Here is a 72,089-nt window from a genome sequence, read left to right on the forward strand (position 1 = left end):
ACTCATCAAACAGACATTTATGGCACATTGCGATAACCAATATGGCTGTTAAAAAGAGATATGGGCTGGAATTTTATCACCCTGTCTGCCACAGGAATCGGAGTGGGCGAGGGACGGAACATGGAAAGGTCCATTGACCTCAGTTTTGAAACGAGTGAGGTTGTTAATTCCCGCCCATGCTGCTGAAGCTTTTCGCCTAACACCCATCAGGACAGATTCACCAGAATACAATTTTAAAGGGAAGAACAATTTATATAGCATGAGTAGGGTGTGCTGATTGGGTAGCAACTGGACTCTGATTGGCAGAGGCACTGCCATGGAGAATGCATAAGCAAACAGTTAACTGCCAAGCTTCTGTTTAAATTCAAACCAGGCAGGTCGACTGATTGGTCAATGTCTGGGGAATGCTCCTTCTAAACCACACTGCAAGCCTGGCTGATGATCTAAAATTGGTTATCAATCTAATTTTTAACACAATTAGGGCTGTTTAACAAGAGCAGTTCAATTCTGGAATTACATTTAATGGTGAACACCATGGGGGCAATCTTACTAGCGTGTCACATATTTAATGTGGAGGTGAAGAAAATAATGGCAGGCTTAGATTCCCCTCCATTCGTTCTCAATTTTTCAGCAATCATAATTGTTAATATTTTAAAATTTGGCCAAAATTATCATTACAGTTGCATTTGTCAGCCTGTTATAAGGTCCTCCTTTGATTTTCTCAAGGGGGTTTCCATCCTTAGAATTTTATGTGATCCAACTCAAATGTCAGCCGCAACCAATAACAATGAAAAAAAAATTGGCAGAGTGTTAAAATGAAATTATCAAGAACTAGAAAATCAACTGATACAAAGTGCAATTTTGCATAAGGTAAAGTGCAATTTATTTTACCCAAAACAGAACTTCCCTTTAATGGGTCTAATAAAAAACCCCAGCGACTGGGGATTATCATGCCTACATTTTGTAAGTAAAGTTTGCACCACAAACCTCATTATTTGCTCCAAAACCACCAGGCAGATTACCAACTACCCTGAAAATTAGTCAAGTGAGAGGGTAAGTTCCTGTTTTTTGACTTGAGGCCATTTGTTAGTAGGGTATTGAAGCTAGAATGTTTCCAGTTCTCACATCTACTCAATGAAAGTTTCATATTGACATAATTAGGGGAAAATGAGTTCAGGCAGCTTTGGAATGTTTTGCCACCAAATAAGCAGTTATGAGATATTTTCTTTTATACTTCATTTTATGAAATGTTCCCCAAGTCAAAGTTCAAAAAACAATTTCTCAATGAAAAAATAATTCATTGTCATCCCTCTCTGGTATTTGTACTGCTTTCTAGGCCATTGCAGGGGGCATGGTAGCAGAGTGGTTAGCACTGCTGCTTCACAACTCCAGAAACCTGGGTTTGATTTCTGGCTTGGGTCACTGTGTGGAGTTTGCACATTCTCCTCATGTCTGCGTGGGTTTTCTCCAGGTGCTCTGATTTCCTCCCACAGTCCAAAGATGTGCAGGATAGGTTGATTAGCCATGCTAAAATTATCCCTTAGCGTCCTGAGATGTTGAGATTAGAGATGTTAGTGGGTAGATATGGGGGTAGGGCCTGGGTGGGATTGTGGTCAGTGCAGACTTGATGGGCCAAATGGCCTCTTTCTGCACTGTATGGTTTCTATGATTTTGATGAGATGAGGTTTCATAAACTTCTAAAGCATTTTCAGGTGATCAGGGATGCCACTGAACTTCACAATGCTGTATTTAGCAATGAAGGCTCCAAACTGCATTCTATTCAGTTGGACTCCTGAATTAAGTTTCCGGTTTTCCATCAAACATGCCTTCCTAGATCCAATCCAAAGTTCAAGAAAATCCAGGTGCGCTGTGTAAACATACAGTGCAAACAGAGGCAGGTCAGTCACAGGTCCAGGAAGCTTCGAAGGCGTGAATACATCAAAAGCAGTAATCCACTTACCTAGCCCTGGGACTAGTAAATATTTGCCATTAGAGTTGGAGCAGGTTTAGTGGAACAAGACAGAATGCAGATTTGTTGAAAACAAAGACGCTGGTGAACCACATTGGCACTATTTGGAAACAACTCTTACCAGTGGCCGTGACCTCTGGTGGCTGCACAGACCTAATCATAGCAATATTTCTGAATTCTCCACCACTTAGCATTTAACCTTTCACCTCAGATGGTCTGTGTCTTTATATACAATAGTGACTTCATGCACAATATGTTAATTGTACACTGAGCTGGCGACATAAAGTTCTGATCAATACTTTTCTGAGCACAGCATGTCTTTGGATTCTTTAGGTGGATCACAGAAATCAATAGCTGGGTCTAGTATTGAACACAATCAGTAAAGGAAGGCGGAGTTTAGCCTAGCTTTATAGTTGTGTCGATGAATTCAGATTTATCGATCAAATATTTAAAGCTGCATAAACATGTATTATGATATTTATGATGACACATTTGATTATTTTGATAGCTGTGTAAAAGATATTTAAGTTAATCACTTTCTCTTTGCAAACTTTTCATTTAGTAATGAGAAAAGTAAGACCTGCCTTTATGGAACACTTTTCATCACCAGCTGGCAGTCTCAAAGCATCTTATCTGCAGTTTAAGTATTTTGGAAGGGCACATAATGTTGTAATGTTGAAAACACAACCACCAATTTGTGCCAACAAGCTCCCACAAATAGGAACACGATAATGAGCAGATAGTCTGTTTCTTGTGATGTCAATTATGGGGTGAATTTTGGCCAGGGGACCAGGGATATCTGCTTTACTCTGTTTAGAATAGTGCCTTGGGTTCTTTTACATCCACCTGAGGGAGCAGATGGGATAGTCCAGCCCCGCTACAATTCCTGTGATGAGTGGGACAGGAAGATTCCAGTTTATAGTGGAATTTTACAGCCTCACTCGACTGGAGACTGGAAAATCCTGCACAAGGTCAACGGACATTTCCAACGTCTGCCCCTCACCTGCTCTGATTCTGTGGCAGGTGGGGTGGTAGAATTCTGGCATATGTCTCAGCTGAAAGACAGCACCTTCGACAGAAATGTCAACTGTGATTGGTGTGCTCCAGTCCTGGAAGAGGACTTGACCCCTGAATCTTATAACACGAAGGGAGGAATACTACCAACTGAGCATTTGCAATGTACGGCATGTTTAGCTGTTGGGCAACAAATTTTCACAACCTGAAAGAGTGGTCAATTAATGGCCACTTAAGGACCTCGTCCTATCCCTGTTTGTATTTTACCTGCAGAGGGAGGAGAACATGCCATGCAGGAAATGCAGAAGCTTTGCTGTGCTGACTGATAACGGGCAAGAGGAAAGATCCATTGTGAGTCCTCTGAGGCCATCAGAGGCACTCTTGTCTCCCCGCTCCCCAATCTCAACCTCCCTTTAACCTATTCCCATGTCCTCTTCAATACATCCCCACTCAAACCTCTCACTAAGATCCCTGATCACAAACTTATCTAGGTTGATCAATATAGTAGTCCTAATGGCACCACTTTTGGTTAGCACTACTGGGACAACAGAGCTACCAGCCATCCAATTCACCAACAGCTCTCAAAGAGACTTTCTCCCAAGGAGTGGAAATCTCGCCTTACGGATCTGGTGGAATTCTTTGAGGAGGTGACAAAAACGGTTGACGATGGGAGAGCCGTTGATGTCATCTATATGGATTTCAGTAAGGCGTTTGACAAAGTCCCTCATGGTAGGCTGGTAGAAAAGGTTAAGGCGCATGGGATACGAGGCCAGGTAGCTAGGTGGATTGAGAACTGGCTGGGTAATAGGAGACAGAGGGTAGTTGTGGAGGGGACCTTGTCGGGCTGGAGGCCAGTGACCAGTGGTGTGCCGCAGGGCTCAGTACTGGGACCTCTCCTCTTTGTAGTATACATAAATGACTTGGAAGAGAGCGTAGGTGGTGTGATCAGCAAGTTTGCTGATGACACCAAGATGGCAGGGTTGGCGGGTACTGAACTGGATTGTCAGGTGATACAACAGGATATAGATAGGTTGGTGCATTGGGCAGATAGGTGGCAGATGGAATTTAATCCTGACAAATGCGAGGTGATGCATTTTGGAAGGAACAATGCAGAGAGGAGCTATGTGATAAAAGGTAGACAGATTAGGAGTATAGACATACAGAGGGACCTGGGAGTGCAGGTTCACAAATCCATGAAGGTTGCGTCACAAGTGGAGAAGGTTGTTAGGAAGGCTTATGGAATGTTAGCCTTTATAGGAAGGGGTATAGAGTATAAAAGCTGCCGTCTAATGCTTCAGTTGTACAGAACGTTGGTTAGACTGCATTTGGAGTACTGCGTCCAGTTCTGGTCACCTTACTACCGGAAGGACGTGGAGTCTCTGGAAAGGGTGCAGAGGAGGTTTACCAGGATGTTGCCTGGCATGGAGGGGCTGGGTTACGAGGAAAGGTTGGAGAAACTGGGACTATTCTCCTTGGAAAGACAGAGATTGAGGGGGGACATGATAGAGGTATATAAGATACTGAAGGGAATAGATAGAGTTAATAGTGAGAGACTTGCTCCCTAGACTGGGTACAAACACAAGAGGTCATGATTTAAGGGTGAGGGGGGAGAGGTATAATTTGGAAGTGAGAGGAAGGTTCTTTACGCAGAGTTGTGGGGGTATGGAACGCGCTACCAAGTAGGGTGGTGGAGGCAGGAACGTTGGACTCGTTTAAGGTTCAGTTAGATAGACACATGAGTGAAACGAGGATGGAGGGTTATGGTAGGGGCTATTAAATAAGGTTAGAACCTCGGGAGACACCGGAAAAGCAGGCTTGTAAGATTAACGTTTTTGTCTTTTTATTCTGCAGGTGGAGGTCCACCTCGTGTCAAACGAGGGGCATGCACACGGTGGGTCGTGCGTGGGCTGCTCTTGGAAGTTCCGGGAGTGGCCTAGCACTTCGTGTTGGTGTGTGTGCTTGATCCTGGACCGGTAGACGGGCGCCGCAACAGCTCAGTGACTAGCACTGCTAGCTGTGTAGATACATGGATTTGGGCCTGTGTCTGTGGGAGTTTGCGCATTCTCCCTGTGGTTGCGTGGGTTTCCTCCGGGCGCTCCGGTTTCCTCCCACACCCCAAAGATGTGCGCTTAGGCTGATTGGTTTTACCAAATTGACACTATTCTCCCCTGAATCTGGCTAAGTTAGGGGTTCCATTCGTAGACATGCAGGGTAGAATAGGTGTAGGGTGATGCGGCGGCGCGGGCTCGTTGGGCCAAAGGGCCTGTTTCCCGTGCTGGGTTGTTCTTTGTTCTTTGTTCTTTGTTCAAGTAATTAATGCTGTTCCCAGTGATAATTTGCTGCATCATAGTTATAGAATCGTGGGTGGGCTCCACCTGACTCTTTAGCTGGGACGAGATGGATGGGTTGTGAGTGGAAACCATGATGCCACATAAAATCCAGCCCTATGGTTTGAGACATCCTTTATGTGAATGGTGAAAATCATACGAACATTGAACATATGAATTAGGAGCAGGAATGGGCCATTCAACCCCCCAAGGCTACTTTGCCATTTGATAAGATAATGGCTGATCTGATTGTGGACTCAATTCTACTTTCCTCTCTAACCGCTATAACTTTTGACATACATACTAAACTCACACAAATGTCAATATAAACACACATCAAACTTGATCAGCACTTGAAAATCATTATCCTATTCAAAATATCATAAATCTGTTAAAATGAATAAACATCACTTGAAAAGACATTATCCTCTTCAGAAGATCAGGGGACAATTTTCCAGCACCATTCGCCACGGATGCAAAGACTGTAATCATGGGAGGACCATGATGGGATTTGTGATGGGGAGATCTGGGAATGAGATCTTCCCAGTCCCCACCAGTAATGTAATCAGGCCTACCCCCATCAACTTGAATAGATTGAAATATGCTTAAGTGACTTTACCTTTTGGTTTTGCCATATGTAGCTCCCCCATCCCCTCCCCAGTGAGCTGTTTGGTGGTGATTTAACTTGAGGTTCACTCAGGTGGGGGGCAGGGTTGAAAGAGCATTGAGGGATAACCTCAGCCAGTACAGAAATTGAACCTACACTGTTGGTGCCGCCCTGCATCACAAACAGCCAACCAGCCAACTGAGCCAGTTGGCCAGCCAACTAAACTAACCGACCCCCACTTAATATTATTGTGCTAGAACACACTGGTACACCATTTTTTCTCTTGATTGTTCACGTGCCAAGCAGTTCTGGCCGTGTTAGCTATTTTAAATTCACTGCCTCTGTTATTTTAAAAAATAAAAACCTTCTCCAGCCCAACTATTTCCAATACCTATAACGCTAACAATCCTTTCACTTGTGTCGGTGCAGAGATTCCCAGCTGGTTAGGTTTTTTTTTAAATATAGAAACTTCTGAGTAGGGTGAACCCCTTCCAGCTTTGAATCCAACAGAAAATATAATTTGAAATACAATAATTCTTTCCACTGGCTGGTTCACAGGTTCACTATCTGTGATGACATAATTGGCTATTCGGAGTAAGTGCCCACCCCCATCTCCAGGCTGAACCTTTGTGGCACAATGTAAGGAAATAAAGTACAGCTGAAAGAGACAAAAGCCTAATACAGCACCCAATCAGAGCTCTTCCTGTATTTCTTTTGCTAATTGTCAATGTTACACCATGGCAGTAGCTAACAGAGACATAAATGGGCAGACTCCTGGGAAGTCTCCTTTTAATGAGGAAATCACTTCCACATAGTTGTTACTGAACCCGAGTGCAGGAATTATGTGAAATATTTACTGCCTATAAGTCCAAATCACCAACTGCCTTTGTAGAGCTTTATTTGAATACTACAGAATCTAATTAACTTCAATTCTGATAAGATCAAACCCTTGTTACATTTTAAAACATATGCTGCTATTTTCACTCAATGCACTATAATATATCAGAGGCAAGGTTCGGCCTTGGCCCAAAATGGGCATAAAGTCAATAAAGCTGCATATTGCTCACCCAAAGTTAACATTAAAGTCATTCTTTAGATACTGTTGTCAATCTGAAGGCACCCACATTGATTAGTTAGATTGTTTAATGTCTGGTTGAAATTAATTCATTTGAACCCAGAATAATTGCTAATTTCATCACATTGCTGGGAGGATTTTTTTTTCATTCAAGGGTTGTGGATTTCATTGGTTAGACCAACATTCAATGCTCCTCCCTAATTGTCCTTAAAATGGTAGTGGTGAGCTGCCTTCTTGAATCACTGCAGCCCATGCAGTGTAGGTACATCTGCAGTGTTATTATGAAGGCAGTGGCAGTGGCAGTGGCAGTGGCAGTGGCAGTGGCAGTGGCAGTGGCAGTGGCAGTGGCAGTGGCAGTATATATTCCCAAGTCAGGTTGGTGAGTGGCTTGGAGGGGGAACCTCCAAGTTATATCTCATGCCCTTATCCTTTTATATGGTAGTGGTCATGGGTTTGTAAGGTGGGGCCTTAGGTGACTTGGTGAATTCCTTTTAGAGTCAGTGCACATGGGCTGCCATTGTGCCATTGTGCATCAGTGGTGGAGGGAGTGAATGTTTGTAGAAAGGATGCCAAATAAGCAGACTGCTTTGCCCTGGATGGTGTCAAACTTCTTGAATGCTGTTGGCACTGTACCCATCCAGGCAAATGTAGAGTATTCCATCACACTCCTGATTTGTGCTTTGTGGATGGAATTTGGGGGTGGGGGTTTAAAAGGTCAGTTACTCACCACAGCCCTAACTTTCATAGCTACCTTATTCATATGACTAGTCTAGCTGAGTTTCTGGTCAATGGTAACCCCAATGTTTTTGATAGTGGGGGATTCAGTAATACCACTGATTGTCAAAGGGTGATGATTAGATTCACTGTTGTTGGAGATGGTCAATAACTGCCAGTTGTGAAGCACAAATGTAAATTATCAGCCCAAGCCTGTATATTGTTCAGGTCTTGTTGCATTTAGACATGGCCTTAGTATGTCAGGAGTCACAAATGGTGCTGAACATCCCCACCTCTGACCTTATGATGTAAGAAAGATCATCAATGAAACAGATCAGGATGTTTGGGCCTAGGACTCTAATCTGAGGAACACCTGCAGTGATGTCCTGGAGCTGAGATGACTGATCTCCAAAAACAAAACAGTCTTGCTTTGTGCTAGTTATGACTCCAACCAGTGGAGAATGCCCATTTTTGAGTTCTTAGATCTATTTGAGGTTGATCTCATTTGGCAAGGTGATAGTGTCACACAATACGATTAAAGGTATTCTCAATGTAAGGAAGGAACTTTGTCAATACAAAGACTGTGTTCTAGTAGTCGCCTCTACTAATATTGTCACGGACAGATGCATCTGTGGCAGACAAGTTGGTGAGGATGAGGTAAAGCATGCTTTTCCCGCTTGTTGCTTCCCTCACCACTGCTGCAGTCCTAGCTTGTCTGATATGTCCTCTAGAGCTCAACCACCTCAATCTGTGGTGGCTCTACTGAGCCACCCTTGGTGTTGGACATTGAAGTCCTCCAGCCAGAGTACATTTTGCGTCCTTGATCCCCTCAATTGTACTCAACATGGACAAGTACTGATTCATCAGCTGAAGGGATTTGGGGATGTGTGATAGTCACAGGAGGTTTCCTTGCCCATATTTGACCTGATGCAATGAGACTTCATGAGGTCCAGACTAAGGATTCCCAGAATAACTCCCTCTAAATTGTAAACTACTGTACACTGCTGCCCAACTAATAGGTGTGTCCTCCTAGTGGAACAGGACAGGTCATCAAGACTGGGTTTGCTGTGCTGTTTTCAGTGCCTGGTCGATGCCAAGTGATCTATCCAGTTTTATTTGTTTTGAAATATGGGGGCTGCATAGCTTAACAACACCTCCTCCACAGGCTGTGGTATTACGGAATCTCACCAATAGACTCAGCATTGAAATCAACATGATGACATTAAATTGATGTACATACGCATTCACTAAATATGCTAAAAATGTTAGGACCGATGCATTCAGGTGCTTGTGAACTTTTAATGATGTGATAAGTAATAATTACTGCCAAACAACATCTCTGGCATTGCAAATTTGAATGTTCAAATGTGGAGACTGATTTCTTAACAGCAGCGATTTTGTTTGAAATTAAAATTATTATTTTATTTAAAAGCACTTTTATGTGTATTATAATTATTTTTCTTTCCCTCTATTTTGCTTTCTGTACATCATTTAAATCTGACTTACTCCTCCTGGTTTAGGCTCAAATAGGGAAGAAATGTATTGATGTTGTGCTGCTTATAGAAACGTTGAAGAACACCACACAGTCCATAATCTGGAGCCCTGACGACAGGTCATCCAGACTCGAAACGTTGGGTCTATTATCTCTCCTCAGATCCTGTCAGACCTGCTGAGATTTTCAGCTTTTTTTCTTTTGTTGTATAATCCATAATACTGCCAGTCTCCAGGCAATGAGGCAAGTGTGCTGAGTGCCAATGGAATTCTCTTTCTACATGTCTCAGCATGTCTTCAATCTGGTTGAACAGCCACACAGTTGCTTTCCTGTTAGCATATGCTACAGATCCCCTGCAAGGGGAACTGCACTGTATTAGACACTCGATGACAGCAAGTGTCTGCTGAAAAGCCTGCTAAAACCTGTAGGTAGCTGGCGGCATAGTGAATGGTGAGTGCCATTGACGATCTGAATTAAGTAAGATATTACTTTCTTGCAGTAAGGAGTTGGTACCAAGTTTTGATTTCATTTAATTCGTATTTCAACAATGATTTTAGAATAAATCCTGCCCTGAGGACATAAAGATTGTGCAAGTGTAACTTTGTCCTTCTTTCTATGAACTTGCAAACATACATTAGGAATAGGAATTGACAATTTACCTCCACGAGCCTGCGTGGCCATTTTATAGATCATGACTGATCGGACTGTCGCCCCAACTTGACTTTTCTGAGTGCCCCCATATCCTTTGACATCCTTGTCAATCAAGAATCTATCCAACTTAGCCTTAAAAATATTCAATGGCTCTGTCTCCAACTTACTCTGGGAAAGAGGATTCCACAGACCTCTGAATGAGAGATCCATTATTTTGAAACTATCTCCTCTGCTTCTTTCCCATAAGAGAAAACTTCCTCTCATCATCTACCTTGTCTATCCCCCCAGGATCTTACGTGTTTCAATACGATCACCTCTCATTCTACTTAACTCCAATGGATACAGGCCCACCCTTTCCAACAATTCCTCATAAGGTAACCTGTTCATCCCAGGAATTAGTCAGCACAATGGGCGGCATGGTAGCACAGTGGTTAGCACTGCTGCTTCACAGCTTCAGGGACCTGGGTTCGATTCCCAGCTTGGCTCACTGTCTGTGTGTTGCAGTCTCCTTGTGTCTGCGTGGGTTTCCTCTGGGTGCTCTAGTTTCCTCCAAAGATGTGCGGGTTAGGTTGATTTGCCATGCTAAAAATTGTCCTGAGATGCATGGATTAGTGGGTGAATATGGGGGCAGGGTGTGGGTGGGATTGTGGTTAGTGCAGACTCAATGGGCTGAATGGCCTCTTTCTGTACTGTAGGGTTTCTATGAATCTAGTCCCTGAATGGTTTCTAATGTAATTATATTCTTCCTCAAATAAGGAGACTAAAACTGTACACAATACTCTAGATGTGGTCTTAACAACGCTCTATACAATTGCAGTAAAACCTCTAGTTTTTAATGATGAGTGGGTTGAAGAGGACATGGTTGAAGTGGATGTGTTCACTTCAGTGGGCGTCCAGAACCAGGAGCCACAGTCTGAGAATTTGGGATAGACCATTTGGAATGGAGATGAGGAGACAGTTCTTAATGCAAAGAGTGGTGAGCCTGTGGAATTCACTACCACAGGAAGTAGCTGATGTCTAAACATTGAATGTATTCAAGAGGCGGCTGGATATAGGACTTGGGGCAAATGGGATCAAAGGTAATGGGGAGGAAGCAGGATTAAGCTATTGGATTGGACGATCAGCCATGATCGTGATGAATGGTGGAGCAGGCTTGAAGGGCCGAATGGCCTCCTCCTGCTCCTATCATCTACGTTCCTAAATTTCTCAGCAAATTCAGCCCTTCGCGCCTGCTCCGCCATTCAATCAGATCATGACCGATCTCTCCCTGGTCTCAAATCCACTATCAGCAAATTTAGCAACTATACATTCGATTGAATCATCCAAGTCATTTATATCAGTTATAAATAGTTAAGGCCTGAGCATTGATCCCTATGGCACTCCATAGATAAAACTAACCAGAATTTTTCTACCACTTGCATTTGAATCTTAACTTTCACAGTCTTACAAAACAAAGAAATGTCGAGCAGGATGCACTAGGTTTCATAACTGGAGGGAACAATGGTTCATTTTGAACAATATTGTTGTTCACTCCAATTTATGGGTGATCAGTATTTTGAATTCTTCTATCCATCATCAAACTCCAAGCCTATCCAGGATGGGTTTATTCTCAGCAAGCTTGTTAAAGATAATCCCCATCTATTCCTCCATTCTTTCATTCTAATGCTCATTTCCATCAAGGTATTCTGACTTGGGTAACCAAGAGACCCATGAGGTTTATAGTCACTGAACATTGGGATAGGATTTTTTTTTACTGTTGTTGCAAATTCTGGTCTAATCTGCTATCATTCTCATATGTTTGTTCATACTCAGCACTCAGATCACGAGCATTCAGACGCGGCTCAGACCAGCTGGCGGGGGTATTCACAGACATCTTCAGCTTCTCTTCACAACAATCTGAGGTCCCTATCTGCTTCAGGAAGACAACCATCATCCTGATACCTAAGAAAAACCAAGCAGCATGCTTAATAACTATCGGCCAGTGGCTCTGACATCCATCATTATGAAGTTCTTCGAAAGACTAGTCATGGCACAAATCAATTCCAGCCTCCCGGGCTACCTAGGTCCACTACAGTTTGCCTATTGCCGCAACAGGTCTACAGCAGATGCCATCTCCCTGGCCCTGCACTCAACCCTGGAACACCTAGATAACAAGGACACCTATGTTAGACTCCTATTTATTGACTACACATCAGCCTTCAACACTATTATTCCCACAAAGCTCATCTCCAAACTCCATGCCCTAGGCCTTGGAACCTCTCTATGCAGCTAGATCCTGAACTTCCTAACTCACAGATCACAATCAGTAAGGATAGGCAACAGCACTTCCTTCACGATCATCCTCAACACTGGTGGCCCACAAGGCTGAGTTTTCAGCCCCCGACTACACTCCTTAAACACCTGTGACCGTGTGGCCAAATTCTCCTCCAATTCAACTTTAAAGTTTGCTGACGACACCACCCTAGTGGGTCGGATCTCAAACAATGACAAGACAGAGTAAGGAATGAGATAGAGAAACTGGTACAGTAACAATAATCTCTCCCTCAATGTCAAAAAAACAAAGGAGATTGTAATCGACAGGAAGCATGAAGGAGAACATGCTCCTGTCTACATCAACAGGGGTGAAGTAGAAAGGGTCAAGAGCTTCAAGCTTTTAGGCATCTAGACCACCAACAACACGTCCTGATCCCTCCCATGCCGACACTATAGTTAAGAAAGCCCACCAAACACCTTTACTTTCTCAGACGATTAAGGGAATTTGGCATGTCAACTACGACTCCCAACAACTTTTACAGATGTCCCATGGAAGGAATTCTTTCTGGTTGTATCACAGCTTGGTATGGATCCTGCTCTGCCCAAGGCCACAAGAAACTACAAAAGGTCATGAGTGTAGCCCAATCCATTATGCAAGCCAGCCTCCCATCCATTGACACTTCCTGCTGCCTCGGCAAAGCAGCCAGCATAATGAAGGACCCCACACACCCTGGACATTCTCTCTTCCACCTTCTTCCATCAGGAAAAAGAGACAAATTCTGAGGTCACATACTAACTGACTCAAGGACAGCTTCTTCCCTGCTGCCGTTAGACTTTTGAATGAACCTACCTGCATTAAGTTGATCTTTCTCTACACCCTAGCTATGACTGTAACACTACAGTCTGCACTCGCTCATTGCCTTCTCTACAAACATTATGCTTTGCCTATATAGCACACTAGAAACAATACTTTTCACTGTATGTTATTACATGTGACAATATTAAATCAAATCAAATCAAATCTTCCTTTCCTGCCACATTCTGATTGTCATTATGTATTGCTGTCTTGCTTTATTACCTTGGCCTATAACCATCTCTGCTTAAAGGATCTCTACTTGCTCTATTTCTGTTACAGGAAGAAAGGATTAATAAAGGTGGTTCAGGATAGAGGTAGGCCTAAGGTGGCAATGGAGGCATGCTAAAATGCCAGATTCGACATACTGGGACATCGGACCAGCTTTAATTATGAATGCCAAGGCCTCAAACCCTTACCCACTCAGACCCATCACCTACTCCAGACATGCTCATATTTCGCATGTTACCTCCATATCACCCATATCACTTCCATCATATCTAATTTACAGTACAGTATCTAAATGTTAAAACTGAAGATAGGGTTTTTTTTAGATTTTGAAACCTCACAAAAAAATTTCCAAAAGCAGGTGGCTGTTTCTTTTTTATGGATTCCCCACTTTGGACTGGAGTTCCCCTTGGGTCACAACTTCTCTGCATGGCCATGAACTAACAAAACTGCCCCAATTCCATGAATATAGTGGGCATCTAAAATAACCACTCCTGTAATGGAATAGGCAAGGGCAGGATTGCTGAGCACAGGCTTGCTGCCTGCTATCTTTTCCCTGACAGTAAAAGTTCCACTCAACAGGAATAGAGATGGGAATTCCAAAATTAGGTCCTGTCCGCCATTTTTAAATCCTATCCTCTGTTCCGACATGAATGGAGGCAAGGGCCTTATGATTTATGTTTCATCCACAAGTGTAACCTCTAATAACGAAAATAGAATATTCAAGTATACCTTCAATTGCATGTACACCAAAAAGCAAATTTACTCTTGCTCCCAAAATAAAATGTGGATATAGTCAATATCTCTTGTAAAACTTGCATCACACCATTGGCTACAGGAGCAGTATTTTTGAAACAACCCATCTTTAACTAAAAAAAGGCCTATTATCTGGGATAAAAGCCTGCACCCCTGCCTCTTTTGGAGATCTATTATAAATCTGTAATGAGAACAAGATTGACAAAATCAAGTGTAGGCCCCTTAGCGTTAGAAATGGGGGAATTCATAATGGTGAACAAAGAAATGACTGAGGAACTAAATTCATACCTTGCTTCTGTCTTCACAAAGGAAAACTTTAATAATGTACAGCAAGTTTAGAGAAACCCAAGTTTTTGTGAGGAGCTGAAGGAAACCAGGTTTAGTAGAGAAATGGTTTTGGGGAAATTAATGGGACTGAAGATGGGTAAATCCCCAGGGTCTGATAATCCTCATCTCAGAATACTTAAGGAAGTGGCCTTAGTAGATCCATTGGTGGTCATTTTCCAAAATGCTTTGGATTCTGGAATAGTTCATACAGATTGGAGGGTGACTAATGTAAACTCACTTTTCAGAAAGGGAGGTAGAGAGAAAACAGGGAACTATAGACCAGTGAGCTTAACATCGGTATTAAGGAAATTGTTAGATTTCATTATCAAGGATTTCATAGCACGGCACATAGAGAGCATTGGTATAATCAGACTAAGTCAGCACGGATTTATGCTTGACAAATCTACTGGAATTCTTTGAGGATGTAACTAGTAGAGTTGACCAAGGAAAAATGGTGGATGTGGTTTATCCAGACATTCAAAAGGCTTTCAGCGAAGTCTTGCATAGCAGATCATTGTGTAAAGCTAAAACCATGAGATTGTGGATAGTGCCGTGAGATGGATAGAAAGCTGGTTAGCAGATAGGAAGCAAAGCCTTGGAATAAATGGGTCTTTTTCCAATTGGCAGGCAGTAATTAGTGGGTTCTACAGGGATCTATGCTAGGACCCCAACTGTTCACATTATATATTAATGGTTTAGAAGAGGGAACTAAATGTATTATCTCCAGATTTGCAGAGGATACAAAGTTAGATAGAAAGGTGAGTTGTGAGGAAGATTCAGAGGTGCTTCAACGTGATTTGGACAGACTGAGTGGGCGGGCATATGCATGGTAGATGCAATATAATGTGACTAAATATGTGGTTATCCGATTCAGTAGCAAAAATAGGAAGGCAGATTATTATTTGAATGGCATGACCTTGGTGTCCACATGCATCAGTTGCTGAAAGCAAGCGTGCAGGTACAAAAGGCAGTAAAGAAGGAAAATGGTATGTTGGCCTTTACAGCAAGAGGATTTGGAGTATAGAAATAGGGAATTTTTGTTGCAATTGTCTAGGTGTTGGTGAGACCACACCTGGAGCATTGTGTGCAATTTTGTTTGCCTTTTCTGAAGAAGAATGTCCTTGCTATAGAGAGAGTGCAGTGAAGTTTTACCAGGCTGATTCCTGGGATGGCAGGTCTGTCATATGAGGGGAGAATAAATCAGTTGGGATTATATTCATTGAAGTTTAGAAGAGTGAGAAGGGATCTTAGAGAAAGTTATAACATTCTAACAGATTAGACAGGCAGGTTCAGAACTAATGTTCTTGAAGGTGGGGGAGTCCAAAACTAGGGGTCATAATTTGGAGATAAGGGATAAACCTTTTAGGAGTGAGATAAGGAGAAATTTCTTCTCTGAGAGTGATGAATCTGTGCATTTGACTTGACTTGATTTGATTTATTATTGTCATATGTTTTAACATACAGTGAAAAGTATTGTTTCTTGCGTGCTGTACAGATAATACATACCGTTCATAGAGAAGGAAATGAGAGAGTGGAGAATGTAGTGTTACAATCATAGTGAAGGTGTAGAGAAAGGTCAACTTAATGCAAGGTAGGTCCATTCAAAAGTCTGATGGCAGCAGGGAAGAAGCTGTTCTTGAATCGGCTGGTGTATGACCTCAGAGTTTTGTATCTTTTTCCCGATGGAAGAAGGCGGAAGAAAGAATCTCCGAGGTGTGTGGGGCTTAATTATGCTGGCTGCTTTGCCGAGGCAGCAGGAAGAGTAGATAGAGTCAATGAATGGGAAGCTGGTTTGCGTGATGGATTGAGTTACATTCACGACCTTCTGTAGTTCCTTGCAGTCTTGGGCAGAGCAGGAGCCATACCAAGCTGTGATACATTCAGAAAGAATGTTTTCAATGGTGCATCTGTAAAGGTTGGTGGGAGTGTAGCTGACATGCTAAATTTCCTTAGTCTTCTGAGAAAGTAGATGCATTGGTGGACTTTCTTAACTATAGTGTCAGCAAGACCAGGACAGGTTTTGATGAGTTGGCCACCTAAAAATTTGAAGCTTTCAACCATTCCTACTTTATCCCCATTGATGTAGTCAGAGGCATATTCTCCTCTACATTGCCACCTTAGACCTACCTCTATCCTGAAATCGATGACAATCTCTTTCATTTTGTTGACACTGGGGGAAAGATTATTATCGTTGCACCAGTTCACCAGAATTCCCTACCACAGGAAGTGGTGGAGGCCAAAATGTTGGTGATTTCAAGAAGGCATCAGATATAACTATTGGAGCTAAAGGAATCAAGGGATATGGGGGAAGGTGGAATCAGGATAATTGAACTTGATGGTCAACCATGATCATGATGAATGATGAAGCAGGCTCAAAGGACTAAATGGCCTATTCCTACTTTTATTTTCTACATACGTTTCTTCTGTTCACCATCAGGAATCCTGATTTTAAGTCGCTGACACATTTCCCACCATGTGCTCACTGGCAACACAGTCAGTTGCTTTCAGGAAATTGGCCAAATGGAAAACCAGCAGCATTGGCTTGGGACTGCAGCACAATTTGTATTGAGGCAGTGTAGTGCAACAAATTCTTTTACCACCACCTGAAGCAGGTAATCTAAAAGGATGCCCACCAATGACATACAATAGTAATTTAGATAATAAAAAAATTGGCCTTGTCGTACTGCATAACACTGTCACAAGGCCCGAACTTCTATTATCCTTGTTCACAGAAACAGAAGAGCCATTTTGATGTTAGCCAGAATCGATGCTTCTATTGAGAGATTTTTCTTCTTGATGAATATCCGTCTACTTATTTCTATAGGTGGTTGTATAAACAGGTCCAGATTGAGATGATCAAGAGCTCCACCTAATTGTTCCCATCTGCTTTAAAAATGTGAAAGCAAGAATACATAAATAATATATTTGACGTGAAATAGGCAACAATAAAAGAATTGTTGACACTAATTAATAAGTTAAAACAAGGGAAAATATGTATCAGAAAGAAATAAAAATATCCCAATAGTTTCAAAAGCATGTAGCATGAAAAATAAGGAAAGCAAAAACCTGAATTATTTCACAGAAAACCAACTTTGTCCCATTAAGATTCAGTGAAACTTTTTTTTGTTTCTTTGTAGAATATTGTGTTTTATGATCTTGGCTCAAAATGAGCTTAGTCGAGCCAATTCAGCTTTTCAGATCAGCTAAGGCTCAGCTTGACCTTGCATTCTAATTTGTTCATTTCTAATTCATGTTCAACCATAGCCACGTGGTCAGATTTTAGATTTCTTACTGGTTTATTCTTCTCAGGTATGGGATCATTTAGATTATAAAGCTCCGCCCTCATCATAAATCTTTCCTTATACTTCCATGGGTGTCAATCAAGTACTCCCAAATTTATCTTGGTTGCAAAAGCAATTATTTTACCACAACGCTATTTAGATGGTACTTTAAAGCAGAAGCCAGATGATATACAATCATTTTCACTTGATTCAACAGAACCTATTTACATGTAGCTAAGTGATGGCCTAATTAATCTTTCTTCCGTTGTTATGAAATTTATATTTTTGTTAATGTAAAAAACGTCAATGCTGTGAAACAGAATATTTTTGTAATTTGGCTCTAAGGACCAACAGCAAGCACCCCTAAATGAGGTACAGGGTGCAGTTGCCTTTCCTTTGGCCCAAAATCAGAACTACTTCTCACAGCACACATCATTGTAACTTCTCATCTCGTTAACAAATCCCCTTAGATAAGACATAGATTAGGTAGTCATGTCAAGTCAATCTGGTACGCAGCATTCGCCTTCATTTCTTGGAAAATCAAGTTGATTCTTATGCTGTAAGCTGCTCCATATATGTACTTTCACCACACTAGACACGGAAATCTGTCATCACCCTGAAGAAGAAATTCCTGAGCCTTGGCACCAGAACTGTGAAAACATGTTTTTTTATTTGGTTTTGGGCTTTGAATGACATTGGCAAGGTCCCCGTTCATCCCCAACCCTAGTTGCCTCGAGGAGATGGTGATGGGCCTGCTAATTAAGGTAGGAACATTTTAAATCATTGAATCCCTACAGTGCAGAAGGAGGCCACTCGCCCCATCAAGCCTGCACCGACAACAGTCCCACCCAGACTCCATCTCTACAAACCCATGCATTAACCCACAAGTCTCTCTGACACTAAGAGGCAATTTATCATTGCCAATCAACCTAATCCACTCATCTTTGTACTGTGGGAGGAAACTGGAGCACCCGGAGGAAACCCACTCAGACACAGGGAGAAGATGCAAACTCCACACAGTCACCTGAGGCCAGAATTGAACCCGGGTCCTTGGCACTGAAAGGCAGCAGTGCTAACCACTATGCCACCGTGCCACATGCTAATGTGTGCATCCTTTACTAGGCTGCTTCAAAGTGAATTAATAGTCAACCAGAGAGTGTAAGACTAGATATATGTGATGGGTAGGTCAGAGTACTCAGGGCTAGCGGGTTCTTATTCCTCATGAAAGCTAGTGACTGTTGTGTATTTACATCAATCTTTAACTTGCATTGCCATTTTGTTTCTGATGCCAACCTACAAATTGCTACATTTATTGATTAAGTTTCATAATTTTCCATGTGATTGGATTTGAACTTATGACCTCTAGTTTGGTATTACCATAAAGATGGCACACACTCCTTCCTCTATACCTGAAGAGTCAGTATTATGTCATATATTCAGGGATAATTGTATACTAGGATTGAGCTTTATAAAGACAATTGCAGTTTCTAAAGCTCTGCATTATCATTATTTGATAGAATATGGCACAAGTTTGTCTTGTCAGAAAGTTGTAGCAGTGTCCTCACACATTTTATAATGAATTGTACTGATCACGAAAAATTGATGGTATCCATTGTTCGCATGTCTAGCGTACAGCAGTCTGATAATCAACAGAGGAGGAGCTGGGGGGGAGGGGCAGAATTAGGTCACTCGGCCCATCATGTTTGCTCTGCCATTCAATCATGGCTGATATTTTTCTCAACCCCATTTTCCTATCTTTTCCTCATAATCTTTACCTCTTTACCATTCAAAAACCTATCTATTTCTGTTTTAAATACACTCAATGACCTGGTCTCCTGTGGCAATGAATTCCACAAATTCACCACCCCCTGGCTAAAGAAATTCCTCCTCACCTCAGTTCTAAAGGGTCATCCCTTTACTCTGAGGTTGTGCCCTCAGATCCTCGTCTCTCCTACTAATGGAAACATCTTCTCCACATCCACTCTATCCAGGCCTTTCTGTAAGTTTCAATGAGATCCCACCTACCCCCCCCCCCCCCACCAAGCCCACACCCCCTCCACTTCACCCCCAGTCCTTCTAAACTCCATTGAGTGCAGACCCAGAGTCCTCAAACGCTCCTCATGCATCAAACCTTTAATTCCTGGGATCATTCTTGTTACCTCCTCTGGACCCTCTCCATAGCCAGCACATCCTTCCTTAAATACAGGACCCAAAATTGCTCACAAAATTCCAAATATGGTCGAGCCAGACCTTATAAAACCTCAGCAGTACATCCATGCTTTTGTATTCTTGTAGTTCAAGTTGCTCAATTTGAAACAAATAGCATTGACTTCTAAAAAAGCAAGCTATACCTGGCTAATTGAAACATGAGTCAGGGCGGACGACCCTAGAATGAATCTGCAGGCTGCTGAGTGCAGAGGTATGCTGGTGCAAGATCGCCTTCTGTGCTTCAGCACTGTGCTAAATTAAATTAAAATAGGCTGTAACTTCTGAACTCCAGGTTGTGTTTAAGAGGGAATTTCTTTCAAATGTTCTCAGGTAAGGTGAATATGACAATTGCCCAGAAGTGCAAACTTATCCTGGACAACCACGCCACAGTGGTAGCCATCTGCAAATGTGATTTAACTCACAACCTTTGGATGGTCCAAACTAGATTACATAATTACCCATAAAATGTCTTAGGTATTAAAGCAACTTTTAACTTCTGAGCAAGTGTTGTGTAGACCCATGGGACTCCCCCACCCAATTCCCAAGATCAATCAAGGGACTCACTCCCCTACAAACTACTGCCCTTTCACAGTTCTTCCCCTGCCCATGAGGAACAACTGTCAACAGGAACTCCCCAACACACAGAATTCCACCAGTCACACAAGAGAACATAAGAATTAGGACAGTATTCTAGACTCAGAAGAATCCTAGATTCATGACCTTGTATGTGAAGTAATTCCTTCTCATTTTTTTAAATCTGCTATCCTTACCCTAAAGTTATGGCTTCTTATTCTAATTATTCAACAAGGGAAACTGCCTCTACATCTATTCTGTCAAACACACTTAACATCTTTTGCACCTTAATTAGGTTTCCTCTATCTTCTAAACTCCAGCGAATATCGGCCTCATTCTGCTCAATGTCTCTTCATAAAACAAGTCCTTCATCACTGGAATCAATCTAGTGAAGATTTGAATTGCCTCAAATGCACTTACATCCTTCTTCAATTAAGGGGACCAGAACTATGTGCCGTACTCTCGATGTTCTGTATAGTTGCAACGGCACTTCACTAATTTTACATCTTTTCCATTAGCAATGAATGTTAAAATTCTATTTGCCTTCCTTATTACATGCTGCACCTGCACACTAATTTTCTGCAATTCATGCATAAGTACACTCAAATCCCTCTGCAATAAAGTTTCTCTCCATTTAGATAATTTTGCCTTTTTATTCCTCTGACCAAAATGGATAACCTCATTTATCCACATTAAATTCCATTTGCCAAATTTTGGCCCACTGACAACCTATCCACATCAATTTGCAAATGTCCTATTTTCTCATTCCAACTTGCTTTCCCACCTATTTAAATGTCGACTGTAAATTTGGCTACGGTGTATTCTATCCCTACATCCAAGCCATTAACGCAGATTGCAAGTAGTTAAAGCCCGAGGAATTGTTCTTCCTTGTCCACCAGGCCTAACTCTCATCACCCTCTACAGACCTGACCCCTGTCTGCCCAACACCACAACATCCAAAGCCTGACGCAAGCCCCCTTTAACCTTCAGTCCTGTTGACCTCCAACCCCCCACCCGACTCCCACCATCTCTGATCCCCCTCCACCTCCAAACCATTGATCTCTGACCCTCCCTGACCTCTGATTCCCCCCTACCTTTTAACCAATCTCCACCCTGCCTCAGACCTCTAATTCCCCACACCTCAATTCGTGTCAACTTACCTTACACATCTTCTCCCTGGCCAGTCAGGACCTTTAAACTTCTATGGACCTAATGCCATAAAAAAGGAGACATGGACTTCTTCCCTTTGACTCAGCTGCACTTCGATGCTAGATCCCAAGAACTTGCTGCACAGCCTGGATTTCGCCCAACTTGAGATGGGGTGAAATAGGATTGACCAAATTAAAGTAAGACATTGGGAATGGAGTGGCAATTCAATGTTGATGGCCACGCCAAGGGAATTCAGGCCCAGTAATAATAAAACAAAAAACATTCTGCCAATTCTAACAACCCTCCCCAATAACCCACAGTCTCCCTATGCCCAATCAATGCCATCTATGCCAACACATACTCCACCCACATGTCTGGCTCCAACAACTCTATGCCAACTTAGTTATCTTCTACCTACCCTCAATACTAATAAACTAAATAGGCCCCTATACTCCCTATGCTAAGTGCCAATTCATGCCAACCCATTCCCCTCCACCCTTTGCCCTTACCCCCTCTATACACCATACGCCATGTCCTTGGACAGTTCCTTGAAAGCTTTGACACTACCTGGAAATCTTTGACAGCTGGACAGCTCTTTGTTAGTCGGACAGTTCCGGTGAGTTTTTGCATAAAAAGTGCATTATCATGTACGTATGTTTATTGATGTTCCTTTTTACATCCACAGGCGATTCGGTCCGCCTTGTTGGCCAACAAGGGGTATACACGCAGTGGGTCGTGCGAGGGCTGCCCTTGGATGTTGCTTCGAGAGTTGCCTAGTGTTTCACATCCATTAGTTTACGCTTAAAGTGGACGGGCAATACAACAGCTCAGTGACTATCACTGTTTGCTGTGCAGTTACAGGGACCCGGGTCGGATCTCCGGCTTGGGTCAATGTCTGTGGGAGTTTGCACATTGTCCCCGTGCTTGCGTGGGTTTTCTCCGGGTGCTCCGGTTTCCTCCCACACACCAAAAACGTGCTTTTAGGTTGATTGGTGTCAATAAATTATCCCTAAATTGGATCTCCCTTAATCTGGCGCACATATAATTCCCTAACATTGCACCCCCATTATTGTGGAGTCCACTAGATGTAGACAAAAGTCGTAGGTAGAAGAAAGACTTGAATAAGGCACTCACTGAGTGGTAAAGTGGGCGACGTGGGCTTATAGTGCCGAAGGGCCTGCTTCCTGTGCTGAGCTGTTGTTTGTTCTTTGTTCATGTTCACTTTAACAATACAAAAGGGTGCCTAGCCTTTCCTAAAGAAGCACCTTACCTCTCCCAAAGGGATATCTTGGTTATCGATAACAATCCACCAAGTTCAGACATCCTCCTACCTGTTCTAATCTGCATACACTGGATTTCACATTCTCATTGTTCTAATATACCACTGCAGTACAGGCAGCTGGCGATTTAAACAGCCAGCTGCTTTATGATTTACAAATTTGCAGACCCCAACCCAGCTCCAACCTCCCCCATGTGAAGATGGAAAATGACAGGTTCAGGAGCATTTTTTGGCCATTTCCAGGATTTTCACAACAATAGAGAATTGTCTTGATGAAAATCCCAGGCATTTCAGATGGGTCAATGATATAAATTGGGAAAAATAATAATTCTCGCACTTATATCTATTGGCGTTCATGCACAGCCACTACCCTTAATAAACTCCCTTTAAAAGAATAAGACCATAAGACATAGGAGCAGAATTAGGCCATTTGGTCCATCGAGTCTGCTCTGCCATTCAATCATGGCTGATTTTTTTCTCATCCCCATTCTCCTGCTTTTTCCCATAATCCCTGATCCCCTTATTAATCAAGAACCTATCTATCTCTGCCTTAAAGGCATTCAATGACCTGGCCTCCACAGCCATCTGTGGCAATGAGTTCCACAGATTCACCACTCTCTGGCTGAAGAATGTCCCAAATGAATGTATCAATAGCTGTTTGAAAGTCCAATATATATACTGTAGTCTCTCTTGTGGTTTACTCCTGAGTCATTACCAAAGCCTCAATATCATTCATTATTTTAGAGAACTAATCCATAATCATCTGAAAATTCATATGCCTGACATATTCGTCATGGAGTTCGGTTACAAGTGGTGTGCCTCAGGGATCTGTTTTGGGGCCACTGCTGTTTGTAATTTTTATAAATGATCTGGATGAGGGCATAGTTGGGTGGATCAGTAAATTTGCTGATGACACCAAAGTCGGAGGAGTGGTAGATAGTGAAGAGGGGTGTCATAGTTTACAGAGAGACTTGGACAAGTTGCAGAGCTGGGCCGAGAGGTGGCAGATGGAGTTTAATGCGGAAAAGTGTGAGGTAATTCACTTTGGTAGGAATAACAGATGTGTAGAGTATAGGGCTAACGGTAGGACTCTGAATAGTGTTGATGAACTGAGGGATCTAGGTGTATGTGTACATAGATCCCTGAAAGTTGGGAATCAAGTAGATAAGGTAGTTAGGAAGGCATACGGTGTCTTGGCGTTTATTGGTAGGGGGATTGAATTTAGGAGCCGCAACGTCATGTTGCAACTGTACAAAACTCTGGTGCGTCCGCACTTGGAGTATTGTGTGCAGTTCTGGTCCCCACATTATAGGAAGGATGTGGAGGCATTGGAGAGGGTGCAGAGGAGGTTTACCAGGGTGTTGCCTGGTATGGAGGGAAGGTCCTATGAGGAGAGACTGAGGGATTTGGGATTGTTTTCGTTAGAAAGAAGGCAGCTAAGAGGGGACCTTATTGAAACATATAAGATGATTAGAGGTTTAGATAGGGTGGACAGTGATAGCCTTTTTCCTCGGATGGAGAAAGCTAGCACGAGGGGGCATAGCTTTAAATTAAGGGGTGGTAGATATAGGACGGATGTCAGAGGTAGGTTCTTTACCCAGAGGGTGGTGAGGGATTGGAATGCCCTGCCTGCTGCAGTTGTAAATGCGCCTAGTTTGGGGGCGTTTAAGAGATCCGTGGATAGGTTTATGGATGGAAAGGGATTGGTTTAGGTTAGAGGGTCATTGCTTTTTTAATTGGTCGGCGCAACATCGTGGGCCGAAGGGCCTGTTCTGCACTGTAATGTTCTATGTTCTATAGTGTATTCCCACTGAGAACGTAACTGGTGATTTCTCCCCAAAATTTGTCAATACGACTTAATTTTAACAAACGTGTGTTGATTATCCTTAGTTCATCCATTTACTTCCAAATATTCAGGCATTTGCCCACAACTGACATTCATTAGCTACTTCTCATCTCTTCTTGAAGAACTGGCATCTCTTCAATTTAAAGAAAATTGCAAAATTGTAGCCAGTGTCTCTCCAAATTTCCTTTTGGGCTTCATTCAAAAGTCTGTGATGAATGTCAAAGCCTGGTGATTTATCCATTTGGAAATCGGCTGAATTTTTCAGAACTAGTTTCTTATCCACAGTTATCTTTACCACTTTTTCCATAACCTTCTTCAATACACGTACAGCCTTTGATTTGATTTATGATTGCTACATGTGTTGGGATACAGTGAAAAGTATTGTTTCTTGTGTGCTATACAGAAAAAATATACCATTCATAGAATATATAAGGGAGAAGGAAAGGAGAGGGTGCAGAATATAATGTTACAGTCATAGCTAGGGTGTAGAGACAGATCAACTTAATATAAGTTAGGTCCATTCAAAAGTCTGATGGCAGCAGGGAAGAAGACGTTCTTGAGTCGGTTGGTATGTGATCTCCGACTTTTGTATGTTTTTCCTGACAGAAGAAGGTGGGAGAGACAATGTCTGGGGTGCATGAGGTCCTTACTTATCTTGGCTGCTTCGCTGAGGCAGCGGGAAGTGTAGACAGAGTCAAAAGATGGGAGTCTGGTTTGTGTGATGGATTGGGCTAAGTTCACAACTCTTCGTAGTTTCTTGCAGTCTTGGCCAGGGCAGGAGCCATACCAAGCTGTGACATATCCAGAAAGGATGATTTTGATAGTACATCTATAAAAAATTTTGAAACAGAGCCTTTCTAGGGCATGTGTATTATACTTGGAGATAGTGATTTACCAACTGTTGATCCTACAATCAGAGAGGGAGTGATGAGTGAGCAAGACATGTGTGATCTCAAGTCAGATCTCAGAATAAAGGCCACTTTTCTTAATTTCAAAAGTGCTGTTGATTCAGAGTCAGAGATAGCAGACACCCTTCAGCAGGAGCCAGATTCAATAACTTTCTCAGAAACTAGCTCAAGACAAAAACTGCATTTGAATCTGGCTTTTGAATCTTTGTACAAATCTGAAAAGATCTTGTTGTGAATTCCAGCTTTTGATGATGAAAAGTGTACCAGTAAATTCAGATGTACACCAGCAACAGAAAATTAGTTTGCAGTAATGGGAATTTAACCAGCAAAAAGCTCAATTTAAAAAAAAACTTCCTGGCCACTCCTTGAGGTCCCTTTTGTAGCTTGAGTTGTACGGACCAGAAATAGAATCATAGAAACCATAGCAGAAAGCTGCAGCTATAATTCTATGTGCTGAGCTAATGAATGCAACCTGGGCATCATTGAGTGTGTTGCAGTTCAGCATCTCTGGGTTAGGGTGTGGAGTTTGATTCCAGCTCAGTGACTCCTACTGGAATGAAGTTAGGCCATTGTGATGTTTCACAGTTGAATAGATCAACTATTGTTCAGGCTCAGACTTGAAGAATGTTTTTCTGACAGTATGCTGGAAGGCGCCAGTGTCTGGAATTGTGCTCCAACATGGACTGCATCAAAGACAGAAAAAAAATCAATGGCTCAAATTTCCACAAAACAGGAAAGGTTCCGCACATTAGACAAAATAGTGGAGTTCCAAAAGAGCTTTTATGCCAGTGGGATTTCCCAGATTGATTGTCCACTAATAATGGGAATCCCAACTTCAAAAGTCAGGATCCCTATTTGATTCAATTTAAATATCATTATCAGACCATAATGCCTGGTAGTCTCTCCCCTTCCCCATTGGATTGTCTGTTAATCTCAGTGTGAGGACACACCGTTGTGAATCACAACACGTCTCCAGCACGGCGCAGCTGGCGAGCAGAACCAGCCAAAAGCACACAGGTGAGTACAGCCCCGGGATGTAGGGGGGAGAGGGTCACGCCTGGGCTCTCCACTGGCATGTCTCCTGATGCTACCCTGGCACTGTCTGGGCACTGTGCAATGGTACTGCCCCTGGTTCCATGCTGGGGGGAGGTTATTGCATGGATGGGTGTTCCATGGGTGGGGTTTCTGTGTTCATGGAGATTGGTCCATGTTGATGGTGGGGAGGAGTGCTGGTGGCAGTTCAGTAGTGGGGGAGTGGGGATGCCGGAGATTCAGTGGTGAGGGGAATGGGGGCTGGAGGGGGGTTGGCGGGGAGGGGGAGGGTTAGCGGGGAGTTGGGGTGGGGGGGGGGGAAGGAGGGTTGATTTTCATATTTTGAAGAACTAAGTTGCTAGTGCGGCAGATTCAGTCAGAGCCCATCCCGCCAATGTGACATCGTGGTACGCACCCCATAACTTTCTACTGCCCAGGTAGCTAAATATACAGGAGAAGAAGCCAACGTTGGTGTCAGCAGCTTCCCATCCCTGTTTTCCACCTGCTATGCCACTCTGCAGAAAAATGAGAAAATTCCACCTATTGCTCTTTTTCTTAGCTGCATGAAGGTTGCAAAGGTACTAGTCACCTTTTGATATATCACCCAAATTGTAATTACTCAGTCTTTGTTGATTTTCAGCTTGAAGTCAATTGTCACAATTTCACTGCTGCAGTGTTTCAGCTATATTAACTTGCTATAGACAAGAATGACAAGATAGGGGACTGAATTGAAGGAAATTATTATTTGTAATCTACAATTTAACAACAGCCCCAAACAACATGTTTACCTGACAATAATCAGTGAGGTAAGTTGTGCCTCTTTCAAACCAGCTTAGCACAGCTTCCTCCAGCCTCTGGGTATGTAAGTTTTAGACAAAAGAATAACCTTGAACGACATCCAACTGATATGATATCCCAATACTTTCCCAAATGTTTAACCAAGTTTTCCGGGTCTGAAATAAATATGGTCATTGTATATCATCTGCATCCAAGGATGTTTTATAGATTTCAGATCAAACTCTGATTTCGCCAGTTTTTGGGGCAACTTCTAAATCTGATAAATGTTTTAATGAAAATACAAAATGGCACATGTGATAAATATTTCTTTATTAAATTGAGAAACCAAGCTGAGGGCCACTTGTCTGATGCAGAGCTCCACCAACGTTAAAAAGAGTAAATGTGAAGTAAATCAAGAGATGATAAACATTTCACTCCAAGTTTGTGTTTCATAAAATCCTTACGGTGCAGAAGGAGGCCATCTGGCCCATCGAGTCTGCATTGACCACAGTCCCAGCCTGGCCCTCTCCCCACAATTCCACTTATTTACCCTGCTAGTTTCCCCTGGTACTAAGGGGCAATTTAATATGGCCAATCAGCCTAACCCACACATCTTTGGACTGTGAGAGGAAACCAGAGCACCCGGAGGAAATCTATGCAGACATTGGGAAAATGTGTAAACTCCACACAGACAGGCAGCCAAGGCTGGAACTGAACCTGGGTCCTTGGCACTCTGAGGCAGCAGTGCTAACCACTGTGCCATCGTGCCACCTTCAAATGTTTTAAAGCCAAAAGTTCTGAAAGGAAGGAAAGACACAGGAAGGTAAAAAATAGATGATGGTCTAGTGGTATTATTGTGGGACTAAAAATTCAGAATCTCAGCTAGTGTTCTGGGGACCTGGGTTCAAATCCCATCATGGCAGATGGTGGAATTTGTATTCAATTCAAAAAGTCTAGAATTAAGAATCTACTGATGATCATGAAACCATTGCCGATTGCCAGAAAAAAACCCATCTGGTTCACTGATGTTCTTTAGGGAAGAAAATCTGCTATCCTTACCTGGTCTGGCCTACATGTGGCTCCAGAGCCACAGCAATGTGGTTGACTCTCAGACTGCCCTCTAAACAAGGGCAACTAGGGATGGGTAATAAATGCTGGCCAGCCAGCAATGCCCACATCCCATGAATTAATAAAAAAAATTTAAGTTCATAAACAAACAATGAAACTGTGTGACAGATCTTGATTTCAAAGCAGTGAGAAGATAGAGAGAGAGAAATGAACATGGAAGGTGGCATATTTTGGACACAACAGGAAGTAAAAGTTCGGAGGTGCACCAATCAAGAGCGTAAGGGAGTTGCCAAAAAGTCACTCCAGCTATGGTTTCAACATTTCAGTCTTGGACAGACTGGGTTTTAGAGATTTTGAGAACAATCACAAGGAGAAGAAATCATTGAGATGGATGAAAAACAACAACAGTAATTTCTGCAGAAATTCTTCTGATCTCCTTCCGTAATGTTGGCATAAACTTCAGAGAAACGCTGTAAGTAATTCTAATAGGTGATTGGGCAATGCATGTGGAAATCCAAACCCTTAATTTCTTCAGCAGTGTAGTTCAACGAAATGGTTTGGCCAACAATGGTGACAAATAAAGGACAAAGATGGATCAAGGATAAGATGTACTAACTGTTGGTTCAACTTGCCAGAAGCATAAAAATTTGGAAGAATTTATTTGGATGCTTCAGAGCAACAAGAGAAGTGAATTTCCTTCAGTCTTTTCCCAACCATCTCCCACTTTAGCTTCAGTGTAGCTAATTTACACATGTAAACAGAGTTTTCTACTGAAGTTATGGTAACTTATGAGGCAAAATCTCAAGGGAGCTCAGAGCAAAGATTTTTATAACCCAACTGAAGGATGTATGGGAAAGCTGGGTTCTAAGCTTAAGCTCTCCTACTGCAATTTTAAGCAGGTTTGAAAGAAGTTTGTGAAGGTAGATCAGGGAAATAGATATCTTAAAAAAAAGCATTAAAGTGAAATTGTCATGTACCAAAACTTTGCCCTGGGACTCATGTTTGAATCCATCAATCAGGTGATTGCCTTTACTGTGCCAAAACAGCTCTTATCAAAGTAATTGATGATGTCCTATGTAAATGTGACAGAGGTAAACCATCCCCCGTCAACATATCAGCATCTTTTGACATGGTTGATCACAAGATCCTCCTCCAATGCCTCTCCGCTACCATTCATTTGGATGGGACTGCTCTCACCTGGTTCCATTCTTATCTATCTAATCATAGCCAAAGAATCATCCACAATGGCTTTTCTTTCTTGAACTGCAATTACCTCTTGTGTACCCCAAGGATCTATGTTTGGTCCCTCCTAATTCTGAACTACATGCTGCCCTTCAGCAACATCAGTTTCAACAACACTGACAATATCCAAGTCTATCTTACTCCTCCAGCCTCTCCATTATCTCAAAATTGGAAGCATTTATCCTATATCCAGTATTGAATCTACAGAAGTGTCCTTCAATTAAATATTGAGAAGACCAAAGCCATTGTCTCCCCCACCACAAATTGCGTTCCCTAACCACTGAATCCATTACTCTACTTGGCAACTGTCTGAGGCCAAAGCAGATTGTTCTCAACTTTGATAAAATATATAAACCTGAGATGAACTTCAGATCATATACTGTACCAGTTCCACCATTAAAACTGCCTATTTCTACCTCTGTAATATCTCCTACCTCTGCACCTCACTGCATCTACTGCTGAGATCCATATCCATGCCTTTGTTCATTGACACTTGACTACCCCATTGCACTTTTTAACAGCCTCCTGTAAGCTTGATATCATAAAAAAAAATCTGCTGTCTGTGCCCTTACCTGAACCAAGTCCCATTCATTTTTCAATTCTGTGCCCACTAACCTACATAGGCTCCCAGGTAATCAACATACTGATTGTAATATACTCATCCATGTTTATATGTCTTTACTTTCCCATCCCTACCAGCCCCACAACCCTCCAAGATCTCTGTGACCTGTTAACTCTGGCCTTTTGTGCATCCTTGATTTAAATTACTGTACCATTGCTGGTGGCGTCTTTATCTACCTGGTCCTCAGCTCAAGAATTCCCTCTCTATACCTCTCTGCTACTCCACCTCACTTACCTCTTTCAAGCCACTCTTTAAAATCTGCCTCTTTGACCAAGCTTTTAGTCATCCGCTCTGATATCTCCTTATGTGCTCGGTGACATATTTTGCTTTGTAGTGGCCTTGTGATGCATTTTTAGGTGTTTTATTATGTTCATGCGATGTAACTGCATGTTGCTGTTGAAGAAAGAACAGTGTAAAAGGAAGGGTACCTGAAGCATCCATGATTAAGCAAAGGACATCTAACTTTGAATAAGCTTTGGGCCTCGACCTCGTGGTGAGTTATACGAGCACACTAACCATTTTGGACTTGGGCACAGGACAAACCAACTTCATCCCACTTTCACCAATTGGATGCATAGGCACTGAAAGGACCTATACTGGATATACAATATGCATTAAATATTGTTTTATTAGTTTCTAGCTAATAATTGAACTTCAAGAAAGAGTCAATATTTTGTTTGACTTTAATCAGTTGTTTGGAATGCTGAATTTAATACATTCATCTGTGCCATTATTTTTCAGTCTATAGTGGTTGGAGCCAGAATACAGAGGTACATCCTGGAAATTAGTTATCACTATTAGAGTGGGGGAGGCGGGGATGCTATGATAAATACTTTTGTATGCTGTTACCAAAGATACTGACAAAATTGCATAAAGGGACTAGAAAATTATGGTATCTGCCATTAATAATAGTGTAACTCACTTAAGCTATATTTTTTCTGGGACTTAGCAACATTGGAGGTGTGCAAGTCTCTAGGAATTTCTAGGCCATTTTCTGCAACTGTAAGTTATGGTAATTGCTATCTATGCTCCATAGTTTGCCATTCTATGCATTATTTGGATTAATGTTTTTTTTTCTTCAAATATTACACTTCACCAACTTTGAAAAGTTGGCATGTTTAACATTGGGAAAATATTCCTATTATAGTATTGCCAACTTTTTATGTCCTTTAAACTAAATTACTAACATTTCTTAACTTTGTAATAACCTCTGACACCACACTAAAATATTTAAAAATTATACAAAGAAATATTTTTCATTAAATCTTTGATACACCAAGCCTGCGTATTGCTATGGAAATGTTTAGAAACCTGACTCATTTATCTTCAATAAATGTTTTACTCCAAGAACATTTGTTATGTCTGTTTTTCAAAAGATGTGTAATGTGTTCATGTGTGAACATGCTGACATTGACATTGTAGGCAAATTAATGTGTACCAGTAGTTCAATAATTGTACAATTTTTAATAAATGTCACAAGGGTAATTAAATTAAAAACATCATGAGGTATATTAATCAAAGCAGGCGCTGAAATGTTTTACTTCATACAACAAGATCAAAGTGTGCTTCGTTTAATCTGTCCCTACTACCAAAGGAAACACATTAGAGAATGTTGGCCATTCATTGCCACTGCATGTATTTAAAGTTTTAAATCAAGTATCTTTTCCTTCGGCTCCAGTCAAGTCACGTCCAATATGAAGTCATATTTCTTGGTATTAAAACTTTGAACGAAAGGTTAGTCATTTAACTCTTTCCTACGCAGGTGGATCAAAAGTATTTTTTGTATCCCTGCGTTTATATAAAAAAGGCTGATGACAATGTTTTTGATTTTTTTCAGACCGCAAATGAACAAGAATTCATAAAAGTGTGGAAAAACCTCATCTCAATTTGAATTTATCTCTTCACTCTTCTAGGCCTCCTGGCATTATATATTACTGACCAGCTGAGATGATGGAGTACAACCAACTTCTAGAATTCCCTGCTAATACTAATAACAGGTAAGTAACAAATTTATTTTAGTTTCTTTTTATTCCCCCTTCTCCTGAGTCCAAACGTGTCTGTGAAAGGAATCATGATGTTATTTCTGAAGCATTAATATTTCCCACCTAGCATAATGTTCATTGAAAGAAAGAACCATGAACGATGCCTGATCTGTTTGCTGAACAGTTCTGTTGAAACTATGGTGGTGATTTTCCCAGTCCACTGCACTTGCTTTTGTAGCACAGGGAGCCAGGAGACTCAAGTGGAGGCTATTTCGTGGGCTCCCTGCTGGGCGCCACGGCCTCTGCGCATCTCCAGCAGCTGGACTTCTGGCACCGTCAGCTCCACGTCAGAAATCACGTGGAGCTGCATAATTTAAGCAAATATTTATTTGCATACAATTTTAATATTATTAGCGGGCCTCGGACTGAAATCTCCAGGGCCTGCTAGCCTCTTCCCCACCACCAGGAGTGGTTCACTCCAGTGGGGTTTAGTATAGCTCCCCATTTATAGAGAAGTAGTGGCCCGACCCAGCTGGAGTGAAGGAGGGGCAATTGAGGCTCCCCCAGAAGGTTGAGTGTTGGGGATCGCCCCCCTGGGCACTGTCAGCCTGGGCTCCTGACACTGCCCAAGAGGCAAAGTCCCAATGCCTGATCGCATCTTGGCACTACCCATTGAACATTGAGCAGTATCAAGGGGACGGGGCCTCCGGGGGGAGGATCGGTAGGGATTGGGGGGGTCCCACTCCCATTCTGCATTTGGGCTAAGTGACAGGGACTGAGGCCAGTGATTGGGGCTGACCATCAGGGTTGCAGGGGGAAGCTGGCTCAGGTATTTTCAGGACCCCAGCGATTGGGCCTTGTGAGGGAAGTCAGAGGGCCAGCAATTGAAAGACAGGCAGTGCAGAGCCAATATACATGCACCAATCATGGCACTGACAGATCAGTGTATGCACAGTGGCCCTCTCAGCACTATGCTGCTTGTTTCTCCAGCGGGAATAGACCCCACCCCCGATTTTCAGAATGATTCACGTTGAGGTACTCTGCAGTGCTCAGAATGTGGGAGATTCATTTTGAAACTCCTACTGAAAAAACCAGTGGGATTTACTCCGGTTTTATGCAAATTCAACATTTAGAATTTTTTGGGAAGAATCGCCCCCATAAACGTGCATCGATTAAAATTCTACTTAATAAGAAAGGTATCAACAAATATCAGATCTTCTTGATTTAGTGTCTGATTGTAATATTTTTAGCACGAAGTATATGCATGAAACATGGAGTTAACCGTGACTAATCTGTTGAAAACAAGTCGACCTGATCTTATCGCAATTTGAAGCCTCAAAAGACATTTGTTGTTGTTTCCATGAATACCTTTAACATGTAAACAAAAGCAAAAGCATTTTGTTGAGTTCTCCTTTCACTCAATCAGCCACCTAGATTTACTGCTTCATTAACTTAAGCCAACTAAAGATGCCTTACTTTGACTAACGTACTGACTTTGACAACCGTCTGTCAGATAACTCTTCATGCAAAACACTTTTTTTTCAAATTGTGAATATAAAGTAAAACAAAAACACAGTTTGTTGCAAATATTAAATGTTATTTGAGTAGCACCTCTGCTAAACATTAGTACAAGGCAAAGAAAAATATCCAGCATCGAGATTTACAGAAAGCTTTTCTCTAGTTCTCATGCGAGGCACACATACAAATCCATAGATAGATTAGAAACTTTATGCATGAGAAGAAGAGCAAAAGCTTAAGGTCTGCATGGAATAGAATCAGATATATGTCTTCCCTGTTTACAAAAAATATGTAATCATATTTGAGAACAGAAATAAAAAGTATGTTAACGGTGCGCTAATGTGTACGACAAAAATAAGCGTAGCAAGGTGGAAAGAATATCTTGATTAAATCTTCATTTCAGGTCAGGTCTATTAGGTTCACTTGACATTTTCTTCTTAAATTTTTTACTCCATTCTTAAAGTTACAAAGCTAATGTTCAGAATGGACCACCCAAATCCATTCTTTGCTTGCTCCAAAATCCAAATTCAAAACCCAATTAAATCCATTTCAAAGTCCCCACAAGAGAGACAAATAAGATCCAGTTTAAAGTTAAAGTTAATGTATTAGTCACAAGTAAGTCTTACATTAACACTGCAATGAAGCTACTGTGAAATTCCCCAAGTCGCCACAGTTTGATGCCTATTTCAGACTGTGGGAGGAAATTGGAGTACCTGGAGAAAACCCACAAAGGCACAGGGAGAACATGCAAACTCCGCACAGACAGTGACCCAAGCCAGGGATTGAACCGAGGTCTCTGATTCTGTGAGGCAGCAGTGCTAACCACTATGCCACTCATTAGATTTTCTCTTGTTGAAGATGATTATTGCCCGGCCATTATGTGGTGCCAAAAATTACTTATTGCTTATCAACCCAAGGCCAAATGTTGTCCAGGGCTTAGTGCATATTAGCATGGACAGCTTCAGTACCTGAGGAGTCATGAAAGGTACTGAATGTTGGGCAGTCATCAGTGAACATCCCCACTTCTGAATTTACAATAGGAGGAAGACTATTGATGAAGCAGCTGAAGATGGTTGAGTCTAGGACGCTACCCTAAGGAACCTGTGCAACATGCACTAGGATGGAGATGATTTCCTCTAACAACCATAACCATCATCTTTTAGTATGATTCCAACCAGTGGATAGTTTTTCTGACACAAAGAACAAAGAAAAGTACAGCACAGGAACAGACCCTTTGGCCCTCCAAGCCTGTGCCAATGATGATGCCCTAACTAAAGTAAAAAAAAACCTTCTGTCCTTACTTGGTTCATATCCCTCTATTCCCTCCCTATTCATGTACCCATCCAGATGCCTCTTAAATTTTGCTAATGTGCCGGCTTCTATTACTTCTTCTGATAGCATGTCTGTTTGCGTTAAAAACTTACCCCGCATATTTCCCTTAAACCTTCCCCCTCTCACCTTGAACCTGTGCCCTTTGTAATTGATATTTCCACCATTGCTGAGAGGGCCAGTCAGGCATTGGAACACGTGCTAAAGAGTGAGTAGAGTTTGCAGAGCAAGTGGTCTGTGTGTACTCAGGCAGCTGAGCAGGCCATGACCCTCCTGTACTTCAGGGAGTCATAAGAATTGAAAGGTTCTGGCAAATGCAGCTGATTGCAAGCAAAACATTGCTAAAAATGGGATTAAGATACTCAAAAATTGTGGTTGAATAACAATGAGGATCAAGATCCTTCAGGAGCAGAGTAAGAGCTCTGCTAAGGAAGGCAGAAGAGAAGGAGAAGAAGTAATGGAGTGCGCTGCCAACAAGAAACTACCGGATCAATCAGTACCTCCAGAGACTGTACCAATCAATACAGATGTGCAGTGAGATTTGTATACTCATTGTAGAGAGCTTCACATCTTACCGTAGTGATTGTCATATTCTGCTAGTAGCTGTCAAAGCCATAAAAGCCTGGAACATCTTGGCCTCAGCTGCCTTTCAAGGATCAGCAGCAGACATTGATGGCACCTTGAAAATGGCAGCAGATTACCGCATCTCAAAGATCACCAATGCCTTATTTGTGAAAGGGCACAGTGCATTCAATACCAAACAAATGTGGCTTTGTGGGGACAGAGATCACCGTTACTTGATTCTCCCAGGAGCACACCAACCAATGACCAGGTCATGAAATTCATCAAAAGAATGGTTTCCATTCCTACAATGTCCAATAGTCTATAACTGCAAAAAGCGTTTCCTCCAGGTGTGTCGTCACTATCCTGGCAACTGCTCTGACAAATTCATCTTCCAGCAACCCAGGCTGCAGATCTCCCTACCACCACCCAAGTTTTGCAACTGAATTCTAGGGCATAAGGGCTAACAATTGTAGAGATGATTACTTCCCCTTTATGTGACCTTGAGACAGAGCTATAGAGATGCACCAACTGAAGCCATCTGCTAACAAGGGATACCACTGAACAAGTCACCAGACTTCAGAAGATGCAGTTCTAGTGCCTGACTGGTCAGTAGTTTCCTTTCATGCAAGGGTTGCTTTATTGTTGTGGTGAGCTACACAGTGCTAAGTGAAGGAATGGACCTTGAAGAAGGTGAGAAGAGTGAGTTATTGTAGAAGGTGGAGGCAGATGAAGATGCAGAGCGGTGTCTTGACTGTGCAGGGAGGTGGCTAGGGCTGGCTCAGACATCAAACTTTCATCAGATTGGCGTGAATACCAGAGAATGTCTGATCCAGGTACGTTTCAGAGTCTCCAGAGTTTCCATCTCCAGAGTCTGCTGCACCAGCAATATAATGAGCAGCCTCTATCATAGTACCTACTGCATAGAGTTCCCCAGTCAGAGAGATCAAGGAGACTGTTGAGAATGATGATGGCATGTGGTAAGGATGGCACCCTCAACCTCTCTATTGATTGTCTCAGCCCTTTAATGGTGCTCTGGATGGCTGAAGAGGGTGACCAGCTAGATCCTAACTTATATCCACTCCATGCATCTTTGTTCCATTAGCACCGCTGACTCGCCCAAACTTCAGAGTATACATACATTCTGTGCATGCCTGTGTGCTGTCCCTGTATTCGCTCAGTGCTGCCACACGGGGCCCTCATGACTTAGCCACTCCCATGGAGGACCTCATGTATTCAAAGAACTGAGCCATTGTGGTGCACATGAACTGAATAGACTTCTCCATTCTCAGCTCACAACCCCGTACAATAATAGGGAAGGCTGACATGTTAGTGTACATCTCACACTGTTGGCCAAAGTAGAGATGTTTCTGATTTCCAAAGTTCCCCAGCTATGCCCAGCTGAGCATGGCTATGTCTGCCCTCCATCCTCCCAGGGGAACTGTCCACCATTACCTCTACCTTCCTCACCTCCCCCTGCTCATTAGTGACTTGCTCCTCACCAGAGCTACCTTTTTCTAACTGCGCACAAGGACCCACCGATATGAGTGTATCTGGATTGGTAGCTTGTATGATATGAGGGTGATTACTTTGCTGTTTTGGATGCTTGAGAGGCTGTTGGAGATGTAGCAGTAATTGTGTGCTACCTCATCATAACTGACCCTGTGAGGTACATAAGAAGGAATTTATGAAAACTTACTTGTGACAGCAGAAGCTTCTGCAGCCTGGAGGTTTCCCAATGCTGTGGCATGCTGTCAATGGAGAGAATTGCACTTTTCTCTGGAAAGAGAAGACAGAGATCTGACCTGATAGAGGTTTTCAAGATTATGAAATGGTTTGAAAGGGTAAACATATAGAAGGTGTTTCCATTTGCTGGTGAGATAAGAACTAGGGGCCATACATATATGATGGTCACTAATAAATCCAATGGGGACTTCAGGAAAAAAATCATCTACCCAAAAAGTGCCTTGAATATGGAACTAGATCCCATAGGGTGTAGTTGAAGTGAATTTAAGAAAAGTTAGATAAGCACATGAGGGAAAAAAGAATAGAAGAGTTAGATGAAGTAGGGTGAGCAGAAGCTCATATGGAACATAAACACTGGGCCAAATAATCTGCTTCTCCACTGTAAGTTTTATTATACTTTGCAATCATTGCCACCCTTGCTGACAAACAATGGTTCGTTGTCATTGATGGCATTGAATTTTAAATTCTCGTCCTTATTTTCAAATTGCTCCGTGGCTTGTCCCCGATCTCCATTCGTGTAATCTATCCCATGCCCTTCAGTCTTCTGATGGTAGCCTTGTGTGTTAATACCTCTCCTTGTCCTAAACCACTTTGTCCTTATTCTCCTGAACTTCCTCCTTAAATCCTCTGCGTCTCTACTTAAATTTTAAAACCCATCCTTTTGATCAAGACTTTGCCACCTCTTCCAATGTGACAGTTCTTACACTGAATCCATTTTATTTCTCTCCCTCTTCAGTAAAATCTCTTAAATAGTTTCTGTTTCTGAAGGGCTGAATAATTTATAAGTTGCCTATTGGTTTTAAATGTGTGAATGCATCTTGTCACATTACAGACTGAAAACTATTCAATCAGATGAATCTTCACATTTCTGTCCCTCCCATTCTAATGTGACAAAACCCAGAACTTGGAGTTTTTAGTAGATTTGCAATATAATCTAACCTAAAGCCAGAGGACACCTTAGATGTGAGGCATTGGAACAAATATGTCAACTCAAAACTTGAAAGTCTATTATTTGGACTCCCAAACATATAACTGTACCATCAAATAGTTATTCTGGCTGCCAGTTATTATGCCTTATTTATGCACAAAATACTTTTGAGTGATTTTGCTATTGAAAGTGGCTCCTTGCAGGGCTGTACTTACAATTAAATGCATGTCGCTGAACATATAGAAAAATCACACAAATGAACTGAAACTTTTTCCAATGCGCATACAGTTCTCCTCAAAACAAGGACAAAGATTAACTTGAACTCGAGTAAAAAGCTAAACAGTGAACAGTTGCCATTAGCCTTTTTAGAATTTATTTTATCTGAGCAATCCATAACCAAATTATAGGCAAATCTGAACAGAGATCATTTATTTGGAGACCAAGTTCTCTGGGGACTTTTCCCAAGCTGTTGACGATGAGTTTAAGGGTGAACAAAGTGGGAAAGTCCCAGAAATGATATTGGGTTAAGAGGCCTGATGGGATTCCACCCTCTGCTGGCTTTCCCTGGGACAGGTTGAAGGTTGAATCCAGATGATGTTTGTTAAAGCTTTCCTGAAGGGTCACCTGGACTCGAAACATTAGCTCTTTTCTTTCCTTACAGATGCTGCCAGTCCTGCTGAGATTTTCCAGCATTTTCTCTTTTGATTTCAGATTCCAGCATCTGTGTAATTTGCTTTTATTCTTAATTTAACACTGAATCTTGGGTTTTCCAGCCATAGCGGCTGTTTCCCAACCGGTAAGTAACCCACTGAGGTTATCAAGGCTAGTGCACCGCAAGGTGAAGGTCTTCAATGAAACTAATAAGCTGGAAAAATTTTGATCAATTACACTGAAAAGCTCCAGCCATGTCCACTGAGAGGCTACTGTTTAAAGCATTCCTTCTCTGTGAGCTTTCACTGCTTAGCAGGCAGTTGCCAACTTCTTGCAAGACACTTCACCTGCTGAACACGCCACCATTTCAGCCTTATTTCCTGCTGCCAGTTGGGAGTAGCATATGTGGCTCCACCTTCAACTTCTGCTAAGGATCAAGAGCAGTGAACACACCATCATTCATTGCAGCAGAAGCAGGTACAACAGCAGCAGCAGCACTAACTATCTTGTCCTCAGCTGCCTGACTTTCAGACTGGGAGGTGGCAAAACCCTCCAAACAGGGTCTACAGCCAGGGGGTCAGTTCTGTCTACGTGGGTGACTCTCAGAGCCCTCAGGAGCTGCAAACTATCATGCAGGTCACTATTGACATCTGCAGCCTCCTGGAACAAGAACTCCTTTCACGTGGGTTAAGAGGATATGCATTGCCAATGGCTGATTTGATGCCTGTCACGAAAGAGCCAGCCCCTCCCTTTGTCCCTCTCTCTCTGTCCCAGGGTTTCTGCTTGTCACAAAGCTGTGTGTTTTCTTCCCAACCAAGGCGAGAAATCTTGGAGATGTGAATGCTGCTAATGGCTTGTGCACAGAGGTGGGAAGGACACTATGGAGGATGACTGTGAGGCATTGGTGCAATAGGATGTGGGTGGGTGACAGTCTGGGCTATTCAGATTGGGATGTGGGAAGGTCTGGAGATAGGGATTGAATGGAGCCGCAAGGTGTATTATTCTGAGGAGTGCTGTGCAGGGGAATGCAGGGAAAGTTAGAGTGTGGGCCTTAGCACTTTGCTGCCATTCACATCTCCTACCTTCCTGAGATCCTGGACCCCTTTGGTGCATTGCCTCCAAATTGGAGGGATCACACTCCTGCTGCTGGCTTCCTCAAACACTCTTGTCTACACTTTTTAGTTGGAGAGGTTGTCCTCTTTCTCCAATCCTTGGGAAAGTTGAACTTACCACAGTCCCTCTGATCCCTCAGAAGGACCTTCTGTTCAGAGAATGAGAAACCCTGGGGAGCAGTCTTCACAAATCTCCTCCCCAGTCCTGTGGTGGCTGCAGCCTATAAGTTCTCGTGCTGGTGAGCTTTGCTGCAATTTACCGGGATCCCTTAAATAGAATTCCTTCCTTTAACAGAATGAGTGTAACATTCCACTCATTCTCCCTAATTGGCGGGGAAGCCTCGAGGCTGGTTTCTAATCAGTTTGCTGTGGCAAGGAGCGACTACAATGTCCACACGTTGAGGATTTGTGTCCTTAACCCAAAATGATCCCAATGTTGCACCACAGACTAAGGTTGTAAGATTCCACCTTCTCTCCCTGTGTGCACACATGTCACTTGCCAGAGGATTTAAAAACAAGTCAGCAGGAGAAAAGATTTAGGGACCACCAAGCAACACTAGCAAGTTTTCCGTTGCTTTCCAGGACCATGCCACCTATTAGAGGATTGGTTTGCAGAATTAGCTGGAGGTATGTGGAAAGAATCTCAAAGGTAATTAGGGATGGGCAATGAATGCTGGCCAAGCCAGTGAAGTCCAGATCCCTTTAATTAATACATTTAAAAATCTCAGTTTGCACTGACTGCTCCATTCTTTTGGGATCCATTAATTACTCATACTGACTGGTTACCATCAGCGCTGCAAGGGAGATCAATCCAGTTGAGATATTATCCCTGCCACAATGGGTTGAATTGGTCCAATCTTCAATCAACAGTGTGTTCTCTTGGAGCCATAAGGCCATAAGACATCGGAGCAGAATCAGGCCACTCAGCCCATCGAGTCTGCTCCACCATTCAATCATGGCTGATTTTTTTTTCTCATCTCCATTCTCCTGTCTTTTCCCTGATCCCCTTATCAATCAAGAACCTATCTATCTCTGTCTTAAAGGCACTCAATGCCTTTAAGACAGAGGCCTCCATAGCTCCCTGTAGCAAAACGTTCCACAGATTCATCACTCTCTGGCTGAAGAAATTCCTCCTCATTTCTGTTTTAAAGAATCACCCCTTTAGCCTGAGGTTGTACCCTCTGGTTCTAGTTTTTCTACCCATGGAAACATCCTCCCCATGTCACTCTATCCAGGCCACTCAGTTTCCTATAAGTTTCAATAAGATCCTCCCTCATCCTTCTAAACTCCAACTAGTACAGACCCAGAGTCCTCAACCGTTCCTCATATGACAAGCTCTTCATTCCAGGGGTTATTCTTATGAACCTCGTCTGGACCCTATCCAAGGCCAGCATATCCTTTCTTAGATATGGTGTGCAGAACTGCTCATAATACTCCAAATGAGGTCTGGCCAGAGCCTTATACAGCCTCAGAAGTACATCTCTGCTCTTGTATTCTAGCCCTCTCGACATGAATGCTAATATTGCATTTGCCTTCCTAACTGCTGACTGAACCTGCACGTTAACCTTAAGAGAATGTTAATGACTCCCAAGTCCCTTAGTGTTTCTGATTTCCGAAGCATTTTTCCATTTAGAAAATAGTCTATGCCTCCATTCCTCCTTCCAAAGTGCATTATCCCACACTTTTCCACATTGTATTCCATTTAACACTTCTTTGCCCACTCTTCTAACCTCTCCAAGCCCTTCTGAAGCCCCCCACTCCACTTCCTCAATACTACCTAACCCTTTATATATCTTTGTATTATCTGCAAAATTAGCAACAATGCCTTCAGTTCCTTCCTCCAATTCGTTAATGTATATTGTGAGAAGTTGTAATCCCAGCACTGACCCCTGAGGCACATCACTGCCATTCTGAGAAAGACCCCTTTATCCCCACTTTCTGCCTTCTGCCAGTCAGTCAATCCTCTATCCATACCAGGATTTTACCCTTAACACCATGGGCACTTAATTTATTTAAGTCTCCTATGCGGCACCTTGTCAATCTGGAGATCTAAATAAATTATGTCCACTGGTTCTCCTTTATCTAACTTCCTTGTTACCTCCTCAAAGAACTTTAATAGATTTGTCAGACATGGCCTCCCCTTGACAAAGCTGTGCTGACTCAGTCCTACTTTATCATACATTTTCAAGTATTCTGCAATCTCATCTTTAATAATGGATTCTAAAATCTTGCCAATGACCAAAGTCAGGCTAACTGGCCTATAATTTCCTGTCTGCTGCCTCCCTCCCTTCTTAAACAGTGTGTTACATTAGCTACTTTCCAGTCTTCTGGTACCCTCCCTGCCTCCAGTGATTCCTGAAAGATCACCACCAATGCCTCCACAATTTCCTCAGCTATCTCTTTTAGAACCCTGGGATGTAGTCCATCCGGTCTAGGTGATTTATCCGCCTTCAGACGTTTCATTTTCCCCAAAATCTTCTCCTTAGTGGTGGCCACTATACTCACCTGTGCCCCCTGACTCTTCTGGAGCTCTGGCATCCCACTGGTGTCTTCCACCGTGAAGACTGATGCAAAGTAACTATTCAGTTCCTCTGCCAGTTGTTTGTTTTCTATTCTCCAGCCTCATTTTCCAGTGGTCCAATTTTTGCTTCTCTCTTACCTTTTATATGTTGGAAAAAACTCTTCCTATCTTCTTTTATATAGCCAAAGAGATTCTATTGATCTCTTCCCTAACGATGGTCACTAATTGGTCTTAACGAGGCAGCAGGGGAAAAAACGTAAGGAACTATAGAGTGCTAGAGATCATTCTAGAGAGAAATTCAGGAGCACTGGATGGAGACAAATGACATGCATTTAGGTATTTAGGAGAATAACCACACAAAGGCATTTCCATGCACTTAATAATAATGAGGTGATGCTTAATCATATTAAATGATATGGAGATATTAAAAACAAGAAAGGATAATATACCACAGTTACAGCTCTAAAGACACTGCAATAGTGGTGGACTTGGATGCAAAGGAATTGTTTCATGGAATATTAATGACCACACTATGTAGCCAACAAATGGTTAATCAATAATTATATGCGTGAAATCTATGGGTGAAACAAAGTGACCCCATTTGCAACTGATTTCAAGTGCAGTAAGATATTGTTATAATGTCAGTTGCCTATGTTATATAATCACTATTCATCAGAATATGATGAAATCCAATTAACTTAGATCTTGCAGTAAAAATAATGATAAGGCTTCCCCTTGTTAATGTGTAAATTGGGTACCAGCACCAGCTACCAGCATCTGCACCAATAAACATGGAAATCAGGGAACTGCTGTTTATGTTGCTCTGCTCCTCGAGAAGTTGTGGCATTTGGTACATGATCCAGAGACATGGCATTGAAATGCATGAAGGGTGTGAAATTGAGACACTCGCCCATTAGCTATTCAAACAAAATACACCTCAAAGAGTTAGGACTTGTCTATTCAAGTGTAAGGGAACTTTTATTGGCAAAATAACTGCAAAACAACCTTTCTGGCAATAAAAATGATCCTTTTCAAATTTGGTTCTCACTCCTTTATATTTTAATTGTTGTTGGAGGTGTTTTAATTTTTTTTCTTGTTATTTCTGCCTTTATTCTCTCTGTCTCTCATAATTTGGTTCAATTTCAGTCTCAGGTCACTGTCTGTGTGGAGTTTGCATGTTCTCCCCATGTCTGCTTGGGTTTCCTCCGGGTGTTCCAATTTTCTCCCACAGTCCAAAGATATGCATGTGTTAGGTGGATTGGCCATGCTAAATTGCCCCTTAGTGTCAGGCAGACTAGCAGGTAAATATGTATGGCATAGAACCTGGGTGGAATTGTTGTTGGTGCAGGCTCGGCGGGCTGAATGGCCTCCTTCTGCACTCTTGGGGTCCTATTAAAAAGAACTTGGCACTGACTTAAATATTCTAACTGACATTTAAAACTTTGAAAACTTTAGCTATTTCCTGACTCAGACTCTGTAAGGATTTGTCAATCTGATCAGCATTCCCTGTTCTCACATGTTCTTGATGCCCTTGATATTTTGATTTCACCATCACAAAATCATGTTGTAATACGCCAACAGCAATGGAATTGTAGACAATTACAGTATGCATGATCATGACCCTTTTACACACTCACTCCCAGAGAATCCTTAATGGATAAAAAAGTCAGAGTCCATGAGCACATGAGATAAGAAAGCTTATTTTTAATTGCTGTCTGTCCCTTTACTAATAAAAACAATACATCATTTGCCCGTTTAATTGCAGTTCAGCATGGACTAAATCCCTAAAAATCTTCGATCTAAATAAGAGCAAATTACTGCAGATCCTGGAATCTGAAACCAAAAGAGAAAATGCTGGAAAATCTCAGCAGGTCTGGCAGCATCTGTAAGGAGAGAAAAGAGCTGACGTTTAGAGTCCAGACGATCCTTTATCAAAGCTAAAAGGCATTGAAAATGGGAGATATTTATACTGCAGGGTGAGGGAATGAAAAGTGAGTCATAGCCACAGAAACCAGGGAAACCATTTAATAGCTGTCCACAGAGAGAATAAAGGGTGTGAATGACCAAACGGCAGAGAAGCTAAAATGAAGATGTTGGGGGAAGGACGAGGAAAATGGATGAGACAAAGATCAGATTTAGAACAGGAGAAGCAAAAGGGGGGAAGGTAAGGAAAGGGCCAGAAAATAGGGGAAAAGAGTGGGAAGAAAAATGAAGAAAGACAATAAAGAAATAAAAGGTAGAGAACAGTAACAAATTAAATAAAACAGAATGAAAACAAAGGTGGGGTAGAGCAAATCACCTGAAGTTGTTGAATTCGATGTTGAGACCAGAAGACTGTAAAGTGCCTAACTGGAAGATGAGATGTTGTTCCTCCAGTTTACGTTGAGCTTCACTGGAACATTGCAGCAAACCAAGGACAGACATGTGGGCATGGGAGCAGGATCGTGTGTTAAAATGGCAAGGAACAGGAAGGTCAGAGTCCCAATTGTGCACAGACTGTGCGATTCAACACATACTCATCTTGTCATTCTTAGCATCCATTTATAAATTGTATTTACTGGCGCAGTTAACAAAAAGACTTAAATCTTTCTGAATCTGGTTGCATTGCTATTCTCATTGTTTACGTTGCCATATAATTTGTTATTGTCCTCAATACAGCCAACAGGGACCATTAATAGCTATATAAAGGTTGGCAGCTGTAATGACTGAGAATCACAGTAATTTCCATTTGCTAACAAAACTGTCTTTTGTGAGAGAGGAGACAGAGTATCTTCAGCCATGAACACTCCCTGGAAAGGAGACTCATAGAACATGTTTGTATAAACTCTGCATCTATTGTCAAATCTCCAGAGTTCAGAGTTTTTACACCCCTTTCAGCACAGTATTATTTATATGCTCATAAATGCCAGATTGAGATTTTACAGTCACAAAACACAAAGGTATCACATGGAGTTAGTACTCTCAGGGGACTAAGAATACAAATTCCATAATAAAGACAAATCAAAGCCATTGCAGACAATGTAAATGGCACTTTTCTGATAAATCATAAATGGATACAAAGCCATTGCAGTGCAACAGATATATAGTACTTTTTAAGTTAAGAAGCAAATATAATCCACCAAACCAGTAAATTTAGAAGGAAACTTAACACAAGTCCTTATCCATTGTTAAGGCACGTCGACAACAATTCACTCAAATTTAACTTCAAAAGTGAAATGGGCAAATCAAACTTCAGTGTGTTCATCAAGTGCTATTTTTAATGTACTGTGCAAAATTCTTATATTCATGATTTTAAAAATTTGTTAACTTTTTAAATAAATGAGTTAATGCTTATTGCATGATTTTACACAAATGAAGAAATATGCATGAATATTATTTTTCAGAATTTCAATCTCCATTGGTTATGGCATCTCAGTGATTTAATACAATGTTTTATATGTGCTGAAGTGCTTCATCTATTTAATGTACATATTTCAATGCGCTTCATTTGCCGTCCCTTAATAGTGAAATTATTTGCCACAAAGGGCAGCAATAAAAGCCATAACCTTTAAATACAGTGATTGCTGACTTACATATTTAAAGTTTAAAGTTTATAGTTTATTTATTAGTGTCACAAGTATGCTTACATTGATACTGCAATGAAGTTACTGTGAAAATCCCCTCGACACCACACTCTGGCATCTGTTCAGGTACACTGAGGGATAATTTAGCATGGCCAATGCACCCAACATCAGCTCCTGATCCAGAAGCAACGCATTTCTAAAATTCTCATCCATGTATTCAAATCCACCATGATCTCATGTTATCAGTTGTACATGCTTGATAACTTTCACTATAAATATCTTGTTCAATTTCATCTCTACCTGTAATGTAGTGCGGCTGTGTTGATATTTATGTACACTACAAACACTACAAAGACCTCGATCTATAATTACACAGATCTATAAAGAGATGGCTCATTAGGAACTTTGAAATTTTTTCTCGAGAGACTAATACTGGTTGAATCTAATGGAATTTGTAGAAAGATAAAAAACTGAGCCAGCATGTTTTCAACTCCTGAATGAATTTGGAAATATAAGACTTGAACCCCCTTTTTAACAAGCCACCTGGAAAATCTATGCACTATTTAAAAAGTAAATAAATAGGTTGTCTTAATAATGTGAACTGAACATTCATTGTGATCCTCTGCAAGGCATTACAACAACATTTTTTTTTGTATAGCTCCTTTAACACAGTAAAACATCCCAACACACTTCACATGAACATCATGGTCAAAAACTGCACACCAAACAAATAACAAAATATTTGATAACCAAGACTTAGTCAATGTGACAGGTTTTGAGGAGTTTATTTGGGCATGAAAGAGTGGGAGAGAGGTGGAGATGTCTGAGGAAGTAATTCCAGAAATAAGGCCTCAAGCAACTGAAGAAACAGCTGCAGGGCAATTAAAACTGGGGATATGCAGGAAGTCAGATTGGAGGAACACAAGAGTGAAGGAAGTCATGCCATGGGACCACGGAGGGATTTGAAAACATGGATGAGAGTTTTAGAAATGCAGGGCTTCTGGATCAGGAGCCGATGTTAGGTGCACTGGCCACGCTAAATTCTCCCTCAGTGTACCCGAACAAGCGCTGGAGTGTGGTGAAAAGGGAATTTTCATAGTAACTTCATTGCAGTGTTAATGTAAGCCTACTTGTGATATTAATAAATAAATTATAAACTTTAAACTTTAGAGATGTAGGTCAGCTATCACAGACATGATGAGTGAATGAGACATGGTGTGAGTTAGAGTTTAGACAGCAATGTTTTAGATGGGCTCAAGTTTGTGGAGAGGAGAGGATATATGACTAGCCAGAAATACAATGTAGAAGTCAAGTCTAGAGGAAGCAAAAGCATAGTTGAGAGTTTTAGCAGCTGGTGAATGTAGGCAGGTATAGTTGGGCAATGTTATGGTGGTGGAAATAGGAGTCTTGGTGATGAAATGGATATGTGGTCAGAAACTCATCTCAGAGTCCAATAGAATGCTATTGTTTTGTAGAATTTTGCACAGCCTCAGATAGCTGTGGAAATGGAATACACTCCATGGCTAGGGTACAGAGTTTGTGGTGGTGACTGAAGACAATAGACAGGGTTTTCTGGTTGTGCCCACCTCGAGACCAGAAATTTCCACCTGACATCAACAGACCTTTAAATGGTCCATCAAATTTTCATCCCTCTAGCCCCCTGCAATTATTCCTGTGGTGGGACCGGAAGATTTACCCCAACGGCTTATTTTCCTAACATTCAATTGGAAAATTTTGCACACCCAATATTGAATCTCAGATAAGTAGTGTGGCAAATTAGAAATAGTGGCAAAGTTGAGAGAGGAGATAGTGAGGTAGAGTTGTTGTCAACATGTATATAGAACCCAGTCTGGGTTTGAATGATATCGTCGAAGGACAATATGTAAAGTAGAAATTGATGGGGACCAGGGATAGTTGATTGAAGCCTCCAGATGTAATAGTGTGCGAGTGGAAGAGAAGGAATTGCAGATGTTCTCTACCTATTCCTGCATAAATAGGAATGGAATGAGTTGACTGCAGTTGGACAATGTAGGAGAGGCATTGGAGGAGGAGGATGGAAGCAATTGCTTCAACAGCTGCTGCAAGTTAAGAAGGGGTAATAGTTTAACATGGTCACATTAGATTCTATTTATGAGCTTGCTAAGAGCCATTTTGATACTTTGGCAGAAGCCTAATTGGAGGGGATCAAGCATGAAGTTCCTGGAAAAATGGATACATATTTGGGAAGTGCCAGCAATTTAAGGACTTTGGAAAGGGAAGGGAAGTTGAAGATGGAGCCATAATTTACAAAGTCGGAGAGGTCAAATGTTTTTTGAGGGGCTGGCTGATAATGGCAGAATTCAAGGAGAGGGAGACAGTACCAGAGGAGAGGGAATCATCAACAGTATCAGTTATCACTGACTTACTTTAATTAGGTCAACCACCCTAAGCAGTGTCTTTGCTTCATGGCCATTCTTAAAAATACTCCAATGTGTTTTCCAAAGCAAATAACTGTAAACCTGAACCCATGATTTCACAGTTCAGCAAACACTTGATTACAAATGTGTCTAATTTCTGAGAACATGTAGAGTCCTACTTGATGTTTCCCATAATTTCTGTGGAGATGTTGGGTCTGGTCCAAGTCTGAGAAGGATGATTTGCAAGTGTAATTTCAAAGTGTTTGACCTATGCAAAATACTGCAATGCATGTGGGGAATGTTAAAAAAAAATGTCTTATTTACAAACTTATGGCAACGACAACTTGATGTAAACAGCATCTTTACTGTAGTATAACATCCCAAGGTGCTTCACATGAATGTTACCAAACACACTTTGAAGGCATATTTAAGTATACTTACAATTCTTTTCTTATTCATTCTTGAGTAGGTGACACTGTGAGATGGTCATATTTATTGCCCATCCTTAGATGCCTATGGTTTAATACAACTGAATGCCTTGTTTAAGACAATTAAGAGTCAGCCATCTTTATGTGGGATGAATCGCAAGTAGGTCAGACTGGGTAAAGAAGGTATATTTCCTTTCTTAAAGAATATTTATTTGTCAACCAGTTGGGTTTTTATGACATTCAAACAGCTTTATGGTCACTTTAACTGATACCAGCTTTTTATTTCCAGGTGTTGTAAACAGCATTAAAATGTTCACACTACCATAGTGGGATTTGATCTTATTCCTTGGATTATTTGTCCAGGCTCATGGTAGCCCAGTATCCCACAATACTCCAGTAAGAATGCAAAAACTCAGGACTCATTATTGCAGTCACTCAATATCAAGATTTTATATTTAAACCTTGAGGTTCTTTTAAGAAAAGGGTTTGCTGATTGTCTGCTGATTTTGTTGGAAGATTAGCGTTTCTGGATAATTCCCATTTTAAACGTTTCTTATTGTACCGATGCTGCAAAGTGTTATCAGGTTGACCCGTGCCCTAACACAAACATAGCCACTATCAGGAACAGACAGACTATAATCTGGCAACAATGTTATAAGACAAAAATAAACACAATGTGCATGGAATATTAACAAACACAAAACATTACAATACTTTTTAATGCTTACTTCTTCAGCTGTTTTCATAAAACTTTTAGAAAAAGATACTTTTATTAAACACTTAGTAGAACATTAAAATGGTGACAAGTTTAAAAATTACTCCTTGTTTCATGTGGTCAAGGATAAGATTACCATTTAAGGAGTTGAAACCAACCTCTGCCATACAGCAAGTACATAACATTTTTTTGCAGTGATAAAGCCCAGGCAGGAAGTCATGAGAGGTCAGGAAGGAAGTACTATCGGGCCTGACAAGGGAGCAGCAAGGTTTGGGAACCTGACATTCTATTCTGATTTTTGACTAATCACCAACCTATGGAATCTGAGATTTCAGTTCATAAAGTTTATGAAGATCAGACAGGAAAGTCTTTGTTACAAGAAATCAATTCAATTATTACACTAGATAAGACATTACCCAAAAAGAATGTGCCTATAGAATCTTCTGGACACTTGGACTGGCATGTAGGAAAACTCGTTGAGAGCAATCCAGAATGACCCTGGACTTTCTAGAGGAAACGGCTGTAATACCAAATATGTGATATGTTCTATTGCAGCTGAGGATGCCTGGCCTCATTCTTGATGGCAAGCTCCCAAATGTCACCTGTTTCCCAGCCAAGGCATGATGGGAAGGAACCTAAAAGTGCCTGGCAATGCAAAAATAAAACAATCCCAGCTGTTTCAGTTTGGTCTCGACCTTGAACCATGGATAATTCGGAAATAATGCCCATACCATTGGGGAAACAGAAAGTTAAAAAGTGAAAAACCAATATTACGGTGTTTATGACATTCAATGGTTCACTGATCCAACATTGGACAGAATACCTTGAATCCACCCATTTTTGGCACTAATATATACTCAAGAAATAGGTTTGTAATCTTAATTGAAAAACTCTTTTTGTATGTGCATAAGTTATTCATGAAGAGAAATAAAAAATATACCAGACAGTAATTAGAAACTGGCATATTTTTCCATGCTTTTTATTCCTTTGTCATTTATGTAAAGTAGAAGGGGTTAGTCTGTCAAAAGCGAATATTTACTTTATGATCATTTCCTGTGCCAAAATTTGGCTGATTTTTTTTCCTGTAGCCAAAGTTGCTGAGGTCAGTTAGTTGAAGGACCTCAGCTGCTGAGATCCGCAAACTCAACACTGAGTTTCCAGAATCATTTTGTGTCCAACAAGTATAAAAAGTGGAGCTACAAAGAAGACAGCTGGACTGTTTTTTGTATCTTTTGTTCAATATGAAAAGTGGTGTCAGGAAGTTAAAAACAAATAGATTTCCTGAAAATGATACAGAGAAGACATTGAGAACTTAGGAACACAGGTTCAAAACTGCAAGACAAAAACTGCTGAAAAGGGTAAAGGTAAGCAAAGATTGCAAGCAAATTACTGTGCAAGTGAAATGGCTTCAGTAAATTTTCCACTCTCACTACAGTTGAATTGAAAAGTGATACATGGCAAAACTAGCCACTTTTCCATTTCCAATGGTAAAACTATAAGATTACCCATCCTAGTTGCGTTGAGAAGGCAGGAGATGAGGGTGGTCCTTCATGAATTGCGGTGTTCTTTGTAGGTCATTTCAGGGAGAAATTAAGAGTGAACCACAAGTTTGGAGTCATTTAAAGGCCAGACCAGATGAGAATGGTGTATTTCCTTCCATAAAGGATATTGGTGAACTAGCTGGAATTTTGCATTAATCCAACAGTGTCATTGTTACTTTTATTGATTTTGAAATTTGAATTCAAATTCTTAAGATATATAATATATCTATACACATGTATAATATGAACCTTATCATTGTTATTATATATCCACTATGCAATTGTGCAAATTAAATAATGGCTTCAAATTTTCAGTGTGGTCTGAAATGAGATGCCCTAACTCAGGGTAAATTTAAACCCCTGATTCAAACATTCAAATTACAGAGTGGCCTTTATATGACCCCTTCCTCCACAGTCATTGAACTCTACAAATAATCTTTTAACTTTTAAATATCCAATGGTGTTTGCATCATTTAGTTCACTAATCGGCAGGAGGGAATTAAAAAAGGAGCTCCAAATCAAAGCACTTAGTGAAGAGTTTTATTATGCTTCATTTTTATAGTGTACTTGATGAAGCCATATATTCTGAAGTAAATTTCCTTTGCAAGTTTCCTGTTCTGATTCAACAATGGGAGTTATTCCAACATACATTCCACAAAGCTGCTGTACATTCAAACAAGCTAATAAAATCTTCTATGAAAATCCCACCCACCCTCGTTACCACAGTCCCCCACCTGATCACCACTTATCTCCTCATCCCACCCAAACTCTACCCCACACATGTGCCCCTGTATCTCCTTCTCCAACCTGGGCTGCTCCAGTAAACAAAAAAATTGGATTTCCTCAGTTTTGGGTTGGAGGTTTCAAATTTTTTTTGTAACTTATTGGAACCACTACAAAATGTATCCATGAAGTGAGATAAAATGATAGAACAGCTTTCTTTCTGAACTAGGTGAGATTTGACAGCTTTTGATTTTTTGATTTGATTTGATTTATTATTGTCACATGTATTAACATACAATGAAAAGTATTGTTTCTTTTATTCTATATAGACAAAGCATACTGTTCATAGAGAAGAAAACGAGAGAGTGCAGAATGCAGTGTTACAGTCATAGCTAGGGTGTAGAAAAAGGTCAACAGACTTTGGCTGACTTTTGGTCTTTGAATCAGACCAAAATGAGAAGGTTCCCTCAAGATTGTTTGTTCAACCTTCAAATTTGCACATTTTCTGAATAAAATGCAGCATTGGAATGTTCCAAATATGCTTGGATACAACTGTTGCATAAATCAAATCCTTCCAAGGATTTCAATCTTGCTCAACACCCATTCAGAGTGAGTAGCTGAGCTTTTAATGCCAGAAAGGCCAAACATTTGGCGCTAAAAATTTATCTGCACATTTAATTCAAGGTGGGAGTTGCCATTCATGACCTGCTCATGCTGGTTCCATTGGACATGGACAGCATGCAAATTTGATGCCACCATATGGTAGCAGCATTGGGCCAAGTGGCTCTCATGTTGCCAGCTGCCTTTGCGCTCATTAAGGTCCAAGCAGCATTATGCTGAAGGCATGTGATGCATCCAGCCTCCTGCTTTTGAAGGCAACCTACCTTCTTAAAGGAACAGGGAGAATGTGCAAACTCCACTCAAGCTGTAATTGAACCCAGGTTCATGGCGCTGTGTAGCAGCAGTGCTCATGCTGCCCCCAATAATGACTGAGACGAGGAGGAGCTTCTTCTCTCAGAGGGTTGCGAATCTTTGGAACTCCTTGCCACAGAGAGCTCTGGGGGCAAAGTCCTTCTGCCAGACAGCCTTCTGTCACTGTCAAGAAGCATGGAGGAGTTTGGCTCCAAACTGGATTATAGCATTGAGGAGCATTGATAGCTCTCGATGCAGCTTTTGTGTTGCCAAGTCTGAAGATTCAGCAACCAGCCCTACCAAATACAGGAACTTCAGCACAACACCTCCAAAAATACTCCATATTACTGTCAGAAACTGTGAAATAGTCCATAGTTCTTCAAAGTTAGCTTCAAAGTTAGCTTCAAAGTTAGCGCCCCCCCGCCAAACCGCTCCCCCCCCCCACCCCCCCCAGCCAGCATGTTCTCCAGTGGCAAAAGCAGTGGAAGCGGCTCACCATTGGTCGCTGGCAGGATCTTCTGGTCCTGTTTTGCATGGCTCCCCCAACCTCATACCAGGGAACCTCTCATGCAGGTTCACCTTCAGCAGGACTGGAAGATCCGCCAACAGGTAGGGCCAGAAAACCCTGCACTTGATCTTTGTGGAGTGCTATGCAAAATTGTCCAATGAACCTGTGTGGGCCAATATGGTAGAGGGGACTTGCATCAGCCCATGAAACTGTGTGACATCAGAATAACATCAAATCACTTGCTCACTGTACATGACGTCCCTGCAAGTGCCCTTTTCAAGATGGCATACCATTTGGACCCCAGTAGAAACAGCTGGCGGCACAGCATGCAACAGCAAAAGAATGCTCAGCTTCCATAGGACTGCTAAGTTAAACTCAATTAAATTCAATCCCATGATCTTTGTTTAGTTAGTCTCAATCAGACTGGTAGTGTAAGTATTACAATGGGCCTTAGGATCCATTGATTAGACAGGGAAGAATTGGACAGGACTCTTACAGTTACTCCTTAAATCAACTAAAAACCTCTCTGTAGATATTGAATAAGGATATATCGGGACTCAGTTGTCATGTTCCTCTCTACCAGATGGTCAGTTGGGACTTTGCTATCAAGGCTAATGGGTGAATAGCCAATAGTTGTGTGAATAGTTGACACTTTCAAGTATGTAGAGAAGAAAATTGACAAAACAATGATTTCAAATTTTGTTTATTAATTCAGAGGCGGACTGGAAGCAGGGGGGTTCCAATCCCATGTGGGAAACCCAGAAGGAAATTCAAGTATAGCTATCTATGGCACTTAAATGCAGTCACTTCATCATCATTTTATTTCTGGATTTGATGTTGGTTGTGTGGCAGGGAACGTGGTGTGAATCGCAACTCCAGTATTTAGAGCATCATTCAAAGATGGACATTGGAAGAATTGGGAAGTTAGGTACAGAGACAATAATTTCACAATGAAATCAGGCACTCAATGCTGGGCCCCACACCCTAAATCTACTGCTGGATGCTGTGGGGAGTCAGAGAGAGATACTCTTCCCCAGGAAGGGAAAGAAGAAATCTACTGCTAGCACCAAGAACGTATGATTGGGTGTGGCCCAGGTGATCAACAACATAATAACCCAATCAGGTCAGTCAACATGAGTAGAGTTGCAAAGTGACCTGCATTCACCTGTGACATTAAATTACCATCTCTCGCTCTGCCTTGTCAAACTTACTCCATTGCATCTATCCACCCATTCACTAATACTGCTCCTTCCGGGCACTTCCTCTCATCTTCCTCCACTTTCCACTGTCACTCACTATCATCCTTATGAAATGTCATTTCTCTCCCTGATTGTAACCTTCACTCAACACTTTGGATGAATACATGCCATTACACTCACTTAAAACTTGCAGGAGAGGAGACCACTAAATGCCAGGACGAGGGTGAGAAGTGTAGTGGACCATACGTCTCACAACTGTCGAATGCAATGCAGCAAGGGTTGGAGATCAATGGAGTTTTGGCATCTGTAGCAAGGAAAAAAAAGGGTGAGACTGGAACCTCCCAGAGATCTGGTGAGATAATTCAATATAATTCACTTTCTTAGGTACGGTACTTAGTCATGTTGACTTGATTTCAACAGTAAGTGAAATATGACCAGGTCCATAATTCATATAGTGGAATGTTGTGAGTTCCTCAAATCACTGACATCAAAGACTTCCAATAAAGCTCAGTAGCTAGATACAGTATTTGTACTCTGCCTGTGTTCCAACAACGTGAACCCTTATGTATATATGTCATTACATTGTCTCATGACCACTCAGCCTATACATATTATTCATAGTGCCACGCAACAGTTGTTAATAGACCCCATTGAATAGGTGCTCATTCCTCCTAAGGACTCAACTTACCATATATCTGCACTCTGGTGGCACCAATAGAGAGTTAGATTTTCATTTGATAGCACACAGCTCACACAGTGAGCAAGAATAGACAGCGGCGACAACGACATGGTGAAGCATCTGGATCAGATGGCACAGCACTCTCCAAGCTCTGCTTCACTGGACACCGATGACATTAATGAAAACGATACTCATTAACGAGTAGAAGGTTGCTTTTTAAGCACATTGTTCATCTTGTCAGATGAAATAAAGGAATCTCTCTCAAGCATGACCAGGTTGATGCCCCAGAGAATTGGGATGAAGTCTTCTTGCATGGAGAAAACGACCAGCTCTATGGACCATCAAATGTCCATGAACTCCTTGATAACAGTCATGCACACTCTGGACGTCAAGAGGTCTGTAGCCTTAAGCAAGGTGACAGATGCCCTAATCATGGCCCAACAATACATTATTGATCTGCAGTAAAGAGCCTTCCAGTGGCCTAATAGTGAAGTCTGGCTGACCCATGATAGGGATGATGGTGAAAGAGGACATGGCAGCCGGAACTCACACTCCTTATCCAACCTTTTGGAATCAATGGATGCTATTCTGGTTGGCAGTTGGTGACTAGTGGAGTGCCGCAGGGATCGGTGCTGGGGCCTCAACTGTTTACCATTTACATAGATGATCTGGAGGAGGGGGCTGAGTGTAGGGTGAGGAAATTTGCTGTTGACACGAAGATGAGTAGAAAAGCAAATTGCATGGAGGGTGTGGAAAGTCTGCAGAGAGATCTGGATAGGCTGAGCGAGTGAGCGAGGACCTGGCAGATGGAGTATAATGTTACCAAGTGCAAGGTTATCCGCTTTGGTAGAAATAATAGTAGGAGGGATTATTATTTAAAAGGCGAAAAACTGCAGCATGCTATGGTGCTGATGGACCTGGGGGTCCTTGTGCACGAATCGCAAAAATCCAGTCTCCAGGTGAAGTAGGTGATCAAGAAGGTGAATGGAATGTTGGCCTTTATAGTGAGGGGGATAGAATATAAAAGTAGGGAGGTCTTGCTGCAACTGTACAGGGTACTGGTGAGGCCACAGCTGGCGTACTGTGTGCAGTTTTGGTCGCCGCACTTGCGGAAGGATATAGTGGTCTTGGAGGGAGTACAGAGAAGGTTGATACCGGAGATGAGGGGGTTAGCCTATGAAGAGAGACTGAATAGACTGGGTCTGTACTCGTTGGAGTTTGGAAGGATGAGAGGGGGTCTTATAGAGACGCATAAGATAATGAAGGGGATGGATAGGGTAGAGGTAGAGAGATTCTTCCCGCTTAGAAAGGATAGCAGGACTAGAAGGCACAGCCTCAAAATAAGGGGGGGGGCAGTTTAGATCAGAGCTGAGGAGGAACTTCTTCACTCAAAGGGTGGTGAATCTCTGGAATTCTCTGCCCGTTGAAGTGGTGGAGCCTACCTTGCTGAATATATTTAAGTCACGGGTGGAAAGGTTTCTGATAGACAAGGGAATTAAGAGTTATGGGGAGAAATCTGGAAAGTGGAACTGATCCACTTCAGATCAGCCATGATCTTATTGAATGGCAGGGCAGGCTCAAAGGGCTAGATGGCCTACTCTTGCTCCTATTTCTTATGTTCTTATGTTGTTATAACCTGTTCCCACCTCTCCATTAAAAGCTACCATAATGCCTTGTGTCCTGAGGGTTAAGTCTATCCTGCACAGCTGCAGGTAGTGACAGTCTTTGTCAGGCTCCTTACAGCTCCAAATCCAAGGGTCTTCAGTCAAAAACATCTCAGCGCTCAGAGCATGATCTGAATAACTGTTCCTACCTCTGCTGAAGACTCAGGGGTTTACACCACATAGCAGCAGTAAGAAAAGGAACAGGAAAGATTTGTAGTTGCACACGGCTACATACATTGATGTACATCCAAAAAATATTATGTTGTTAAGTTTCTGTTCTTTAGTAGAATGACATAAATATTATTCCATTTCATCCATTCTTAATTGCTTGATGGCAATTAGTCATTTAATTTTTTTGATGAACAGTTAGGGCTGTATTGCTCTCAACACCTTTCTCCTCTTTCTCCTTCTTACGGATTTGGCCACGAATGATATGTTCTCTGTGTCTTATTCTCCTGCAGGGATTCAAACCTTCCTGCAGTGGGATGTTGTGCAGAGAACAATGCATCATGACCATTCTGGACACCCTGATTGGTGTATATTGAAGGGCACTTCTAAACCTGTCCAGTAACCCAAAGCCCAACTTTAGGATACTGATGTCTGACTTGATCACACATTTGCAGAGATTCATTGATCAAGTTTCTCACAAGTTTCTCATTGATCAAGTTTCTCTCATTAGCTAAGTTTAAAGTGTATATCCTTTGTCACTAGCTGCCACCTGTTTAAAGGCATCAGGGAGCTTGAGTTTATGAAGAATAATCAATTCCTGAGAATCTTGCATACCTCTGCAGAAATATCTTTTTTTGCATTCATACCAGCTATACATTGATGGCATGCAAGTGCTTGTATTTCATCAATACCCCTGGCTGATCTAGGGAGCCCAGATAGTCACATGTGCAATTGATGATGCCCTGCACCTATGAGAAGCTAGCCAGAGATACTAGCCGTGTGTCCGTTCATTATGATTGGCTTCATCACAGGTGAAATTCACATAATTGCCAACCCTGACAAACAAGCCAACAGTCACCTGCCTTATGCATTTGAAGACAATCCACTGACTGAGAGATTGCGCAACTATCTTGGGCAAAACCAAAGGTGAGAAGATTGAAGGTGATGTTGATTTTGACAGCCTCTTCTAACATGTGACCATCAGGTTGGAGAGGGAATGGCAGATCTTCCAAGAGACTGCAGATATCTGCCTCCAGCTGGTGTGTTATCATCCTGAGTCTCCCAACAGCAGTGTCAAGGAAACTCAATCTCCGTCTGCTCACATCCTGGGCAATGGGTACTGCCTCCAGCTGCATCCAACTGCTGCTCATTCCTTTGTTAATCCCACTATTCTGTTCAGTGACAGCTCTCTGAACAGCAAGCTGCTGCTTCCACTGCTGCTGGTCATCTTGCTCATTGGCTGGGGCAGACAAGGTGCCAACTATCCTAATGAGTTTCCAAAAAGCACAATATATTTAGAATACTAATTTCATACTACTTACATCAGATCACAGTTATAAAGGATTTGATGAAAGTTATTGACATTGCAGGGTTATGGGGATAAGGCAGGGTGGGACTAGATAGGAAGTTCTTTGAAAGAGGCAGTGCAGACTCAATGGGCTGAATAGCCGAGATCAGCACGTGAAGATTTTGCGATTCTTTGAGTTACAGTAATAGCAAGATTGCTGTTGAATTACATGATGTAGAGATATGCTGGCTCAGAATTGTTCCCTTCAGAGTCACACCAGCTACTACCTTAAAATAAAACTCAGATCATGTTTTAATTTTTAGTTTACAACTGGTAACAACTCAGTTGTAAAAAATAATAAATATTTACATTAATGGTGGCAAATAACTCCAGAAAAATGTGGCTAGGTATATTTAGCTTTTGGGCAGCAGTGACTTCAGACCATCAATCAAATATATTTTTTACTATCAATGTTTCGGTTTTATGTTGTCCCATGGCAGCATTACTGCCAATTATAAAAAAAAATTGTTTGCTTCATTTGAAAATACACAAAATCATAAAATTAGATTTTGCCATCATCAACATTGGCCAGATTTTAGTGTTGAAATGCTGGCATTGGACTGGGGTAAGCACAGTAAGAAGTCTCACAACACCAGGTTAAAGTCCAACAGGTTTATTTGGCAGCACTAGCTTTCGGAGTCTCAGCCTCCTTCATCAGGTGAGTGAGGACTTGTGTTCACAAACAGGGCATATAAAGACACAAACACAATTTACAAGATAATGGTTGGAATGCGAGTCTTTACAGGTAATCAAGTCTTAAAGATACAGGCAATGTGAGTGGAGAGAGAGACCAAGCACAGGTTAAAGAGATGTGCGTGCATTGTCTCCAGCCAGGACAGTTAGTGAGATTTTCAAGCCCAGGCAAGTCATGGGGGTTACAGATAGTGTGACATGAACCCAAGATCCTGGTTGAGCTGTCTTCATGTGTGCAGAACTTGACTATCAGTTTCTGCTCAGCGATTCTGCGTTGTATGTTGTGAAGGCCGGCTTGGAGAACACTTACACGAAATTCAGAGGCTGAATGCCTGTGATTGCTGAAGTGCTCCCCAACTGAAAAGGAACCTTCCTGTCTGGTGACTGTTCAGCAGCGTTCATTCATTCGTTGCTGTAGCATCTGCATGGTCTCCCCAGTGTACCGGGAAAGTGGAACTGATCCACTGCAGATCAGCCATGATCTTATTGAATGGTGGGGCAGGCTTGAAGGGCTAGATGGCCTCCTCCTGCTCCTACTTCTTATGTTCTTATGTTCTTATAATGTACCATGCCTCGGGACATCCTTTCCCGCAGCGTATCAGGTACACAACGTTGGCCGAGTCGCAAGAATATGTGCCAGGTACCTGCTGAATGGTGTTCTCATGTGAGATGATGGCATCCATGTCGATGATCCGGCACATCTTGCAGATTGCTGTGACAGTGTTGTGTGGTGCCATGGCCACTATTCTCCTGAAGGTTGGGTAGTTTGCTGCGGACAATGGTCTGATTGTTGTGCTATTGTTTGAATGCAAGAGGTGGGGGTGTGGGGATGGCCTTGGCAAGATGTTCGTCTTCATCGTTGACATGTTGAAAGCTCCAGAGAAGATGTCATAGCTTCTCTGCTCCGGGGAAGTACTGGATGACAAAAGGTATTCTGCCAAATTCTGGTAAGAATGCTCCCTAAGTTTGTGCAGTTGTACTTTCGTGCATTAGTCACATAATAATAATCAGAAACAAAAACACTTGCTGATTTTTTTCCCTTCAGTACAGAGATACTGGGAGGAATTTCCTGGCTGTTCCCGCTGGCAGAGTGTTCTGATCCCACTGATGGCAAATCCCCACCACCGGAAGGATTCACTAGGAAATCCCACTAATAACGCATCTCCATATCTAGCACCTGCTGTCTTATGGGGCCTTTTGGCTGAACTGCTTTGTGCTGCTTTTATTTACTTAATTTAAGAAAATATTACAAAAACAACACAATAATAACCCAACAATATTTTTACACGGAGACTGTACAGTCAATGACAATCCACTAACCAAAAGAATGTTTAACATCATATCTGGAGTCAAAATGCCACCTTCTTGCAGCATTCATGCCAATATCATTTCATTTGACATGTTTGTGGTGCACCCAATTTTGCTGCGTAGGTTTCCAGTCTTGTTGCAAATGTCCAGATAATAACCTCGACACATGTAGCTTTGCAACACTTCAAGTGTCACTTATGATAGGAACAATTATTTCTTCTTTCTTCTGGATGGGGAAGTCCTGGAGGAAGCCTTGGGAGCAACTGGACTGTTCAGAGTCCAGCAGCTGAGGGAGCTGTTTCAAGGGAGCTGTGCCCAGCAACATCTACAGATGAAGACCCTAACTGATAAGCAGTGCAAGTGCAGGTTATACTACAATATGGCACTCACAGACCTCTGCAAGCTCCTGCAAAAGGGCCTGCTGCCCTTGGAGCACATGCCTTGTCAGTGGCCCTTAAGTCACCATAGCTCTGAATGTTTCACTGCGGATTTTTTCAATTTGCAGGGGAGATTAGTCATACTTTGCAATCTACAGCTCAGAACTGCATAAAGAGCCAATAGCCTCTTCACAGGGCCAAGCAAAATCACCTTCCAAACTATTACTTACGTGGAGAAAAACTGCAGCAGGCGACGGTGCAGAGGGACCTCGGGGTCCTTGTGCATGAGTCGCAAAAACCCAGCCTGCAGGTGCAGCAGGTGGTCAGGAAGGCTAATGGGATGCTGGCCTTCATAGCGAGGGGGATTGAATATAAAAGTAGGGAGGTCCTGCTGAGGCTGTATAGGGCATTGGTGAGGCCGCAGCTGGAGTATTGTGTGCAGTTTTGGGCGCCTTACTTACGCAAGGATATTTTGGCCTTGGAGGGAGTGCAGAGGAGGTTTACTAGGATGATGCCAGAGTTGAGGGGGTTGAGCTATGAGGAGAGGCTGAATAAATTAGGCTTGTACTCGTTAGAGTTTAGAAGAATGAGGGGAGATCTCATTGAGACGTATAAGATGATGAATGGGATGGATAGGATAGAGGTGGAGAGACTCTTCCCGCTCAGAAAGGATAGTAGGACTAGGGGGCACAGCCTCAAGATAAAGGGGGGGCGGTTTAGAACGGAGTTGAGGAGGAACTTCTTCACTCAAAGGGTGGTGAATCTCTGGAATTCTCTGCCCGTTGAAGTGGTGGAGGCTGCCTCGCTAAATATTTTTAAGACGCGGGTTGATGGGTTTTTGATAAGAGAGGGGATTAAGGGTTATGGGGAGAGGGCGGGAATGTGGAACTGAGCCACAACAGATCAGCCATGATCTTATTGAATGGCGGGGCAGGCTCGAAGGGCTAGTTGGCCTACTTCTGCTCCTATTTCTTATGTTCTTATGTTCTTAATCTTAAAAGTCAACAGGACAGGGTTCATGGCTTTGCAGCAGTTGCTGGACTCCTCTGCATGGAGGTCATGATTGATTGAATACACATGGCTATTAGGATACTGGAACATCAGCTAACAACATTTTCCATCTGATAAAGGTACCACTCCATCAATGCACAGATAGTGGCCAATGACAGGAGCATGTGTCACATCACTGGAACTTTATACTTCAGGGAATCTTACTTGACTGCTTTATCTCTCTCTGCTTTGACGGGTCCATGGGGAAGGTACTGAAATCTGAGACCTGCCTGAACAAGGCATCCATCACTTGCTTAAACAGAGTGCACTGCTGCTTGAGCTATATGACTTATGTTTCCAGAGACCACAAGCAAATGTTCAGTCAGATAAAAATTTCAAATTGGTTATTACATTTTGGTTATTCACAAAGCTGTGGCCCGGATGGAAAGAAGTTACAGGTATCCCACATCTTGCAAATCTCATTTATTGTATCTTGTGAATATAAGAGCCATTTTGGACTATGTCTATCTAAACAGAAGCAGATAGTACAGGAGCAAGTCTCCAAGCCCGCTGTGCTGCTCGGGTAGCGCAGCAGGCCGGGAGATATCAGCTATGGCCATTTTGAGGACTGCTCGTTGGGTGTCACAGTCTGTGCGTGTCTCTGAAACTACATTCTTTGACGTAATCAGCTCCACGCAGGAAATCAGCGCAGAGCTGTTTCTCATATGGAAATGGAGGGTTGCGACAAACAGGCAACCTAACACCACTGGAGGGAAGAGAGTCCATTGTTCCCTCGCCTGGGAGGTTGGGGGTAAGGAGGGGTGCCCCTTAGGCAGTGCCAACTGTGTACTGCCAGCTTGGAACGCTGGCACTGCCAAAGAGACAACTTGGCAATGCCCAACAGGCACTAGGCAGTGCCAAGGGGACAAGGTCTATTCAGGTGGGGATGATTGGTCGGAGGAGTCCAGTTATCACTGTGCCAGAGGATTGATGGGGGAGAAAGAGAGTGAGGGCAATCGAGTCTGCTATCCATGTTGGGGGGTGGGAGTGATGGGGGCGTGGGTGGGGGGGAATGTAGGGTGATCGGGGCTGGTCGTGGGAGGTCCGGTAGGCCTGCAATCAGTGGATGGGGTGGGTCGGAAGGCAAGCAAATGGGCGGTTGCAGGACTGGCCAACAATCGGGCTGGTCATTGGTCTGGAGGATAGCAATGTGGGGGAGGAGAGTGTGGGAGGCACCTTGCTTACGCTGATCTCTACACTGACAGTTCAGCACATGTGCAGTGGCTCACTCTGCACTATGCTGCCGGCCTCTTGGGTGGGAATAGGCCCCACCCACTGCTAGGACACTCTGTGATGTACAGAGTGTCAGTGATTCAATCTGGAAATCATGCTAAAAATACGGACGGGTTTACTCCCATTTTTCCACACGTTGGGAACTTAGACTGTTTTTCAGAGAATCCCGTCCTACCTCCTTGACCTGTAGAAATGAATAGAATGAAAGTCAGGTAGGCTCCTAAAAGTGCAGGTGATTAATCTCCATTTTAACACTCAGGCAGAGAGGCTGAAAATATACCTCATGATTTTCTCTATGCTTTCCTGTCTCTGGGACACGGCAATTAACCCTACACTGATTCCTTTCCTTTTAGCAATGTTACCTGGAGAGAACTGGGCAGTTACTAAAGGAAATTCTACGGTCTTATGAAATATTACAAGATCTTACTGAACATCTTACTGCACTTTTCATTTCCCTTACGCCTTAAAGTCACTGTGTTTCAACAAGGACATCTTGCATTTATAATAGGCAGCTGAAGGCGTAGCTGCCAATAGGAGAGCAATGAAAATTCAGAGTGCAAGAGAGTAGAATTTTTTTTAAATGATTATTTGTTTACAGAAAGTGGGTGCTGCAGCATTTATTGTCCATATCTAATTGGCCTTGAGATGGTGCTGGGGTGAGCCAATTTCATGAACCGCTACAGTCCATGTGGTGTAGGTACACCCACTATGCTGTTGGGAAAGTTGTTTCAGGATTTTAACTAACGACAGTGAACGGACAGTGCTATATTTCCAAGTCAGGATGGTGATTGGCTGGCAAGCTAAATTGCAGGTGGTGGTTTTCCCATTTATCTGCTGCCCTAGTTGGAGCTGCATTCATCCAGGCAAGTGGAATATTCCATCACACTCCTGACTTGCGCCTTGTAGGTGGTGGAAAGGGGACTCTGGAGGTGAATTGCCCTTCACAGAATTCCCAGCCGATGACCTGCTCTGGTTGCCATTGTATTAATGTGGCCAATGGTAACTTCTAGGATGTTGATAACAGGGGAATCAGCAGTAGTAATGCCATTAAATGTCAGGGGGAGATGGTAAGATTCTTTGCTGTTGGAGATGGTGAAGAAGCATTTAGATGAGCCCTTGAAATGCCATAGCATAAAAGGCTACTGACTAAGTGCTGGACAATGGGATGAGAATAGATAGGTGCTTGATGGTTGGCACAGACATGATGAGCTGAAGGGCCTCATTCTGTGCCATTTAATTCTATGGGGGCAATTTAGTTTTTTTGGGGGGCATGTCTTTACTCCCAATCTTATGTACTTAGACTATGAAAAGGTAGGCTGGACTGTTTCCAGCCGCTATAGCAGTGGGTGGGGCTTAACTCACAGCTAGCTTGCGCTAGCAGCGAGGGAGGTACTGCGCATGTGCGGACCATTGTGGCTGAACATGCGCAATTGCAACAGCAGAGGCCTGACAGAGAAAGAGAGAGCTGTCAGGCTTCTGCTGCTGCCGTTGACCTTGACCCACCCAGTGGGCAATGCCAAGGTGCTAGGCTGGCAGTGCCAAGGTGCCAGGCTGGCAATGCCAGGCTGACACTACCCAAGGGGCACCCCCCTTGCCCTCAACCTCCTCGGGTGGCCTCAATGGCCTTCAGTTCCACCGATGAGGCCAACTTAAATATTCCTCATTCATGGAGAGCAGGTGTTTTCCTCGCCGAAGACAACCTCTCCTAGCAAAGCCTTAAAGGCAAGTGAGCTGGGATGATTGAGTCACTGTCTTTCTAATTGCATGGAAATGAAGATTTGACTAAATTTAAATAATATATTCAGCCTCTTGCCGGAAATGGGCAAGAGTCTGATCAAACCAGATGCTAATAACATTGTGAGTGCTGAGAAATCAAGCGCAATCTTGATTTCTTGGCCCTAGTATGATTTTACCGGCGCCACCCATTAATGGGCGGGAGCGAGCCAGTAAAATCATGACCGATTGCTCTATGGTCGTCGCCTAGCACTTGCGTACAGTGAATTTTACTTCCCACTTATCTGCCTAAACTTGAATATTATTCAGGTCTTGCTGTATATGAACATAGGCTTCTTTAGTATCTGTGGAGTCACAAATGATGCTGAACATTGTGCAATCATCAGCAAACATCCCCCTTCTGACCTCTGATGGAGGAAAAGTTGTTGATGAAGCAGCTGAAGATGTTTGGGCTTCTCTGAGGAAATCCTACATTGATGTCCTGGAACTGAGATGATTGACCTTCAACAACCACAACCATCTTCTTTTCCAGCAGGTATGACTCCAATAAGTGGAGAAGTTCCCCCAGATTCCCATTGACTTCAGTTCATCAGGGGCTTCTTGGGGCCACAAATGTTGCCTTTGTATTAAAGGCTATCACTTTCCTTTTGAGTTCAGCCTTTTTGTCAATGGTTGAACCAAATCTATGATGTGGCCAAGAGCTGAGTGACCCTGACAGAACCCAAACTAAGAATCAATGAGCAGGCTGTGTTGCTTTGTAGCACTGTTAACAACATTTTCCATTGATTTACTGATGATTGAGAATAGACTGATGGGGCAGTAATCGGCAAGGGTGGATTTATCCTTTTTGTGAACAGGACATTTTTCACATTGTCAGATAGATTGCACTGTTCTAGCTGTAACACAACAGCTTGAGAGGACTAGAATACAAGAGCAGGGATGTACTTCTGAGGCTGTATAAGGCTCTGGTCAGTCCCCATTTGGAGTATTGTGGGCAGTTTTGGGCCCCATATCTAAGGAAGGATGTGCTCGCTTTGGAAAGGGTTCAGAGGAGGTTCACAAGAATGATCCCTGGAACGAAGAGCTGGTTGTATGAGGAATGGTTGATGACTCTGAGTCTATACTCATTCGAATTTAGAAGGATGAGGGGGGATTTTATTGAAACTTACAGGATACTGAGAGGCCTGAATAGAGTGGACATGGAGAGGATGTTTCCACCAGTAGGAAAAACTAGAACCAGAGGGCACAACCTCAGGCTAAAGGGACGATCCTTTAAAACAGAGATGAGGAGGAATTTCTTCAGCCAGAGAGTGGTGAATCTGTGGAACTCTTTGCCACAAGGGGCTGTGGAGGCCAGGTCATTGAGTGTCTTTAAGACAGAGATAGACAGGCTCTTGATTAATAAGGGGATCAGGGGTTATGGGGAAAAGGCAGGAGAATGGAGATGAGAAAAATATCAGCCATGATTGAATGGCGGAGCAGATTCGATGGGTCGAGGGGCCTAATTCTGCACCTATGTCTTATGGTCTTATGGCTTACAAGTCTTATGTACTGTTGCTGAAACATTGCCAGCGTCCATAGACTTTGCAATCGGTGTGCCATTTCTTCATATCACGTGGATGGAATTGAATAGGCTGAAGACTGGCGTCTTTGATGGTGGGAAGGAGGAGGTGGAAATGGATCAGCCATTCAACTCTTTTTGCTGAAGTTTGGTGTAAATGCTGATTTGCAGGGCTCCCCATCATTGGGAATGGGAGTATTTGTAGTCTCCTCTTTTTAGTTGTTTAATTGTTTTTACAACAATACAATCCTTATCTTTTGCAGATTAATTATTTGAACTTAAATTCTACGAGCTAACATGGTGTGATGTGAAACAGTAACCCTTTGCTTTCTAGTCCAATTACATTACCACCTTCCCCCTGTAACTGGAGGAGCACAGGCAACTCTGAGGGTTGTGGTCCTGGAAGAAGATTAGGAGGCATGAGACCATTGAGGGCCTTGAAAGCAAGGATCAGAATTTTAAAATTAAAGCTTTGCTTGACATGACCTAAGTCAGTGAGCACAGGGGTGATGGCTTTCAAGAAAATATTTCTGGTGCGTTCAATTCTCAAAATTCTGTTTTTTTAAAATATGAAATTTTATGCTGTGTTAACCTGAAGTCATTGCACTGTTGCTGATCAAATGGGAGTACGGTCCAATCTGAGCTATAGCTTTGTACTATGAACAGTTTTAGTTGCCTTACCTGAGAAAGCATATACTGGCACTGGAGGGTGTGCACAGGAGATTCACTAGGTTGACAGGGATGGCTTCAGAATAGACTAGGGCTATACACATTGGAATTCAGAAGAATGAGGAGAGATCTTATAGAAACATATAAGATTATGAAAGGAATAGATAAGATAGAAGCAGTGAAGTTGTTTCCACTGGCAGGTGAAACTAGAACTAGGGGCATGGCCTTAAAATAAGGGGAAGCAAATTTAGGACTGAGTTGAGGAGGAACTTCTTCACACGAAGGGTTATAAATCTGTGGAATTCCCTGCCCAGTGAAGCAGTTGAGACTAACTTATTGAATGTTTTTAAGGCAAGAACAGATAAATTTTTGAACAATAAAGGAATTACTGCTTATGCTGAGTGGGTGGGTAAGTAGAGCTGAGTGCACGAAAAGATCAGCCATGATCTTTTTGAATGGCCAGATGGCCTACTCCTGCTATAAGTTCTTATGTTAATAAACATATGTGTGTTACTTTGAATCTATATGTGCAAACCACATCTATTTCTTTTTGTGTAAAACACATAACTTCTAACATAGTTAGGATGCTATAGGCACCCATTATCCATGCTACTCACATGGCCTAGCAATAGAATCCATCGAATTCCTACAATGCAGAAGGCATCCATTCAGCCCATTGAGTCTACACTGACTCTGCGAAAGAGCACCTTACCCAGGTCCTCTCCAGCCTATCTATTCCCATAACCTTGCGCATATGCCATGGCTAATCCACCTTATAAGAAGACTCACAACACCAGGTTAAAGTCCAACAGGTTTATTTAACAGTAAACGCTACAACTTTCGGAACACTGTTCCTTTGTCAGGTGAGTGGAAAGTTCTGATCAGAAACAGAGCATATAAAGGCACACACAGTTTACAGAATACTGATTAGAATGCGAGTCTCTGCAGTTAATCTGCTATTCAAGTCTTAAAGGTGCAGACAATATCACTGGAGCATTGCCATGCTACTTTCTGTGTTAGAAAGCTGCGGCTCTTTTCTGATCGGGATTCTAGACCCCCACGATGGATCTCCAGGATCTTCAACCATACAAAATGTGTCAGTTCAATCAATTCATTCTTATAATTGATAACTCAATTAATTTCCAGTTAATACATGCTCATTTGTCTTTAATTAACTAATTCCGTCAGGGCATTTCCTATTCAAATCTGCCAGACCCAGGAAGTGTGTCAGAAAGGAAGCATCAGGTTTGTTAATGCTTCATTATCAATCACCTGGGTAGTGGATCTAAAATTTGTCTTCATTGAAAGACTAAGGAAGTGTGTGATCTATCACTTATTGCTTTGGTCAAAGATAAGAAATGACTACAAATTAGTGGTGATGGAAAGCAGCCCAATTGTTGATGTGATAGATTGCTTGACTCCTCACCAATCATCTTCAAGTACCAGGATTGTTTGCCAATCCAGCTCAGCCTCCTGTCACTAAGCATTGGTGGACTCCTGGATGACCTGCTGCAGAAGTCCAAATGGTCCCCACTTAGTGAAAAGATAGAAAAGTTGCTTAATGTTCATGTTGCTTAAATATCACCTCCTAGGTAGTGCTGAATTACACTAGGTAGCATTTGCAATCCAAAAAATGTCACACTGTTTTGCACTATCCTTCTACATTGTATAACGCTATGCATATTCTTCACTCCTTTCTCCCTACAATCAATTAAGTTCCCCATAACTGAGCCCATATTATTTGCTTCAACTACTGACATTCCACATTCAGGCTGTTCTTGATTGCGGAATCACAGTTGATTGCAGATGTAATTGCGACAAACATTTGGGAAGTGTCAGAATTTTAAAGTCATTCAAACAAATTGAATTTAGATTCGAGTTAATTCTTTATTCAGTGTGAACTAGCTTGAATAATAGAAAATCCAAACATTTGGTTCTGAAATTTTCTGGTAGATTTTCACAGACTTTTTCTAATATAATAGTAAGGTTTTCAAAGTTAATCGGCAAGAACACAGAATATCTATCATAATTGTATTCAAAGACTGTGTAGCCTGGATTTCCCATTCAAAGACCTCCAGTTCTGTACAAACAATAACATTTGGATTCAATTTTTTAAAAATTCATTTATAGAATGTCAGCTAGGTTGCAAAATTATATTTGTTTATCATTCTCCAGAGCCCTCAAAAAGGTGGTGGTGAATCATCTTCTTGAAACTCTATCGTCCTTGTGGCATAGGTGCAGTTAGAACAGGATTTCCATCATTTTGACCAAGTGAAGTAGTGGCAATGTAGCTTCAAGTCAGGATGCTGTGTGACTTGCGGGGTAATGAGCTGGCACTGGTAATTTTCCTATGTATCTGTTGTCCTTGTTTTTTTAGATAGCAGGGATTGCCGGTCCAGAATGTGCTTTTGAAGAAGCATTAGTGAATTCTGCAGTGGCAATAATACCCACAGCTGCCACTGCGCACCAGTGATGGAAAGACTGAATGTTTAAGACAGTGGATGGGATTCTTTGACCTGGGTAGTGTTGGGTTTCTTAAGTGTTGTTCAAGTAGCGCACTGCAGAATTTGTTTTGTAAATGGTGGAAAGACATTGGGAAGTCAAGAGGTGAGTTACTTGATACAAAATTCCCAGACTCTGACCTGTTTTTGTAGCCATATATTTTTTGGCTAGCCCAGTAAGTTTCTGGTCAGTGGTGACCTCCCAGAATGTTGATAGTGGGGCATTAGGCAATGATAATGTCATTGGATGTTAAGAGAAGTTGATTAGATTCTCTCTTGTTGAAAATAGTCATTGCCTGGCACTTGTATGGCACGAATGTTACTTGCCATTTATTAGCACAAGCCTGAATGTTGTCTGAGTTTTGTTGCATTCAGATATGGACTGCTTCAGTATCTAAGGAGTTGCAAACTCTGTGCAATCAACAACAAATATACCTCCTTCTGATCTTATGATGGTGAGGTCATTGATAAAGCTGGAGATAGCTGGGCCTTAGACACCGCCTGAGAAACTCAAAGAACAAAGAACAAAGAACAAAACAGCCCGGGAAACAGGCCCTTTGGCTCAACGAGCCCGCGCCGCCATTTTAACACCACCAGTCCCCCCCTCCACCCATGACCCTTATCTATTGTTTTATGGCCATCCACATTGAGGGAAACTAATTTAGGGACAATTTATTACTGCCAATCAGCCTAATAGCACACCTTTGGGGTGTGGGAGGAAACCACAGCACCTGGAGAAAACCCACACAAGCATGGGGAGAATGCGCAAACTCCCACAGACACTGGCCCAAATCCATGTGTCTGCACAGCAAACAGTGATAGTCACTTGCCCAGTCATCTGGTCCAGTTTAGGCACACACTAACAACATGAAGCACTAGGCCAATCTCAAACAACCAAGAGAAGCCCAAGTACGACCCAGCGTGTGTATGCCCCTCGTTGGGCAACAAGGCAGACTGACTTAAAACCTGTGAATGAAAAAGAGAAAAAACATTATTATCATACCATATCCATTTACCTTACCATGGACGCCCCAATACTAATGAACCTTATTTAAAACAATCTCCTATATCCACCATCTCCAACCCACTCATGTGCCTGTCTAAGTTACTCTTAAACATCTCTAGTGTGCTTGCCTCCACCACCTTACTTGTCAGAGCATTCCATACCCCCACTACCCTCTGTGTGAAAAACCTCCCTCTAATATCTGTGTTATACCTCTCGCCCCTCACCTTAAGCCCATGACCCCTCGTACTATATGTCTCTACCATAGGAAATAGCTTACCTCTGTTTACTCTATCTATACCCTTCATAATCTTATATACCTCTATTAGATCCCCCCTCAGTCGCCGTCTTTCAAGGGAAAAGAGCCCCAATTTCTTCAATCTTTCCTCATAACTCAAGCAGAGATGTCCTGGGACTGAGATGATTGGCCTCCAGCAACGACAACCATCTTCCTTTGTGGAAGAGGACTCCAATCAGTGCAGATTTTACCCCTTGATTCACATTAATTCAGTTTTGCTCTGGCTCCTTGATTTCATACTTGACAAAATAATGATGTCAAGGACAATCACTCCAAACTCACCTCCAAAATGTATGTTTGGACCAAGGCAGTAATGGGGCTTGCAACTGCATGGACTGAGGAAAACCTAAACTGAGTTTTGGTGAGCAGATTATTGCTAGCACTGTTGACAACACCTTTGCTGATGATTGAGTAGACTAAAAGGGTGCTAATTGGCCTGAATGGACTTAGAATCATGGAATCCCTACAGCGCAGAAGGAGGCCATTTGGTCCATTAAGTCTGCACTGAGCCCCTGACAGAGCATCTCAGCCAGACCCACTCCCCTACCCTATACCCTTAACCCCACGTGCACACCATGGCCAATCATTTCAACCGCATATCTCGGGACGCTATGGGGCAATTTAGCACAGCCAAACCCCTAATCTACACTTTGGATTTGTCCTGTTTTTTGTATAAAGGACATACCTGGGCAACATTCTGCAATGTCTGGTAGAACACTGTGTTGCAGCTCTGCTGAAATAGCTTGGCTAGATAGACAGTTCATTCTGTCAAGTCTTCAGTACAAGAACCATATTTTTTCAGTGCCCATAGCCTTTACTGTAACAGGTGTGTTCAGCTGTTTTTTGTATGTCATGTGGAGTGAATCAAATCGGCTGAAGATTGACATCTGTGATGCTGGGAACCTTAGAAGGAGATTGAGATGGATCATCCACTTGGCACTTCTAGCTGAAGATGGTTGCAAATGCTTCCAGCCATGCCATGCTAGATTCCCCCATCATTGAGGATGGGGATGCTTCTGAAGCCTCTAGCTCTAGTTACTTGTTTGATCACTCTCACCATTCATGATTGGATGTGACAGGACTGTAGGGTTTAGGTTTAATCTGGCAGTTTTGGAATCATTTGTTCTGTCCATGACATGCAAATTCTGCTGTATAACGTGCATCACTAGGTTGACATCTCATTTTTAGGTATGTCTGATGGTGCTCCTGACATGGTCAC

Source organism: Carcharhinus amblyrhynchos, chromosome 8 (assembly GCF_965287045.1).
Source record: "Carcharhinus amblyrhynchos chromosome 8, sCarAmb.v2.hapA, whole genome shotgun sequence".
Taxonomy (NCBI): Eukaryota; Metazoa; Chordata; class Chondrichthyes; order Carcharhiniformes; family Carcharhinidae; genus Carcharhinus; species Carcharhinus amblyrhynchos.